We start from the raw sequence: 72089 nt of genomic DNA on the forward strand, positions 1-72089 counted from the left end.
GTTGCATCTTCATTCTGATGGTCAGATTTGTCTAATTTTACTAAGATGTGTGTAATTTCCAATAAATATTGCAAAACCACGAAGTGTTAATTTGATCTGGAGGTAACACTTTACAATAACAGTACATGAATAATCATGTACTAATACATAAATTAATAATCAGTTTAATATGAACTAATGATGAGTTAAGCTATTTACTAATCAATAACTAACCGTAACTATGTTATGAGTCATATGAATTCATGCATGAATTACACCCACCTTAACTACACATTAATACATGTTTATTTTGTTAATGCATTAATTAATACTTTGCGTACCCCATATCAAACAAGCTCCCTAGAAGAACGAAAATAACTTTTGTTAATGCAAAATGTTTAGGTTTGTAATGCAAAACTGTTTATACATTTGCTCCTGCAGCTGAGCTAAAAACATTGAATGGCACTAGATTTCTTGCAACATTTACAGTTAACCTTAATCATTAAATGTGCAATTATGGATTAATAATTAAAATTAGTTCCACTGCTGCCATTAAGAGTGACAGACGCTATTCTTTCTAAATTTAAATCAGTATTAGCCTACAGACGATGGTTATTGTGTGAACTGGCTCGTCTTATTATCAAAATGCACATACAGTATCTGTCTTGTTCTTCTTTTAAGCCATTATTACCCCTTCCAAATGTCTGACCAATTTTCACATTTGCTCCTCTCCTTTAAAACCACCAAAAATTAGATGAGCTGAATTTGTATAGAATGTGTAATTGATAACTTTTTAACAGTGCACCCCTCCAAGAAAAGTCATTGTGTAGGGCCTACACAATAATACATTAACAAGTCATTAATTTATGTTAGTTTTTGAGTATTTAATAATGATGTGCCCCCTCAAGTAAAGTCATGACCTAATCATACCATAACAAATCATGAATTTATGTTAGTTTATGAGTAGTTAACGATGAGTTAATAATGATGTGCCCCTTCAAGTAAAGTCATGACCCAATCATACATTAACAAATCATGAATTTTTGTTAGTTTATGAGTAATTAACGATGAGTTAGTAATGATGTGCCCCCTCAAGTAAAGTCATGACCTAATCATACATTAATAAATCATGAATTTATGTTAGTTTATGAGTAGTTAACGATGAGTTAGAAATGATGTGCCCCCTTAGTAAAGTCATGACCTTATCATACATTAACAAATAAAAATATAAGTTACCCAGTGGCGGAGGCAGAAAGTGTTTTTGATAGGTGGGCATCTATACATCTGCGGGCCAGAAGAATTCACACACTTTTTTTAACTTGCGTTAATTGGGAAGATAAAATGACTGTGGTTTTTCCATCAGTTTTGTACATTTTAAGATGAAATTACGTTATTCAATCTAACTGTATTACAATCGGCCGTCTCTCAAACAGAAGGCTGCATCCTCCGGAGGTCGGATATGCAGGCTGCATACGTCACTACGCTTGGTTTATTTCAATTAAATAAGCATAACATTCGCAAGTCATAAGCATATTACAACGATTTACGATTAACTATTTAAGCATTGAGCATTTATTTAGCTAAACGCCCGTGGCTTACCTAAGCACTGGTTCTGAAACATAGAGGACCCAGAAGCAAAAAATTCAACACTGCTTTATTGAAAATCAACTTAAACAGTCCAGTCGGGCCGTCAAGTCCAGAGCCACCAAGAGAGAGTTTACTTTAGTGTTGCTGGTGTACACCGTTTTTATTTAGAAGTCTTTTCTTTACCGCAGTGATCCACACACGTTCACACGAATCTGCTACTCAGTGCAATCTAACCTACCGCGCTCTCTTCAAACCCGCCTCTTCCGCTCTAGATGACAGCAGCGATTGGTGGACGGAAAGCAAGACATTACCGTAATAAACCATATATTGCCAAAAAGCGCAATTTGTTTTCTTTAGGAGCAATTCTAATTTTTTGATAGTTCAAATGGTTGAAGAATTACGGTTTGAATGAAAAAACATAATGTATTTCCATGAATCTGATTGAATGGGCAAGCTGTCAATCCACTCGTAGATCCGCCCCTGGCTGAACGCTGATCCTGATACAATGCGAAAAATTAATTAAACAATAATTAAAATAACATCGAGATAACATTTTAATAGCTTTCACAAATAAACTGGTATGATTAATGGTTTGATGGTCTTTATATGAACACTATACATTTGGCATTGTGACTTTGGTTAACATGTTTGTCATTTCTGATGAATAGTCAGAATGATTTTAACTGAAATATTTTGACAGCGCCAAAAGCAGCAGACCACAAGTGCAACGAGCTAACAGCCTGTTGTAGGCCGTAACGTTTACATCCACCTTCCTTTTGATTTTGCAATCTACATTGACAAGCACACAAAAATAGAGAAAAATGAAAATACTTTAACTACCTGCTATCTTTGTTTTGTGAGCACATGAATTTGAAAAATATCTTTTGTTTCTAAAATTATAAGTGGAAAATTTATGCATCTTTATTTGACCTCAAACAAAGCATCAGATCCTGCGAACCGTTGGGAACCACTGTTTTAGAGCATGTTTGATTTCGGTTACCCAAAGTGTTAATCAATGCATCAACCAACAAACATGTATTAATGTGTAGTTAAGGTGGCTGTAATTCACGCATGAATTCATATGACTCATGACATAGTTATGGTTAGTTATTGATTAGTACATGGCTCAACTCATCATTACTTCATACTAAAGTAATCATTAATCTATGTATTAGTACATGATTATTCATGTACTGTTATTGTAAAGTGTTACCAAAAAACCTGTGGTCAATTAACATGTACAAGTCTGTTGTAATGACAAAACGTTATAGTCCATTGATCTGGGCTGAATTTAGGTCACAAAAAAATAGTGAAATGATCTGAACAATATATATTTTCAAGGTGGTTCTTGTGAATGCAGTTTGCATGAATTATTGATGTTATAATATTAAGCATATTATTGAGAATTGTTTTATGTAAAGAGATATGATAAAGATCATATTTCAATTTGCACACAGATTTTATATTATATATTTTAAGTCATTAAAGTAAAATGACAATACGGAAAAGACGTGTGCAATTAAGCCTGCAAAGAATGTCTATCCACTGGTGAAAACCGAAAATATAAATATGCTGTCTATCCAGAGGTGAAAATATAAAATAAATATGCTGTCTATCCAGAGGTGAAAATATAAAATAAATATGCTGTTCATCCAGCGGTGAAAATATAAAATAAATATGCTGTCTATCCAGAGGTGAAAATATAAAATAAATATGCTGTCTATCCAGAGGTGAAAATATGAAATAAAATTGCTGTTCATCCAGCGGTGAAAACGGAAATTAGCGGCGAAACGGAAATGACGTAGGCTGTCTATCCACTGGTGTCCAGCCACTGGTGTCTAGTCGGAGGTGAGTCTGCGGGGCTGCAGCTGGATGCTATTGGACATAACCGGCGCAGTATTGATTCCAGATCACATGGGATTACATTTCAGAAGTAAGATTGAACAATCATTTTGGTTATTTTACGTTATTATTTATAATGGTGGATGTAACAGTGACATTTTTAGAAGTTAGGATACATGATTGAAATTACTGAGTTTGTAAATATTTTTCAGGATCATACATAGGCTATGCCTTTGACCCAGTTAAAGCAAAAGAGAAGTTGGCTGCGTCTCAAGAGAACCTGGAGAAGTTACAACGGGACTTGAGAAATGCGGAAAGAAATGCGGGAAAGAAGAAAAAAGAAGACAGTGGGGTCCTTATTGGAGGATTTAAAAAACAACAAGATGCTGACAGAGGAACTAGAGCAAAAGCTGAATTTCTACTCTGGTTGACTTACTCGATTCTCGTTCTTTGTTTTGCATGTGTAGCATTTATAATTTTGTACAGGGCTCTAGAGTGCGAACAATTTTATCGGTACAACTACAATTTTTAACCTGCAGCTGTGTGCCGTGCAGCAACAAGGTAAGTTGATTTCCTGTATTGCACCTCTCAGGTTTGTTGCTAACCTTTCTAGGCTATGGAATTTAGTTCATTTAGGCTTACTGTTCAGAAATAAGCTAAACAACTGATTACAAACTTTTACATCAAATTTGGGTGAACCTAAATCTTGTGCTGGTGCACCTAAATAAAACAAGTTAGGCGCACTAGTGCAACAATGCAAAAAGTTAGTCTGGAGCCCTGTTGTAGTAGTGTGTATCATCCCACACAGTTTGATTGCTGTGTTAATATTGTTACCTAAGAAATGTATATGATTAAGTTGTCTCTAAATCAATCTTAAATATGTCTCTGTGAACTATAAATTTTTTATTATTAAATTATTATTTCACTGAACCTTCCAGACCTTCCAGTTCAACTGTTCAAGCATGACCATGCCTTCACTCTGCTCAAAGGGAATTATCTTTAACTCTGCATTTGCATGGACCTAAAGCCTACACTTACTTGAGGGAAACTATGAAGATACCATCCTCACACTCGTCTAAAGTAAGTATAATATTTTCTACAGCTTCACATTTGTCAGAAATGTATGAAACTTAAATGTTAATATGTTTTCTGTTTATTGCTTTACCTGTAAAAGATGGTTGCAGACTGTGGATGCTAAGCCTGGGTTAAACACATCGCTGTTAGACATGCTACAGAGACGGAAAAACAAAGACCCTGTTAGGTATGGTCGAGTGTGTCTTGTTTTGGATGGTATGCCTTTAAGGAGACAAGTGCAGTACGATTCACACAAACAGACAATGATTGGTTTTGTGGACCTTGGCAGTGGGATAGATGAGACCAGTGTGGCAAGTGAAGCCCTAGTGTTCATGGTAGTTGGGTTACAAGGTCACTGGAAAATGCCCATTGCCTTTTACTTCATAATTAGACCAGATACACAAAGGATTTTGCTTCTACATGCCTTGGAGGCATTTCTGCTCTTTTCCTAAATCATCCGTGTCATCCATCCCTCAGCTGGTGGTTCAATCACTTAATCCTTTCGAACAGTCTTTTCTCTCTGCCAATGCCTGTGGCATCAGGATAGTCTTTGCTTAATCAACATTTTCCCTTATCTAACAGCAGCTGGTTCTTCCAGGATACCACAATAACACAGAGACGCCAGCCAGTCATGCCTCCTGACCTAAAGCCTTTTTCCCCAATGCAGAGTTGCTATATCCTGTCATTCTCCTGAACAAGCAGCCAAATGCTAACATCTGCTTTATCCTAACAGGTCTACCTTATATAGGTCTTTGAACTGTAAATCATAACCAAGTATAATGATGAATATTTGTGATTAAAGGTGATTGACAGATTGTTCGACATTATGAACAGCAAAAACCCACGTGCGGGAGGCTTTAAGGCTCCACTTGGTTTTAGCAACTGGGAAGACACGTTAGGTTTTATGACTTAAGCTCGAGCTTACTTGACCTAGTTGAGGATGAATGATGGCACTCCACTTTATTGCTCAAAGAGGTTTTTTGTTTAGTTGAGTTTTTGTTCTCCACAAGTAAGTACAAATTAAATACAAATTAATACAAATTAAAGATGCTATGAGCAAGTCTGAGCATTATGTAGGGGAGACCGGGGTTGGTTGTCACAATTTTTACTCATGCATGAATTGCTCATCTTCAAAAAATCTTTCAGCAGTAATTCCTACATAAAATGAAACTTTGGAGTCTTGGCTTTAAATGTGTATACTTTTTACTTTTAGAATGTATTGTAACAGGAACTTATTAACCATCAAAGACGCTCTGACACAATATGACAACCAACCCCATCACGGGGTTGGTTGTCACGGGGTATGGGGTTGGTTGTCCCTATAGTGGTTCAATAGGATTTCAGTGATAAATTGGGATCTGAAAAGATACTGTGTAACTTTTTAGTTTTTTAAGCTAGAAACGGCAAATAAGTTTTAATATGAATTCACCCCTATGATAGTTGTTATAAATGCCCCTTATGTTTAAACAATGGGATTAAAGTGAGTGATCAGTTGAATAGGCTTTATGCCCAGCTGCTCTATGAACTTCAGCCAGCTCCTTGTTTCCTGTCCGCCATCACTGGACAAACTGACCCATCCAGGTGTGTCTGATTATTGTTGTTGGGATTACTGAGGTCAGGCACACCTGGATTAATCAGCTTGTCCAACAATGGCAGACAGGAAACAAGAAGCTGGCCGAAGCTCAGGAAGTAGTGCAGCTGGGTATAAAGCCCATTGTCTACTGTGTTGAGAAATAAAATGAAATCATTTTTAGTGTTAAAACCTCTTTATTTAATGCTTTATTTATTTTATTTTAACAGCAAACAAAAACAAACAAACAATCAGACAAAAGGTCTACATGTCCAATATTCTTATGTGACAACCAACCCCGCAAGCTATGTGACAACCATCCCCAACTGACTTCTTGACAAACATGCTAAGCTAGCTACCACACGGCTTTAACTTGATCGCTAAAAGATGATTCAAAATAAAGCTACTACTTTTAGCTTTTTAATGAGTGTTTTGTTTTTGAATGACTAATATCCTACAAGATCTCAACACAAAAACAACACCAACATGAAAATTTACCCATAAAAATAAAAAATTGTCTTCTAACATCAATGTTTTGTGTCTGCTCAGCAAAATTACAAGTGCAAATGAGTAAGCTATTAAAGGCTAACAAATTTATATAAAAATTGTACCACAGTGCCATGTAGTATGTCTGGAATAAGCAGTGTGACAACCAACCCATGAGACAACCAGCCCCGGTCTCCCCTAAAAGTAGAATATAATAGTACCAGTAAGTGCAAGGGAAAATATATATTAATTATATGATTAATAATTGACTGTTTCTTTTTTATTATTAATATATATTAATCTTAACCTCAACCATCTTACTGGGTAATATAAACAGAGTAAATAAACTATGGGATGTCAGTATTTAAGAAAAAACATCTCAAATCTAGCTGCAAGCAGTATTAAGGTAGCCAAGCTTCTCATTGCCCCAAAACATTAGCATACCAGGTATTTACCTTCACTTGCATTATAAGGAGTAAGAGAACAAGCGTTTTAAAGAGTAGCAATACAACCATAGAGTAGATGGAGAGTCTTGATTTTTTTTACAAACTATGGTCTTTGAGCCAAAGTAATCATTTACAGCAGGGGCGGAGTGGGACCAAAAAATATACCGGGAAATTTCGTATACCACCGGCCCTCTGTGGTAAAAAAAAATGTCTCGTAGCCTATTTGTAGTAAAGCTAGGGTAATACAAATCGTAATCAATTTGCCCCCCCAAAAAAAACATTTTCATAATATTAATAAAATCATTAAATCATGGCTAATTTTCCTAAATGAGTAACTATACAAAATTATACCTGTTTGAAAGACGGAGTTGCGCACCTGTCAATCAGCTATTACATAACAGAGCGAGGCCAGAGATGAATGTGCTCATAAACGGAGTAATATGGAATAATTTGTGCATCTTTGAATAACTGTAAGAATATTTCCTTTAAATATAATTTTTGTCATATAAAGTTTTGAGAGATAATAATGTTTTTTCCACGGTTATTGCTTATTTATTTTAACGTGTTTGGCGCATTACCTCAGAGATTATTTCAGTAATATTGCTTTTTCCCGCTAATAATAATACAATTTACATGCTAATCCTGCTTCCTTGTCTTTTTGTTGGTTTCATTACGCTGTGGTGTTGGTTTGTATGTGGATGTTTGGTGGCATGTGGGACGTTCATTGCCGTTGTGTTATCTCGTCTAATATTCAAAACATATCCGGAATAATGTGTGCATCTAGAATACAGATTCATTTGAAAATAATTTTTGTCAAAGTTTTGAGAAATAATAATGTTGTGAGGATATTTATATATTTCAGTTGAATACTCTCGTCTATTAATATGGAAATCTAATAGAAATCTAAAAGTAGGAAATATAAAATGTGATACTGCAAAGTTACCCGTCTAAATTTTATTTATTATATATAGCCATATGGAGATAAACCTTTGCAAATGTGCTGATTTTATCCATTCAAGTACTGACCACCAGGCTAGAGATTTTAAACATCCTTAATCCACACTTTCTATCAAATAGTCTCCGCTTGATGGATCAATCCGACCGCATATGTACTGAAATAAACAGGAATTCGGCGACGCGGCTTTTCACATCAAAGGCCGACAGGCTATGCAATTTGGAGAGGGGCCGTTCAATAATCCCCCTATATTTTTTAAAAACATGGTTGGACCTGCCCAACAGGTTGAGCACTTTTATATAGCCTACTGTGTTGAGCAAAGAGGCTGCACAGTTTGACCAGAGGGAAGCGGCCGCACATCAGGCCGCCAGACGGGGTTGCTGTATAAGCAATGTATCAGACCGGCCCTCGCAGCCTCAAAACACTACCGGCCCACCGGGAAATGTCCCGAGTCTCCCGATGGCCACTCCGCTACTGATTTACAGTTTAAAACGTCTTGATCAAGTTCTTGGTTCATATCCTTTCCTTCGACGTTGTGTTCAAAAAACGTCCGCTTGCTGTTCCAGTGTTGTTTGGTTCCTTTAGCAAAGTGTTTACTTCAAAAATATGTGGACTTCATTTCAGAGAACATTTTGGGTAATGTATTGAGAGGTTATTACACATCATAGGTCTACCGCATTGCTATCTTTCTCTTTCCTTCTACTCAATGTTCTTGTGTCTTTAGCAAATGTTCACAACAAGGTAAAGTTGCATGCATTTAACATGCACAGATAGGTAAGAAATTAAAGGGAAAACCTGGATAAATGAGTAAAGAGATTACACATGCATTGCAGTAGTGATTATCAATTAGTTTAAATAAATGAATCGAATTGCTAACTATTTTGATATTGTTTAGTCACTAAATTTTTTAAGGTTAAGAAAAATTCTTTGATTTCAGCTTGTTAAATGTGAATATTTTCTAATTTCTCATTGCACTCTTTGCCTGACTAATAGCAGGAGGTTTTTGGGGCAGAGGGTTGGCAGGAGCCAGTCACTAATTAGACTCTGACCTGACATTTGCATTTAGATAATTTTCCCTTTAATTTGTCTCACTTACCTTGTATGTCCCAGTTTAAAAAAATACAATGATATTTAACATATTTAAAGTAAATATTAACAGACTAAGTTTATGGTTTTATAGTCATTGTTTAATATTAAATTTTCTGTATTTTAAACTAAAGGTATCTGTCTGTGACTGGTTTTGTTATCAACATTGACTCATTCACCATGATGATACCAGAGCTGCTTGAGGGACAGCGGTATGTGTGCACATACCGCTTCAGCCAAGACCACTTGGAATTGTATTTTAATTCCATCAGGGCCTCAGGTAGGAGCTGATATTTAAGTGAGCAATGTTATTGAAATAAAACAAACATTACAATTCTACAAAAAGTATACAAGTTTTAAAAAAATTATGTGTGTGTGTGTGTAAAATATATGTATTAGGGCTGTCAATAGGTTAAAATATTTAATCGCGATTAATCGCATGATTTCATGAGTTAACTTGCGATTAATCGCAAATTAATCGCACATTTTTATTTGTTCTAAATTTACCTAAATGTAACACTTTTTAAGTTTTTAATGCTCTAATCAGCATGGATTTGGATAATATGCTATATGCAAATGCATGTCTACAACAGCCTGTTTACATTTTCAACAGAACCATCAGCCATAGTTTTATAAATGTTTTTGCCTTTAGAAGACTTTGTTCTTTATCCATTTCTGTTTGCTGCTGCATCATTTGAGACCTGTGCTGGTAAATTGAGTTGGGATGAGCACATTTTCAAAATTGTGTCATTTATATTTTAACATCCTCTATTAAAAAACTTCAAAACAATTGGAACAATTGTTGGAATTTGACAAAGCATGACAGAACTATACCTGTTAACGCAAAGCAAAATCAATATCAATATATGTTACATACTGTATATGTTTTTCTTTTATTGTTTAATTTTGACATTGAGACAGACCACTTTAAGATGGATAATGCAAGGGTTTAATATAATGACACAACAGATACTTTTCCTTAACAGTTAACCAAACATTCACTTCAGATATAACAGATTATAGGTCATACCTGCGTGAATTCTTGTCAAAACAGATATTTTTTTAACCTGTAATTTTGTGTTAGATGTCTATATATATCAGGGTCAACCACTCGCTCGTTTGTGTGCATGTGCTTCAGACGTCTGCGTCAGACATCGCTTTTGAGTCTTGTCCAGGGCTCAACATAAAGGACTGCCCGGTGGCCGGGGCAAGCGTGAGAGACTTTCGGGCCAGTAAAAAGTATTGTCACTTGCCCGATCGGGCCAGTGCTTCACCCTCAGTCATTAAAATATATTTTCATCAATGTATATTATTTAACATCTTGAAAGCAGACATTTACTTGGGTAACACGACAAAAGAAAACATGTTGAAACATGTCTGTTGTATACAATTATATTTGACTTTTGAATTAATATTTTTAAATATGTGACACTGACATTTTTTTATTGGGGCCAGTGAAAATTTTGTCAGGGCAAGTGAAAACCTGAACCACTGGCCCAATCAGGCCAGTATAAAAAATCATTTGCGTTGAGCCCTGCTTGTCACTCTTAATAACTCTTTTAACATCAATCAGATCCCGAACTTTATCTCTCTTAATAATTATTTTAACATCAAGAAGTCCTGCAGTCCAGCTGTGGGTCAAACAGAAATTGCGTGTTGTGTCAATCGCGCGTTAATAAAATTAGTGCCGTTAAAATGAATTTGCGTTAACGCGTTATTAACGCGTTTATTTTGACAGCCCTATATACATATACACTTACCTGGAATATACTTTTTTAATTTCAGGTGGATGGAACAACAATCCAACTGTTGCTCAAGTTATTTCCGGCGCATTATGGTCCGCTGTGGGATTGCTCCAGGGAAGTCAGGCAACGTTCAACCACAGGATGACACTACGTGTCTCTCAGCCGTTGACATGTCATCTGTGGTACCAGCTGAAGATTAAGACAACATTTCATCCTCTCCCTTTGAGCAAATTACCGGTGTAGTGTTGGACCACAGATATTTAGCAACAAACTTTGGGTGCCTAACTGACAATGCGCTGGTTTACATTGCAGGATTTGTAGTTCGGCAAGTCATAACAAAACTTGCATGCAATGATTGTCGTAGTAGTTTGGTGGCGTCGAGCATCCCATCTTTTGACGATACATACCATCTGCTTACCCTCAGAAACAACGGAGGCCTGGTAATACCCAGTAAAGGTACTGTTAAAGTGATTCACTCAGCTGAGCACTGCATCCGACGAGCCTCTAACATCAACTCCGCAGCCCATCAGTGCCCAGTGTCTCTATTAAACAGAGTTGTAAAGGCAGAAGTAGGCTCTGAGGACATATTTGGTCTTGGTGATCATATTGTTGACACTCAAGATGGAATAGACAACCACCACTTCAGCTTAATTTCACTGGTTGTCTGCACCTTTCATAAGCCGAGGCAACACAACACCATGTGGCAAAGGTTCATACTCTGCAGCTGCAGAGCAGAAGTCTAAGGAAGAAACTGTGTAAGGTAGTGTTGTTGCAAGGATACTAATAACAGGGGGTTCTGTATAAATGTGTTTTTAGTACATAATTATTTAATATTATTTAATGTGATAAAAGTATTGCGGGCTGTATAAATTTCTGTATAAATGCGTTTTTAGTACATAATTATTTAATATTATTTAATGTGATAAAAGTATTGCGGAATGGGAATAAATAAAAGATTAAACAATCTTTGCAATCTCAACTATCTAACTTTTACATTATGTTCCTCTCAAATTTGTGATTTGCTTCCACCTGCTTTGTGTATCTCATTTAACAAACACGGTATTTAACAATACAATTTAAATGTTTAAATTAACATGTATAGTCACACCATTGTAGCAATTTTGTATTGCAGTAGGCTAAGGTAAGTAGCGATATTTCCTTTCGAAGTTTACTCAAGTGGAAGAATGTGACTAATAAACATAGGCCTAGTAGCACAATGCATTATATTTAAAAAAATGTAGATTATATTAATATCAAAACCTTACATTTTTTCTGTACTCAATGAAAAACACATATCTGACCGTTGAAACAAAAAACAACAACTAGAAAATCGCATTCATAACGATTTATTTAGATTTTACTTCCATTAGAGCGTTGCCTATAATGACGCTGATGCGGAGTTCCCCTGTTCCAAGATGGCGGCTCTATTGACGCATTCGTTCCAATGAACTGCCTTAGCCAAGGCGACATCTAGTGTATACGGACTACCGGCACATCCGGGAACTTGACTGTAAATTTCGTCACCGCCCCTTTTTGGGGGATAAAAAAACAGACCTTCCATTGACTTCCACTCAAAACAGCGGAACAAAGCAACGTTCCCACACAGCCGGCAGGCGTAAATAACTTATGAAATCACTCAGATTAAACATGTTGAGTAATTATCTGTCCACCCTGCCCGCCACAGAGCCCGAAAGATACATTAACACATTTAATTTGGTCGCTGGGAGAATGAAAGGGACATGTTTTTATTATGACCAAATTAAATATGTTAATGTATCTTTCGCGCTCTATGGCAGGCAGGGTGGACAGATAATTACTCAACATGTTTAATCTGAGTGATTTCATAAGTTAATTACGCCTGCCGTCTGTGTACGAACGTTGCTTTGTTCCGCTATTTTGAATGGAAGTCAATGGAAGGTCTAGTCTGAATTCCCCCAAAAGTGGGTGTCAACCTGTTCAAAAACATTCTATGACGTTGCGCCGGTTGTGCGTATATATCTATGGTTTTTAACAACAGCCACTAGATGGCGCTTCAGTAGCGTGTACTAAAGTACTTTTTAAGTAAAAGTAAAAAAGTAGATGTTTAATGTACTTACATATAAACCAAAAACTTGAAATTATGAAATGTAGTGGAGTAAAAATTATGATAATATGCGTTGGAATATAAGTTTTCCAAAGAAAAACACTGATTAAATACAGATACTTGAAAATTTTACTTTTATGTAGAAAGTAAAATACTTAAGTAGTGTCTGCCTCTGTAATAATACAATAATAATACAAAGTATTTAGCATGAAAGCAGTATTTTTCAATGTGTGACAGCGTCCTGTATCATAACTAAATCTCTGCCGCTTATAACAACTCAAACCATGTGAAAATCCGGTGAAAATTAGTGGAGTTATGATTATTCCTCATTAGAAATGAATGCAAGGGAGTGCACTGGAGACCCATCCAAGATGGCGGCCACGCGATACGTCAGCTCCAATAGGCAGCTCAGTCTACGAGGTGTCTACGTATGTCTATGCTATTGGAGACATGTGGGCTGCGTTCAGCCCCGACAAAACGTTGCACAACGTTTATTAAACAGAAACGGTGATGCGTTGAACGCCCTGTTGTGATGACGTTAGTTGCAACTACGGTAGCTGAGAGGCCTTTTTTTTTTTTTGAGAGGCCATTCTTTGTGTTCTTTTTTAAATGTTTCTAAAGCTTGATGAAATCGTTATAAATGTGTGTTTAATACTGTAAAAGACGCTCAATGTTACAGTCACTGACCTTGCCGTCCAGAATGAAAGACAACATTCCAACTTGAACCCATTGAGCGAGCTGTCTCTTTACTACCGCGTGGTTTTATACATCTTGCCGCTGATTGGGCCGACATTTCTGACACACCCACCAAACAAGAGAAAACGCTTCTAAAACCTGTTGCATTCCGTTGCACACCGTTTCCAGGAAACATGTCGTTCAACCCGGAAACCGTAGCAAAACGTTGTGCACCGGTGTGAGATTGAACCAGACAGTAAAAGAAATGGACACAGCGACCCCACTGGATTCAACAGAGACAAGTGAAGTCAATTAGAAGCACGCACTTCCTGGGTGTCGAGCGTACTGCGCAGACTCAAACTGAGCTTAATGACGTAGATGTCACGTGAGCAACCTGTCTGACAATTGTAAGTCTTCCAATAGCCGTGCCACGAGAAATCTGAATCACCCACCGAATCGTGCAGAGACGGCAAGCGTGAACAGGAGCAAATTTTGGTAAGTATTCTGATAAATAATCTCTCTTGACTTTATGCCTTCACGTCCACCCGATTTCCTCATAGTCAGTAAAAGATTGCTTGTGAGCGTCTCTCCCAGTCCATACGGTAATTTCTCTACTACTGTGCGACAGAAAGTCACAGATTATGATGCAATCGTTAGCCTATTTTTACAAAAACTGCTTCTACTGGGCCATAACGTATGATACATGGTAATGGAGACTTTTATACGTTTTCGTGTTTCTTTAGAAACAATTAATGGACAAATGGAGTCTTAAAAAGGGCCTCAGATGTAAAGTTATTCGCTGTCAAAGTGACGCCAAAATGAATGGGAGTCAATGGGATGCTAACAGCAGATGGGTGTTCGCTAAGCAATGGCCGGGTCCAGGGAAGCTTCAATAAAATATGAAACCCTGCCCCCCTGGATTGAACGTGCCCGTGGTAAAGCAGTAACCGGAAGTGTGCATCCTTCCTTGTGTTCCGTGCAGAGGTAAAGATGGAGAGTGACACATCAGGAATTATGCACAATCACTATGGCAGGAATATTGGGATGACACTGAAAAAGGTAGACATTTATATAATATACAAAAACAGGTTGGTGCTGGAAAGAAGGAAAGCAGGAATCAAAAGGAAAGGAATATAATAACTCGTTTGAGAATAGGTCACACAGGACTTAATAATACTTTATTTAAAATTGGTAAACACCCAACTGGGGAATGCAATGATTGTAGTCAACAAGAAACTGTTGAACATGTTCTGCTTCACTGTAGGAAATATAATAAAGAAAGATGTTAGTTTATTCAGTCATTAAAGAATGTGGATCACCAAGACTTTTCTATAGCAGGTATTCTAGGGGAAAGGAAAATATATGACTACATCATTAAATTTATAAGAGAAACAAAGTTAAGCAAAAGAATTTAGATTTTCGTTTTTTTTTTGTTCTTTTTCTTTTTTAATTAATTCACGTATCTCATAAGCATGTATCCTGTTTCACACTCCAGTCCAGTTAGTGGCGGTAATGCACCTACTAGTTGGTTTGCCAACCGCCAATAAACACCAAAGAAGAAGAAGAAGAAAAAGAAGAAGAAGATGGAGAGTGTGAATAAAGCGGGTCAGATGATGAGTCTAGCGGCTCTGCAGCACTATGATCCCTACATAGTGAAACTCTTGGATGTCACGGGACAGGTCGCGCTTTACACCTTCAACTCCAAAGCAAATGAATGGGTGAGATTTCAACATTTATTACTCGATCAGCACGGGACAGTTAGCTTGCAGTTGCTAATAGCAACGCCACAAGCTCCATGGTGCAATCTACTGATTCTTATCTCATGAACAAACCATCTAACGTTACGACTAAAGTAAATAAAGATAAGCATTGAAGAAACGACACACAAAAAGCACACGACTTACACTAAAACAGCATCTGCTTCTGATAATAACATAATTAAATGGACTCTCCAACGAGTATCACAGCCCAGCTCCATCCAAAATTAACCACGCGAACAGAACATCACTACATATAATCATATATGACAGAAAATATATATGAGAAAATACAATATTAATTAATAAACAAATATATTAAACGAGGACAGAAATACATTAAAACACTGGCACACCGCTGTATAATTCCTTGCTGTTAAGTTTTTTTAAAAACATTTTTAAGTGCGTTTTAACATCAACTGTAAAATGATCAAAGTAAGGCATTTTCCATTCCATTTAACTTTATAAATATAATATAACTAGAGATGTTCCAATATCCTTTCAGTTACCGATTCTGATATTTGGGCTCATGATATAAGTCGATACAGAGTACTGATCCAATACCTGTCTTTAGACACTCTCAGCAGTAACAACATACATAAACAGCTTTCATGGAACAAACGTAACTTCTGATAAACCTTACAAAGAATCAACAACAACTAAGTCCCTTTCAGAGTAGTTTATTTCTGATAACAAGCTAACGTTAAATAAACAAGAATTAGATTATCTTAGTTTAAATCATAGCTAAAAACTACACTGAGCTAACGTTACTTTGTAAAATGTGTACTATTTTAACCTCCCTTCACATATAGCAGTGATCCATGATCGCTGTCTCCCCTCGTCTTTAGAAAATCAAAACATTTGTTATTTTTACAGAGGTATGCGTTTCAGAGTTCAGTTTAGCCATTAGTCAGACCATAAAACAAACACCGGAAGTTAAGTTCAGATGCGTAACCCCAATAATGTCTAATGAAACCATCTATATTCACTAAAAAAGTCAGGTTATTGCTAGATCTTAACTTTAAATATGTTTATATGTATTTTGTGGAAAATTCCTCGCCTTATACTGCCGCTAGGATAATATTATTATTGTTATAATATCATGTTGTATTATATTATAATATATTAAATCATATTAATGAAAAGCAATAAAGGTCACTCTGAGCACAAGTTTAATACTCTTAGGGGCGGTTTCCCGGACAGGGATTAGCTTAAACCAGGGCTAGGCCTTAATTTAATTAGGAAATATGACTAGTTTTAACAAACATGCCTTACTAAAAACATTACGGGGCGGTTTCCCGGACAGGGATTAGACTAGTCCTAGACTAAAATAAATATAAGAGCTGTCCAAACTGAAAACAAATTGCATTGACTTTATCTTAAAATACATCAGTGCCATTTGTTTTGCCTCAAAATGCAAGTAATGTTTTTAGTAAGGCGTGTTTGTTCAAACTAGTTATATTTCCTTTTTAAACTAAGGCCTAGTACTGGCTTAAGCTAAACCCTGTCCGAAAAACCACCCCTACCAGTTTGGACAGCTCTTACATTTATTTTGGTCAAGGTCTAGTCTTAGTTTCCCAGACAGGGTTTAGCTTAAGCCAGGACTAGGCCTTAGTTAAATTGGGATATTTAAGTAATTTTTAAAAGCATAATTTATAAATAAATGTTACTGGTGTACATCTTAAGACACAACACTCGCTAGGGATGCATATCAATTAATCGCGATTAATCTATAGCAGAATAAAAGTTTTTGTTTACATCATATATGTGTGTGAACTGTGTATAATAATTATGTATATATAAATATGCACACATGCATGTATAATTTTAAGAAAAAAATATATTTATATATTAAGTATTTATATTTATATATAATATAAATTATACATAAATATACAAATGTATATACACATGTAAACATTGCTTAAATATATACATGCATGTGTGTGCATTTAACTATACAAAGTTATTATACACAGTACACACACACATATGATGTAAACAAAAACTTTTATTCTGCTATAGATTAATCGCGATTAATTGATATGCATCCCTAGCACCTACATTTTAAGATATGTCGGAGGAAGTTGCACAACTAAGCACAACAAAGTATCTAATAAAAATGCAAAAGAATTTGCAAATGTTGCATTTTAACTCTTAAGAGATGTCATGTAAAATTACAAAAGTTATATAAAAGTTAACTTTAGTAGTTAGTTAGTGTAACTAATCACTGTAGTTGTTTGCCTCAGTATGCAACAATAATCCAGGTAAGAAAATTAGGCAAAGATAATAATTTATGACAAAAAATATGATTAACATATCCAGTGTAACATAAGGTTACCTTTGATAAAGTGGTCCTGTAAATACACTGTAAATGTGATTGTTTCCCTTCACTGGGGGCAGAGGCAAATACGTTTCACATAAAAGTCCTCCTTTCTGGGTTTTCGTATCTAAAGGATTCTGTAGAAGTATAGGCCGGGATCGTCTCCTCATTGGTTAGTGGATTTTATTGCACAACAACTATTTAGGTTAAACTAAAGAAATAAGTCACTTCTTCACCTGTGGACAACAGCAGATAGGGCTCTCTTGCCCTCCAGCAGGGCTTAGGTTCCCCTAAGTGTGTGAGGACACATGAAAACTACCAGTAGAGCTCCTCACAGAGAATCATCAGTCTTTATTGATGGATGATTGAACAGTGCCCATAGTAATAACTGTGCTTAATCTTGTTGAATCAGTATCTTTGGTACAGTGAGCATTAAAGGCGGAGAGCACAATGTTTGAAAAACGCTTTGGAAAAGGAGACGGGCCGACTACCAAAACACACTTCTAGCCAATCAGCAGTAAGGAGCGTGTCTACTAAACTACATCCTTGCCGGGTTGCGTATGTGTGGGGCGGGTCTTTTAAAAGAAGGTCCAGATTCTATTGCGGTAGGGGCGTGTTTGTTTAGGTGATTTCAAATATCAACAATGGCTTTCAAACATTGTGCACTCCGCCTTTAAGTAGCTGATATTTAAAGACTTAACACATTTCTGATATTTGAAGACTAATAAATCTGTCTCTAAACAGGAAAAGACTGAGATTGAAGGCACCTTGTTTGTGTCTGCAAGGTAAGAATGGACTGCTGCTGTTTTTTAGCTCCAGAATAAGCATGATATTTGACTGTTGCCCGTCTCGCACAGGTACGTGAACATTGATATGAGTATGTTTCTTCACAGGTCTGCATCCCCACATCATGGCTTTACAATTATGAATCGTTTGAGTACTGAAAATTTAGTGGAGCCGATCAATAAGGACTTGGAATTCCAGCTCCAAGATCCCTTTCTGCTGTACCGGAATGGCAACTGTAAGTTAATTTATAGTCATTTATAAATACTTACAAACTTTTAAAACTATTTTTGGCCTCTAAACATCATGTTGATGTAATTAAAGGGTACAGATAAAGAACTGTAAGTGAACTGTAAGGTAGAAAGGCCCGATAAATAGAACAAAAAATAGTTTTTTTTTTTACATTTATTGTAATACACAAGATATTTTACAACTGTAGTGGTAAAGTTTGTGCCATTGTAGGGCCAGTACCTCTGTTTTACACCTTAAAAGCATAAAACTCTCTCCTGTAAGAGCAATTTACTTTAATGTGAACGAAACCTCTCTCTCTTTCTTTGTCTGTCTCTGTCAGTGGGCATTTACAGTATCTGGTTTTATGATAAGACGGACTGCCAGCGGATAGCCCAGCTCATGCTGCAGTGAGTAACATAACATGTCTATTGAAAGTGTCATCAGTGTAGTAGAGTTGATCATGGATTGGATTATCAGGGAGCAGACATACAGTTTTATACCACACATTGCAGGATTGTGAAGCAAGAGGCGTTGCAAGCACAGCAGGCGTCTCCAGCCGGCGCTCTGGACAGCAGGACAAACGGTTGTGTTCAGACTCGTCCCACAGATATACTGGAGCTGCTTAGTAAAGCCAAAGAGGAATACAAGAGGGTATGACTGACTTTCATTTACCTCTACTTATTACCAGTGTTGCCAGATTGGGTCTTTAAAATTTGTGTGTTTTTAAACGACAAAAAACAAATAATGCATAACGAAAATGATGTGGCTATAAAATGATCAAGCATTTGGCTTTTATTTAAAACAAACAAACAGAAGTATTCATTCCAACTCCAACATTTGGAGACAGGCATCATTTCTGTGAGCCTATTTGCTATGGTAACCTGGCAACCTGTGTGTGTTTGTGCGTGTGTCTCTGCATGTGTGCTGTGCGTGAGGAAGAGTGACGCCCCAGTCAGACCAGTTGCTTCATTGCAGTTTGGTTCGGCAGAAATACATACATTTATTTTCAATAGAATTCTGCATTCGGCTTGCATCACTTACATTGCGGTGCATTTTAGGTGAAGCTTTCGTTCTTTGCGTCACAACATCACGTCCCGGTGTATACAGTGAATGCATGCTGAAATTATTGTTGCATGGCTACATAAAAGTTTAAAGGCAGAGTAGGCAGGTTTAAAGAAAGTATAAAACACTTTTTTCCAAATTTGTTTAAACTGGTACTTATGTACCAATCCATAAGTAAAATGTAAGTACTCTGAAAAAGAGAGTATAAAAATCGAGTGTCTGTAGACCTCTCAAGACTTTTTTAAACACAGCAAATTTTTCCATTCACTCCACCCCCTCCCTTCTGGGTTTCTTCTAAAGCCACGCCCCCAAAACACATGAACGCGTGACGCAGACCGGCTCTCCTGGGAGAAGCATTTACCTGAGACGCGCGGAGAGGAAGGAGCGCGATGCATGTAGTAACATCATACGGACTACCGGCACATCCGGGAACTTGACTGTAAATTTCGTCACCGCCCCTTTTCGGGGGTTAAAAAAGCAGCGCCTCCATTGGCTTCCATTCAAAATAGCGGAACAGGGCAACGGTTTTGCACAGCCGGCAGGCGTGGGTGGCTTGTGAAATCACTCAGATTAAACATGTCGAGTACCCATCTGTCCATCCTGCCTGCCATAGAGCGCGAAAGATACATTAACACATTTGATTTGGTCAATATGAAAACGTGTCCCTTTCATTCTCACAGCGTCAAATTTGTGTAACAACGCCATCCAGTGATTGCTGGAAATATCGCTAAGCCAGTTAGTTGTATGGCTGGACGGAAAAGTGCACTCATTACTCTAAATATAAAGACATAATAAATAAATACGAAGTAACTTTCAAATACGAAGTAAAATCATTCACTTGCTTCCCTGTTGACTTGATGAGGTACGTGTTTAATGTCCGGGTAAGACACCTCTGGCCAATAGGGAGCGTTGTTACACAAATTTGATGCTGGGAGAATGAAAGAGACATGTTTTTGTATTGACCAAATTGAATGTGCCAATGTATCTTTCGCGCTCTATGGCAGGCAGGGTGGACAGATAATTACTCAATATGTTTAATCTGAGTGATTTCGTGGGTTGTTTGCGCCTGCCGGCTGTGTACGAAGGTTGCTTTGTTCCGCTATTTTGAATGGAAGTCAATGGAACGTCTAGTGCGATTTCCCCCAAAAGTGGGCGTGAACCTGTTCAGAGACATTCTATGACGTTGCGCCGGTTGTGCGTATGTCAGAATCACATGTAATAATACACCTAACTTGGTTTATATTCATAGTGATAAATACGATAGCTTTAAGTACTCTCTATTAAAGCAACACCAAAGAGTTTTTTACCTTAGAAACTTTTTTGGAAACGTTATTTTGTGGTTCATCCACTCAAAACGGGGTGAACGGCACCTTCACATTCGCTTTGCAGCCCTCTATCGGCCAAAACCGCACTAAAGAAGTTTCCAACTGTCGGGTCGTGGTCCTGTAGTTCTAGTGAAAACTACAAAAACTTGCTTTACGGCAGACCTACAATCCAATCAGAGCCAGCTATGCTGCAGTATTTACGACAGTGGTAATGAACAATTACGCTTCTAACCTGTAGGGGGAGCAAAGAGCAAAAACTCTTTAGTGTTGCTTTAAGCTAGCATATCGATACTGGTGAAGTTTAAAACATATTTTGTTTGATTCGGTAACAAACGAGCTAGTTATATTTATAAGACAACGCTAAAAACAGATTGCATTGATACAAGTTTTTTATTACCATCAGTTACACTGTAATAAAGGTGAATTCCGTGGAAGATTCATAACATATACGATGTTTTGCATGTAAGAGTTTCTGTGATGAAAGCATTGTTGACTCTGATGAGGACTACACTCCGGATACAATATAACTACCGCATCGTCGACTCGAGAAAAAGCCACGCGATATTTACTCTTGTTTGATTTCTTTGTTTATTCCTTTTTTTGCCACGTTTGACTTCGCTGACTGTATATGCAGGTACTGTGAGTTCTGAATGCTCTTTCTCTGCCATACTTTTGCTCTTCCTAGAGTGCCTCGTGCACGTTCAAATTAATCGGGTGTGCGCATGTGTGGGCAGATCCCATAGCAACAAGGGTGGTGCCATGGTCGCGAGAGAGAATGATAGTTGCGCAAGCCAATCATTTGTTTCGTCCCGAATGGAAATAATGAGCTGTGTTTAAAACAGTCATGAAAGGTCTACAGACACTCAAGTTTTATACTCTCTTTTTCAGAGTGCTTGCATTTTACTTGTGTGTTGGTATATGGGGACAGTTTAAACAAATTTGTAGAGAAGTTTTTTGGATAATTCCTGCCTACCCTGCCTTTAAGAATATGTGATGCATTGCTGCGATTGGTCTGACTGGGGCGTGAGAGGGACGAGGGTGTGTGCGTGCGTGCGTGTGCGTGCGTGCGTGTGCGTGCGTGTGTATGTGTGTGTGTGTGTGTGTGTGTGTAGGGGTTCTTTTTTAGGCTATAGATGGTTTCAGCAGTAACAACATAAACAAACGCCTGTCATGGTCCGCACGTAGCTTCCGGTAAACTCTGCTAAGAATAAATAACAACAAAGTTCTTTAAACGTAGTTTATTTAACAAACAAAAAACAACATATAGATTACCTAGGAAACCAAAATATTTGTTATTTTCGACAAGGCATTTATTCAAGGATCAGTTTAGCAACTAGTCAGACCATTAAAAAAAATGACACCGGAAGTTCGGATCCAGACGTATATCGCGTCAGCGCGCGTGCGTCCGATGAAACCGTCTATACTCTGTTGCAATTGAACGTGAATACATTTACTACTTAAAAACATCAAAGCTAAACATCATATCTAGTTAAACCGCATAACGACATCGCTACAAATACAGTATGGAATTAAAATCTGCGAACATCAATAGGCTTAGGCTACTTTACCTTGTTTCAGCGACGCTTGGTGAAACAGCAGTGGATGTTTTCGGTTCAAATGCAGAATGTAATGTAAGGATCCCAGACTTTAGACATTCTCTGCCGTTTATGGACATCCTTACTCTCCGCTGTCGCGCCAACTAAATTCAAAATGTATCATGCGCTATGGTGTGCTTCCTGAACATTGAACAACGGTCCATGTGAATCAGATCTCGGCACGTTTAGTGCGCCTCATAGGAATTTAACGAGGCTTCGAGGCAGAATTTTTGCCTCTAGGAATTTTTGTAATCGGGTAACTCGATTAATCGTTTCAGCCCTACTTATTATAAAGGGTTTGATAAGGCAATTTCTTATTTTTTGTTGTTTAATATCTGTGTGTGTGTAGAGTCAGTCGATGGAGAGAGATGATTCTCTGCCGCCGCTGGAGAAGAGAGAGGACACCACAGACCGACAGACGGCAACTCAACATGAAAAGGTAAAGAATGCTATTCACCTATATAGTCATGTGACACTTCTGCTAGAAAGTATCGGTAAATGCAAGTCCCCATCAAATCAAAATGTAGGTTTTGTGGCTTTTAGTTTATAACACTAGTAATCAATGTTACGTTTAAATTAAAGTTATGCATTTGGCAGAAACGTTTATCTAAAGTGACTTGAAGTGCATTAGTGTACATTTGATCACTGTGTTCATGTTTATTATGCGTGTTTCCTGAGATCATAACTAGGGCTATGCGATTAATTGAAAAAAGAATCACAATCTCTATTTAAACATAATGCAATCTTTTTTGTAAATGACGGTGATTCACTTGCATATATAGTATTTCTCTGTTTTTATATGCTGCATTCACGTGTTTACGTATTTACATTACAACAATCCAATATGCTTTATCAGTCAAACTTGCTCAGTCACAAAGTGTAAAACCAAACCCTATTTATTCACCAATCCGCTGTCACTCGTGCGATGTGTAACAAGGCAGCATGCCTAAACACATAGTTAGCTGGACTATGGTTAGTTAAGACTTCGTCTCGTTCATGGGTCAGGAGCTGCAGCTTACAAAAAATACACTTAGGTAGCTCATGTTTAGACCTAGCTGACCTTTAGATCTTGTTTTATTAGAGTTCCTATTTTAGTCTGTTATAAACAAAACACTGCATTCATTTTCATTCGTACATGCAGCATGGGAACTCTGTTTTTTTTTGTAAATGACAGGATGTCTCCTAAACAAAGTTTTTTTTTCTTTCCTCTTGTTCTCCACAGTCAGGTCACTCAATAGTGAAGCAGATCACAGTAGAAGAACTTTTTGGAAGCTCTTTGCCCAAAGAAACGCCCCAGTTGTCAAATCCCACCCCAGCAGAAAGCACACGGGGCCTGACGTTCGCCCCTCTCCTCACCCCTCGCCTCTCGACTGAGCCAGCACTGGTGTCTCTGCTCCAGGGGTCCGGCACCAGGGACACCCAGCACCCCATCTCCCCAAAAGCAGCTGTTTCGAACACGGAGGAGAGCACGGTGGGCTCCGGCGGTCCTGCACTGCGACGGCTTCCTCCTGCACGCGTGAATCCGCTCGCAGATAGAGACGGGATGCCCGGCTTCATGCCCGGCTCGTTGGTCACCCCGCAGTGTTTCGTAGAATCCGGCTGCAAAGTTTCCGCATCCTTCACTGGAAAGACCGCAGCGTCTGTGCAGGTAAGCGCAGTCCACTCTCATGCGTACGTGTGTTACATTTACATTTTTAGGGGTTGTGCACACCAAAACTTTTAAACGCGTCTGAAAACGCCTAGACAACGCCGAATGGCAGCTGATTTTCAGCTGAGTTCCAGCTTTCTTCAGCCAAGCACTTTGGTAGCTCTGATACGTCAGCTGTGAGACGGTTGGTTGCTGCGATACTTGTCCCGCCCCTCCTCCACTGTGATTAGACGGCCACGTGAGAACTGACATTGACGAGCGGAGCTTTTCATACAAAGTTGAACATTTTTCAACTCTCGGCGCTGAGCGCGGAAAAACCGCCGGGCACCAGTTTTCAGGGCGGAAGAAAACCGCTTGCTGCTGGCTTATTTAAAAAACGCTGAGCTTCCATTGGAAACAATTGAAAACATGCGCCGGCCGCGGGCATTAAAGTTTAGGTGTGCACAATCCCTTACAGGTACCCATGTTGAAAAAATTAGAGACTAGGATTTTTTACAGTATGTTTCTTAACAAAACCCTTGGTGGGTGTGTTAAAGGTCATTTCTATTCTTTATGCGATAAAACTTTGATAAAATGAAAAGTCACTCAAGTGAAACAGTGTCGTGTCTACTGCCCTACAAAGTAAAGAAATCTTAAAGCTCACATAACACACGCTGTTTCTGCATTTCTGATGTTAATCTGGAGTACCTATAGAGTAGTATTACATCCTTTATATCTCTGAAGAGTCTTTAGTTGAATCAGATTTATAAAAGAAAGATTAGCTTTACCGAATCTTTCCGATAACGTACGACAAAATGAAGAAGGAGGAGTTACTACCGCGGGTGGAGCGAGTACGAGTCATGCAACACTATACAACACTGTTTAACTTATGATTCACTACATGTTCGTGTCATTTATATAATATGCACGCGCCTATTTCCAACATAAGACAGAAGTCTTTCTTACCGCATGCAACTCGTGACCCGGTTGGGAAGATCCAAACACTGCTGCTACCCCGGATAATAAACTATATCCATTGTTTCCATAAGGCTGACTTTCTTCTCCTTACATCCAAAAACACACTTCTTCATTCGTGCCATTGTTGAGTTTTGAAATTAAACAAAGCTGTGTCGCGTGATAAGATGTTTGTAAGTTGTAGTGTCTCCCGCTGATTGACGGGTGGGCGGGGTTTTCCGGGGGAAGTCCCCATATAAAGGAATGATATGTATCGAAAACCCCTGAAACTTCAGTTGGAACTGTAATCGAAAAAAACTTTCCGAAACTTGTACAAACCCTGGCGAAGTGCATTCGGCACAGAAATACTTTGCCTACATTTAGCATGAGGAAACAACTCTATAACTGTGTTAATAAGTCAGAATGCTTGAAATACCATTAAACCCCCCCTTTAACGTTAATACCAACAGAGAACTGCTTTTGTAGGATTATAGTCGTAAAGTGTGAGTTAAGTATATTAGCAGGACATATGCATCATTACACTTCGAGTAGTGATGTATTTTACATGGTTTGGGTTGGTTTGGTTAGTATAACAGTTCTGTTATTTGTATGTTTGAGTAAATGTTTGATGCGTTCATTTTTAGAGTACGCCTGTATGTGTGTGACATATCACCTGTAATTATCATTTTCCCCCATGTCTTACTGTCTTCTGACACAGAGTAAAGAAGTGAACTCCCAGACTCTGGTGAAATCCATTCCAGTAAGTACAACACCCATCATCACAAACACGTGAAGTCTTCATCTATCATCTTATTGTGCTCTTTATTAAACAAGACTTTGTTAATAGTGTAATGTGATGGTGAAGAAGTAGATGTTATAGTCTGACTAAACCTATGAATGCATGCCTCATAACATTTTATTACATGAATTTAGTGTGAGTCCGTGTGAACACAACTATACTCCAGATTTAAATATACAGCTGGGCAGCATAATGGTTCAGTGCTGGTAGCAACAATTCGATTTCTGAATCAGGAGCTCTTTCTGTGTGAAACTTGTATGTTATCTCTGTGTCAGTGTGGGTTTACTCCCACAGTCATGCAGTATGGGGCGTTTTTCTGGACAATATATAAAAAAAGGAAACGCAATTGCAAATACAATTTGCAATTCCTTTTTATTATTGTCCGCAAAAACGCAGGTTAGATGAATCAGAAATCTTAAATCACCTTCCCCCAACTTGTGTGTACATGGGTAGATTAATGTATATTGTGTATAGATTAACTTGTGTATGAGCTTGTTAAGTCATGACGTAAGGAATACTGTTTCTTGGTCCAAGCCTTTCAATAGAGGATATTATTTAAACAGCTGTTTATGAGCACAATTTATTTATAACCCACATTTAGGCTCCAGACAGAATCACAGACAGCAAAATATTAATCATTCATAAAAAAATCATCTCAAGGTTTTGTTATGGACATAAAAATGAGGGTCAGGTGTTTTTGGTAGTTTTACATTATGATACAAGTGTATATAAGTGTGATTCGTTTTGTTATTTGCCTATGGCATTTGAGATGGTTTGGACTGGGAAGGGCTGCATGACGTCAGACTTAACAAGCCCAAAGAGTAGATGAACATGAATATAGTCTGGAATGGTGTTAAAAAAAGAAAAAGTGATCTGAATTCATCTTTGTGGTATGATGACAAAAGCTCATGTTTAACGGTAACACTTTACAATAAGATTGTATTCGTTTACATTAGTTCATGCATTAGCTAACATGAACTAACCATGAACAATACTTCTACAGCATTTATACATCTTAGTTCATCTTAATTTTAGCATTTACGAATACATTTATAAAATCAAAAATTGTTAGTTTATTGTGTATTTGTTAACACATACATTAGCAATAAATGCTGATAAACTTCATTGCTCATTGTTAGATTAGCTAATGCATTTACTAATGTGTTTAGTAAATTTACTAATTTGTGATCTTATAATGACTTGAAGGCGGGGCCAGTTGTCCACGGGGAGGAGTCTTCACTGCTTCTGTCTCCCAGTGTATTCCAGCATTCCATCGCCAAGACAACAGATCCACCCAGAATCCCTGCTTCCCCCCCGACGCCCACGACCCCTATAGCGACGGCAGATTTACCCCCTGTCCTGTACAGTCGAACCCAGCTGCAAGAGACGCTCATACATCTGATCAAGGTACAGTAGACCAACCACACGACAGTGTGCAGTGACACCATCAAGTTTTGTCCTAATGTCACCTCATTTCATTTGTTTTCAGAACGACCCGCGGTTCCTCGGCACAATCCATGAGGCTTACGTACAGAGCATGACTAAAGGTGTCAACAAGGTCAAGTTATAGCCACTGAATCTCCCGCTACACGTTCAGATGTGAACTTTGACCTCTGACACTTGACTGAATGTTATTAATACTGGCATATACATACTTGGTCTCTCAAAGCCCCATTATGAACATCAGTTTATTGACCACTAATGGTTGTCAGGTCTCCTGGGCTTCTCTCAATCTTACTAACTAATGCATGTGCTTATATTAAGGGACTTGTGCAATACAAAGCATTGTCTTCATGAAGAATTATTAGACATTTGGATACAATACATTTGTGTATATATGTATATATATATATGATCTGATGTACCAGTGTCAATATTTAGTGTGCTTTTGTTGTTTTTGAAAAAGAGTGTAATGTGGGATTATTTGACTTTTTTGTACAAAGAGCAAAATTATTTTTGACATAGAAGATACATTTAATGACTACACAAAGATTAGATGAGTTCATATTAGTTTTTTTAATGTTTTGTTTAGATGCTGCACTTCATTAGCACTGCTGTGTACAGTAATGTATTGACTTTTGTACTGTGAGTGAACTGAAGTGTTTAATGGTTTACTTAAAGAGACCATTGTAAATTTAAAGAAATAAGCGTAAAGCTAAAGTGTTAGCTACACCCAAACAATAATGCTAATGACAGCAGGTGTCTGTAATGATGAAATCAGCTTGTTTCAAAAGTGTTGTGACACAAGAACCTTTGTCAAATATTTAATTTCAACATTAAAACTAGAGAAAATCAGTTTGCCCTTTTTCTTTTTTTTCTCCACCATTCAGTGTTGTAATAGACAAAGCCTTTGTAAGTAAAATTGCCTTTTCCTTTTTTTATAATTTACTTGATAAATCATGAATTTGAAAACCTTGTGTATTCAATTAAATTAAATTTGATCTCTATAGCACCGATACATTTTTTGCATTTTTGCAAAGCAACTTTACAGAAATGTACAGAAATAAAACCGTACATACTATTAGGGCATAGTAGGTGATTTGGGACACCGCTTTGCACACGTGGACTCTGGAGGTGAGCTAATAATTTCAGTCACTTGTTTGTTGCAGAGCTTATGTGGATGTCAAGAAATAATGAAATAACTATTTTTGTTTTTATAATCTGTACTTGACTGAATTATCTTTTTTGGGGTTTAAATGTTATCAAAGTTTGCATGAGAAGATGTTTTGAGGGAATTTGTAAATAAACATGTAACAGGATATTTTAATCCTCTCCTGATGATCAAAAAAATTTAATGATTTAAAACTAAAAATAAGTTATGTTTATCTTTATGAACAACATTCAAAGATCTAAATCGGTAAAATTATCCCAATTATCAACAGTGTTGGGAAAAGTCGTTTCTTAAGGACTATAGGCCTTAGTTTAATTAGGAAATTTAACTAGTTTTAAAAAACATGCCTTACTAAAAACATTGTTTTGCCTCAAAATGCGCAAGTAAAGGGCACTGATGTATTTTAAGATATGTCAGTGCAAGTTGTTTTCAGTTTGGACAGCTCTTAAATTTATTTTAGTCTAAGACTAGTCTAATCCCTGTCCGGGAAACAGCCCCGTAAGGTCTTAATTTTTAGCATTAAAAAATTAGATAAATGATTTGTAAAAAAGCCGGACAGAGAATGTTTTTAATTAGGAAACTGAAGGAGTTCAGTGTTAGCCAAAACATTTTAGAGAAAGTGTATGTCAGCCTAATAGAAGGTATGCTTGTGTTTAATATCTCAGTCTGGTTTGGTTACTTAACACTTACAAATAAAAAAAAGTTATGTAGGATAGTCAAAACAGCAGGAAAGATAATAGGCCGGCAACAAAAGTCACTTGATGTCCTTTATAGTACAGCCTTAAATAGAAAGGCCATGAGCATCATTGGTGACAATACACACCCCCTCCACAATGAGTTCGAGCTCCTTCCTTCAGGACGACGTTACAGGGTGCCTTTGGCAAACAGGAACATATATAAGCGATCTTTTATACCAAGTGCAATTAATATAATGAATAAACCACATTAACTGGAATGTTTGTTACAGGAGAGGAAGTATATTGTACACTGAGTGTAGGTATACAACTGCAGTAACGGGATAAGATGGGCGGAGAGATGTATGTATGGCACCGATGTGATTTGATGATGGTATGTTGTTATACTGTATGTTAATCTTTGTATTATGATGTTTTATAGGTCTGGTGAGACCAAAGACAATTTTCCAGCCTTGGCTGGACAATAAAGTTGTATTCTATTCTATTCTATTCTATTCTATTCTATTCTATTTCACATTTAAGAGTAACATAAAATCACTCCAACTGCTCTACAAATTCACATGTGGTCATTTTAATATAATTTTTTAACAGTATTAGGAAATTTTTGCATAAAAGAATAACATTCAAGCAATTTAACAGTAAAAAATTGTATTGCCTCATATCCCATAGTGAAAAACCATCTATTAGGAACTCGACATATCTTCCAGTTGTCCTTTTGACACCTTTTTTTTTTTTAAGTTATTTTTTGGGCCATTTTTGCCTTTATTGTAGAAAAAGTAATTAGGGAGATGACAGGAAAGTATAGGGTGAAGAGAGGGGTAAGGGATTGGCAAAGGACCTCGAGCCGGGATTCGAACTCGGGTCGCCAGAAGTGCATCAGCACCATGTGTCGGAGCACCGTCCGCTACACCATCGGCTCCGACCCTTTTGACACCCTTAAAGAGACCCACCATCTTACTTCCCAATATTCCAGTCCAAATCACCCCTCCCTTATGTTACAGTAACTTTTTTATTGCTGCCTCTTCCTGATATTTTCCCTTTTTTAAGATAATGCACACTTTTGTGTCTTTAGAAAGATCTTTTTCATACTCATGTTGTATGAGAACTACAGCATGTTTTTCAAAGGATTAAAGTATCTTTTGACATTTTAATTTCATCCACACTGTCATATAACTGTAAAGGGTAAAATAACATTTGTAAACTAATTGACTGTATTGGAAAAATAAACAAAAATGCCATGTGCATAATAATTTGGAACACAGTGTATATATATATATATTTCATATATTATACAGTAAGACAATTTGTGATTGTGATTATTGTTTATTTATTGTCACCAAAATGGGGGTATTCAAACTCTTTTTAAAGTCCCTCTGGAACCTATCCTCTAATGGCTGACACAACACATGCAGGTAAGGGCGCCTGCACAGAACGCCATAGGCCCAGCCGATAACTATGCTGTATTGTCTGGAGATGGGGACAAAATATTGATTGACTGAATATTGACTAGTGTCATTTAGGTAATCATGACCTATAGGCAATTGGTAATTCAAAACAAATTCATTAAGACTGTTTTAAGATTCATATCTTTAATTTACTATTCATTTATACACCTGCTGTGATGAGAAACCTCAGTATCATGTACTGTAAGTGTGGACGGATATTACCAAATGTGAGATTATGTCTGCATCATGCTTATAAGTATCAATATTATCTTTGCTATTGCATGATATATTATAATAATCTGTACAATGTTGTGAACTGAGCACAGTGTTACATCTTGTAAACTAGCCCCCCCTGGTGTCGCTTCAAGCCCCCCCTGGGGGTCCCGCCCCACTATTTGAGAAGCACTGCTTTAAAGCAACACTATGTAGTTTTTTTACCTTTAAATAATGTCTCTAACATTATTTCAGTGATAGAACAACTTTTAACTGGACAAATTGTACTGTTGCTGCAACCTGAGCAGCCTCCTAGCTGCTACAAGCACACTCTGAAAGTGGCGGTGGAGGGTAGAGCACACAGCCCCGCCCCTCCCCCTGCCTGCAGAAGAGTGTCTGATACCAGGCACTGTTGCGCTTTTCAACCACATGGGGGAGCTGTAAGTCATTTTTACATGGAAACTACATAGTGTTGCTTTAACAAGAAGCAACAATATGAAAAACATTAGAAAATAAACAACATAATACAAGTGCAAGAAGAGTGACATACACAACAGAAGTTCATTGACTTTGTATTTATTCATACGAGCGCATGACTAACCCCTACACAGAGTTTAACCTCTAGAGAGAACAACATTTGAACTCCAGAGATCAGTTTTACACAAAACATTTCTCCCTCTAATATTGCATTACTTTATTAACTTGTTTTAAACCGTTTGAGATTTCAAGTTTGTTTTCGCTTCTGTGTAAAAGTCTCATTGCTGACAGAAAGAAAAACATGCATGTGACAATAATGCACATTATAAAGTTCATAACTGCTCACCATTTTAAATAAATACATACAAATTAATGAAGTTACTTTATATAAAGGTATCAAACTTTCCTTATAGATCAATACTGAAACACAAAAACAAAGTTTGCACAGCTACAGTAGTTAAATAACAATGCTGTCACTTCCAGGAAACAGAAAATAAAGATATTTACCGTACAACGGTTTCATTTCGTTTTAATTTCGTTTTTTCTCGATATGGCAGCTGAATTGATTAATTTGATGCCTCAACAAACAATGATGTATGTTCATGACATCATTTGCTTGTTGATGCAAAACGTTTTCTGTTTCCTGAAATTATAATGCTTGTATACCATGTCAAAAATACTAAAGAATATAAAAACCTATAACAAACTTTCCTACTAGGGCTGGGCGATTTTTACCAAAATTCATTAAATTTTGGGATGGCTGTCGATATATGAAAACGTTCTACAAGATAAAATAAAAGTTAACATGCATGTCAAAGTCTCATGTGGGATGTCACAATCACCTTTATTAAAACGCTGTGAAACAAAACAAAAAAATGGAATGACCTGTTTCCGTTTGGGAAGCTTACGTTTGTCTTCAGTTTACATTACTGACAGAGCTTCTGTGGCAAAAGAGAATCATATCAGAGTCTACTGATATAAGCGCATTACTCGGGAAAAAAACAAAACAATTTATTACCAAACTGGATATATCGCCCAGCCCTACTTTTTACAACCATCAACAATACTACCCATACCACATGACCTTCAGCTACCTCACCATACAACACTAGAGTAACACCAGTCTCTGACCACAAAACAACACATTGGGTTTCGTGTCTGAAACGTTTTGTTCATTATGAGGCAAACAAGGATATGTGGCTTCAAACCGTTTGACAAAAAAACCCAAACTTTCACTAAAACCCCTGAATTAGATATTAGGATCACTGACCCGAAGAATTCAGTACAAGGTTTAATTGGTCTAATTGTTCATATTATCCGCACAACAGAACGAATGTCTTCTGAACTTATTGCTGCTGCTAAATTTAAACAAGACATCCTCATGCATGTGGGCAAAAGCTACAAAAATCTAACATTCTCTCTTGAAATAATAAAAGGCACCAACGGTCCGAATAAAGTTTAAAAAAAGGAAAAGCAATGTAGGAGGGGTGAAGAGGTGATAACACCAACAGTGTATGACACTTGACACAATCGACAGAGAGAGAGAATTGAAACATTCCAATTTGGAATTAATTGTTGTACTCTTGTAGAGAATGCTGAAGGTCAGTGATCCAGCTTTCAGCGTTACACAAGGTGCTTACAATTTTAATACGAATAAAATAATCCCATCTGCCATTTGCTGGTTAGTTTCTAAATGATCACTTTGAAAACAAATGCAGCATTGGAGCTTCTGGGATTTTGTTTCAACAACATGATTTATGACTCAAACATCAGAATAATAGATGACGAACATTATGTCATGTTAATCTTTCCCATGAAGAAATCTAATACTTTGTAAATATGTGTGTAAATGACATAAACCCATTCAAAAACCAAAACACCACAAACTAGATTAATACAACAAATAGTATAAACCTATAAATCAGTGATATCCCAGAACATACATAAATGTTTTATAAAAATTAAATCTTTAGCCCTCATTAAATGTTTTTTTTTAAACCCCATATATCATTTATGAGTGGTTTTATGCTGTTTGCTCATTTTTGGAGTGTACAACTTAAAAATATAAAGTTTCTCCAGGAATGAAAAAAGATTTCAAGTAAAGATTTCATCTAATGGTGGAGACTAACTTTACATTGAATTTGATTCAGTTGAGGTTCAATGTTTATATCTGACCAAGAGCTGCAATCCAACAGAATTCAGTGGAAAATCATTTACATGGAAACATCGATCCACATTAATAATATTTAATGAATTGAATAAAACTGGGGTTAGTCTGGGATTAGGCCCACATAATGACTTCTGTTGAAGCCAGACGATCTCACTAAAATCTTCAACTAACCCTAACCATTTAACATTTCAATGTGCTTTACATTAAAACATTTAATCCCACCAATTACAATTGTGACCGACACACTTTTCCATTACAAATGGCACATTATTTGGATATTTTCATGTCTGGGAACAATTAGGGATTAAATGGGCGATTCTCGCGAAATTAGACTTATGAGGTGTCATGAAACATTTTGATAAAAAAATAAATGCAAAGTAAGAGCATACAGTTACAAACATCTCTTCATGTACTATTTTGCGCATGATTTTAAATGACATCATACAAACCAATTTTGTTTTTGTTTTCCACATTTAAGGGGAAAATTTTCATTACCGCAATGTGTCCATGACTGGATTTGGGTTCTTGGAAATATTTATAATTAAAAAATCTAAAAAATAAAAAGCTTCAGTGCATGTTATACTATAAACATTTACAGTAACAATTTTCCGCAACAATTTACAATCATTGTTTAAGCCCTCAATGAACTAACATTTTCAAAAATTTGTTGGAAGGGACATAATTGACTGTGACACTCAAGATGGCTACCAGGTAAGCAGTTCTTATTTTTTCTCCCCAGATAAAAGTTGAAATTTTGTTTGTCATAGTACCTACACAACTTTTTAGTTCTCATTACCAAAACATGAAATGCATATATTTAATGTAATATCATGTTGCGGTAATGAGAATTTTATAACAATAATCAAAAAAATTGTAATAATTCTATAGGAAATATTTTTTAAATCTTCTAAAAATAATGTTTATAGTAAGTTCAGACCTTAATCGTATATATGTGCAAAACAAATTGGCTTCAAGGGCTTTTAAAAAAAATCTGATGCTGGACACCTAAGTCTGGATTTCGTGAGAATCACCCACATGGGTTAATGGTAAAGTAGTTTATTGTAATGGCTTCTCGGATCTCCACCCGATACATCTATAAAGCAGCTGTTTAATAATAATACTTATTATATATTTTACTAATTTTATCAAATACAAACACGTCTAAGCGTGGAAAACAAAATGACAAATATATAAAGCTTATCAACGAAGTAAAGACCAAGTCTAGTCACTTTTCTAATGAACTGAAAAAAGTTCCATATAGTGTAGTTAATATATCACTGTTGAATATTTAAATATAAAGTATAATATTAATAAATTCAAGGTTGATTAGAGGTTTTTAATTGGCTAGCAGAGCCATTTGTGTCAAAGCTCAACGAAACCGGTTTATTTGAACATTGTCTTTGTTTTAAAGTACGCACATACAGAATTTAGTACAAGGAAAAAGTTTTATGTCTCTAATTCTGAATGAGCATTAGTGTTATTACCATTGAAAACGTTTTATTGTGTCAATTTTATAGACGACAGGATGATGACATGCCACTTCGACAAATAAAGCGAAATTTTTTGTATTTTCCCTGAGGGTCTGGAGAGAGCAACAGCGTTAGAAAATAAGAAAGGACAGCGAGATCAGACTCCACAAATACAGATGACTAGATCTTCATCCATGACCAGTTTTCTTATTTTATTTGCTTAACTTTATTTTATTTTTTTCGCCCAATTTGTCAGCATCCTGTGGCATGAGTGTGTTTTGTTTTAAAGGCCTAATGTGACCCTCAACACCATGAAGGTTTTTGTGCTTTGCAAACAGACAGTGCCAGCAGTTTTAGGCCACTCAGTGAGTGACGCAGCTGATTGGTTACATTGAGTTTAGCGTCATGTAAGCTCTCACCTACAATTCATATACAAGTGCATTTTATATACTGTATAAGTCAAAGCAATAATCACTTGTAATCTTCATCAAATCTCACTGGTGACTTCTGGATATAAACCTCACTGTCTTCTGAACGTCAGCTTCAAAGCATTGTAATGATTCAAATACTGCTTTGACTAAATTACAACCCCTACATGGGAAATGTATCTTCAAACGGGCTTTTACTATAAAACAACTGTGGCCTGAAAGTGATTCAGCGGAGAATCACCCTGTGGCTTTTCATTTGCCAAAAAGTCGTCGTCTGGTGATTCGTGAAAGCTAAAATAAGGCCTCTCCTCATATAAATAACAGAGACTGGTAAAAGTTGCATTATGACATCACTATGAGCATGCGACCACGTCAAGCCCTTCACCACGACTTCGATTAAAGCCACGTGTGTCATCAAATACATCAAATTAAAGTTAAAGCTCTCAGAAATAGTTTCACAGCCAGACATCTACTAGCACTGCGTGGCCTCCTGCCGCATGCACGTGACGACGTTCCCGCCTGCCTCACGAGTGACATTCATAAAACGGTCGCTCTTCATCTGAACCCGAGGTTGAAATTTTCTTATTCGATTTGAAGCAGAAAACGACTCAATTCAATAGACTTCCTGCAGGGAGGACGTTTGCATATTACGTTTGTAAACACAAGCGATCTGATTGGACGGGCTGCAGATCTCAGAGGCAGGAGAGACACACTCATCTCTCCAACAGGCTATACACGAAACTACCCAAAGCACCAAATTACCCACGAAAGTATCACTTAAATACCCCACTTAAGTGTGGAAATACTTTCTGTAGTTGAGTCACTAGTAGGCTGATGTCTTGAAAAGTGTGACCTCTGTGACATCATCACCCTGATTGGTTGAGCATCCTCAGCCCAACATCTGCTCAAGCAGTGGCGTGAGTTTGGACGACCGGTAGTAGGGCAGAAGAAGAAGTGTTGAAAGACAAATCCTGCTTCAAAGGACAACTGCATCCAGGTGCCACAGACATTACACACTTTACCTTTACCAACCGATGAGACTAAACATCATCACTCTGCTCTAAAACATCTGCATTCAGCTACGCTGGCAGGCACATGACCATATAAAGCCCCTAAATACACTGACACACGGTGCGAGTTAGCATAGAGCAAGCAAGAGGTGTGAGAGAGAGAATTTCTGTACATCTGTTAGACGCCCGTCAGTCGCAGTAGATCTTATACTTCTCACTGCAGAACACCGCCGGTGCTCCCTCGCTGCAGGCGGGGGGGTGACTCACTTGGGACGGGGTGGAGTTGTGGGCGGATTTTCCCCGCGAGGAGGTGCCTTTGGTGCGGCCGTTGGATCCTCCCCGACGAATCTCTAAATCGTGATTGAACTCCAGGTCCTCCAGGCGTTGAGTGAGAGCGAGCTTCTGCTGTATGGCCATACGGAGGAGAGAGTTGAGAGTTTTCTTTTCGTCCTCGGCAGCCGCGAGCTGTCTCTGCATCTCGTCCAGCTGAGTCACGTACTCGTCGCACCGAGAGACAGAAAGAGAACAACATAAGCGCTACAAGAATGGCTATTTATTTACAATAATGGGAAATAATTTTTTTGGGGTGGATTCTACATTAAGTTTCGAAACTGATGACTACATAAACCTAATAGAAGGCCCATTAAGGGAAGGTTTGTTTCTTGGTAACATGTGAACATTAAAAAAAACAAATGTAAGCATATTAACAGCATATTTTAGCCTGGCTAACACCAGATCAGTCTCATAGAGAATGAGACGTGGTATGGGAACCACATGTTAATTTTCTCGTATTGGAGGCGTGGTTTACGAATGCCCAGAGCCGTTTATTGGGCGCTACGAATGTCTATCAAATTCGTCTGTACGTAGCTCATAGCCAATCGGTGTGTCGCATAGACATCGTCATCTTCTTGCTGCCCCCTTCCCGTTCTGTGATTGGTTCCCTATTTCAGGTGCAAATTTGGGCCATGGTTTCCATGCTAGACTTGCAGCGTGAATAAATTTGCGCGCAAGGCAGCATGGGGAAATCCAGGCTAAGCATATTTAACAACCTATTAGAAAGTTAATAATGCTAATTTAGCTAAAGTAATGCATATAAATGTCTGGTTTAAGTAATGCGCCATTATTTCAAATGTAAAGCCTTTAAAAAATGTTTTAACTGGATAAAGTCACATGTAACAACATCACTTGAAATGAATTGGCCAAACCTAATTTATATATTTTCTTATCAGCTTGATAGAACATGTGAGTGGTGTCCCAATTCAAAGGCTGCTTAAAATGCAACCTCAGACAGGGTAACTGCACATTTTTTAACAGCAAATTTAATGACTTTTAAGACCTTTTTAAGTCCTCTAAAATAAAAATTTAAGACTTTATCATAAAAAACAGGAAAATGTTCAGCGCGAAACGACACAGAATTGTGTGTTGAAGCATAGCACGGCACAGCTCGCCTGAGCCACACTCAAGACACATCACAGGGAAACAACAACTTTTATACTAAGTGCTAATTCACCTAACAATTCTGACATGGTTGACTGTGTATGTAAAAATCTGTCTTAAGGTACTTCAGTTAATTTCTAAATTCTGGCCCCTCTTAGCATTTTGAAAAAGACATGGAGGACAGCCCAGAACATTACAAAATAGGGGTGTGACGGATCACAAAACTCATGGTTCAGATCACATAACGGTTTTTGAGGCAAAGATCTGATCATTTTTCAGATCAGCAAAAAAGGGGTGGCAAAAATTTAGTAACAAATTAAGAAATTACAAACATTTATAAAAAAGAACAAAGTTGCACATTAGGTAAAGTCTTTGTATAAATTAAATATGATTATTTTTTAGAGCTACAGAAGGGATTTTCTCTTTGTCTTGGGTTGTTTGATTAACATTAATGACACAGACTTTACTAGGTTAATTGAGTTATATTGTATTTTAACACAACTTAATTATATTTTTTACATATTATCTGTTTTGTTGTCGGACATGTATATCAGGGCTCTCAAGTTTTACCAAAAGTTTGGAGTGAGATGTCAGGAGAGGGGTATTTGCAACAGTGACCCCTCGGCCCCACCCAATTCTCAACTTTTTGCTAACTGTTTAATTTTACCTAATGTTTAGTAAACAAACTGTTATTGGGCCCCATTAAATTTCATATTATACTTTATCCTACTATGGAAGTGAATGGGGCTCATTAAAGGTTTGACAAACATTCCTCAAAATATCTTCCTTTGTGTTTTTTAGAACAAAAAAATTATACACGTTTGTAAAAACGTGAGTGAGAAAATTATGACAGTATTGTTATTTTTGGTTGAACTATCCCTTTAAAGTGCCCTATTTTCACAAAAGTTTTGTACATAATATAAAGTTTCTACTTTAGTACTTAAGATAATCTTAAAAACATCTAAGTGTCATTATCAGTGTTATTTTGAGATTACATTAATATGAACTGAAATGCATTTAACATATCTCGTATTACAAAAAAGTTAACGTGTACTCATCTTTCATACAAAGATGGGTTCAAATTTATTTCAAGTGGCACCTAAATACATTTTTAAATTACATTTTAGCATATTTCATATTAATGTACTGAAGAACAAAAAAATGTAGGCTATATTAAGTACAACATTAGTACATGAAAATAGAGCACTTTAAGTGGATTATAGAATTGTACTCTTTTAACTTGAGCTTACTTTACACATACAGCATTGCAGAATATTTCATGATGAAAGGGCAATAATAATGAAATGCATCTCTATTACATTTTATATATTTCAGGAAGTCTCTAGTACTTTTCTTAATTTCAGGTAACTAAAGCTTCTGGTTGCAAAGCTGTTGGAGTTTTTGACTGAATCAATAATAATTTAGCACGAATTTGGCTTTATTCCCCAATATTAGCTTTCATTGTCTTTGATCAAAGGCAGTAATTTTGTCCAGGAATCGTAAAATCAAAATGCTTAAAAAATGGGTTATATCTACCGCATTCATCGGATCTTGCTCATCCAACTTCCACTCCGTTAAATCCATGTTAGTAATGAACTTGCTAGCAGCGGGATAACATCATCAGAAACAACTTCTCGTTTATTTTTGATTGCCTGATAGGATGCATTGTGTGAACGACTTCATTAGGCGCTGCAAAAAAAACGACGTGGATGACATCAGAGTAACGCGAGAGCGATTTGAAATCAGCCTCCTTCGCAAGATTTCTCGCGGTACCCTGATGTCATCTGCGTGTTGGTTTTGTGGCGCTCGAAGGAAGCAGCTGAACTCGACAGAACTGCCATGCGCCTCGTCCATTTATTGAATATAAGAAGGACAATTTATTTCTTACTTCTCAGCGTGAGAAATAAGGTGTGGCATGTGAACTGACTGAAATGCGTATGTCTCACGGTCAATGCGTGAGACTTGAGAGCCTGTGTATATAAATAGGGTTACTGACTAAAAAATAGTGACTAAACACGACCCAATAACACGACCCTCGTGTTTAATCCAACCACGTTACTTACTGCTTAAATCCTGAGTTATAGCTAAACGCTTCTGACAATATCACCATATATTTACATTTAAGAGATGATATAACATTACGAGGTGATTTTGGCTACATTACCTGTGTGTCTCATGCAGTGCAGAGCTTTACCGTTGCTCTTCTCGTCTTGTTGTGTTATAAGCGCTTTTAAAAGTAAAAGTATTATTGTAGATCGCATATATATAAAATATGAGAGAATAAACACTGAAAGAGAGAATAAACACACTGCCAACTTTTAATTCCCTCCCCCACGTGCCATGTGTGAGGTGCTACACGACGCAGGATGAGAGAGAGAAAGCACGCGCACACGAGAGAGGCGCCGCTGAGCGCTCGAAACAATGAATAAAGACGTTTTAATACTAAAATATTACAATTAGAATACTACAAATACATATAGAAAATTTATGAAATATAACAATGTATGGGAAACACTGGATGAAGAGTCTGACATGAAATTTAAGACCTTCTTAGTGGAAATTCCAGATTTTAAGACATTTTAAGACCTTAAAAATCGAAAATTTTATTTATTTAAGACGTTTTAAGACTTTTTAAGGACCCGCGGGGACCCTGTCAGAATGCGTCCTTATTTCTCCGTGCTGCTAAAAATTGAAGGAATCGATCCTTTACAGCCCATGCAATCCAAAGATTCATTGCCCGCCTGTAACGGCTAAATATAACGGCTGGATATGTAAGGGATAAGGTGGAAATGCGGCACGAGGTGGAAATGCGGCACGACACAAAGCGGAGTTGCATCACAGGTGTGCATTATTTTCAAATAATTCAAAGGACCGGCGTCAATTCTTCTTATACCACAGTTACCACAAACATTGATCTGGTGGTTATTTGAACTCTTTTTTTATGTTTTGATAATCGTTCCGAATCTGATCTTTAACAAAATTATTATTTTAAAATTATTTCAGCTTTTTGCTAGAAAAATTACCCTGGATTTCCCCATGCTGCCTTGCGCACAAATTTATTCACGCTGCAAGTCTAGCATGGAAACTATGGACCATTTTTTTCCCCTGAAATTGGGAACCAATCACAGAATGGGGAGGGGGCAGCAAGACGATGACGACGTCTATGCGACACACTGAAGCAGTTTTGTTATTTGTTATAACACGGCAGTAGACACAAAGTTACTTTTCAATGCAGCCTTAGACAGTGTTCGAAGTAGTTTTGAACGCAAGTTTATTTTTTTTTAAAAAGAGCAACTTTTGGCGTTAAACAATTTTTTTAACTAAGAAGGATGTTTGTATATGGCAAGACATTTTAGCCACAGCGTTTTATAGGAGCAACCTGCTAGGCATCGTCGTTGTCGAAGTACATTTAACTTATAAATGGTATGTGGTATTTATTAATATCATATTGTCATTATGCCTGTACTGTGGTTGTCACAGTGTCACTAAGTTGTGTTGCTTTTCAATATCAATATACAGCTACCGGTTTAGTTGCATAGCTTTCAGCTGTGTACACTACACAAGTACCCAATAAAAGTTGTTGACGTTTGAATTCATGTCGCTCTACATACGTCATCTAATTGAATACAGACGCATTTGATAGACATTCGCAGCGCCCAATAAACGGCTCTGGGCATTCATAAAACATGCCTCAAATATCTTCTTGTTGCCCACATCTGCAAGGGTCTGTGTAGAAGTGTTGCAGGCTAAAAGTCCAATGTGACCAAGTCACTTTGAATAAAAGCATCTGCTAATTTAATGCCTTAATGTAACTGTTAAATGTAAATGCATTTCTTTAAGCCAATTCAGTTCATCTGTAAAGCAGAGAAAACATACTGATAAACAAATGTGTGACGAAACTGAATGATGAACAAAACAAAACCCAAGGAATGTTTATATATCAATCTTCATCTTAATATGCGGAAAGATGCAGTTATGCTTCTATAGCTTAAAGCGGTGCAAGTCTACACATGTAGTTATTACTTCAACACACGTCTATTATCATGATCAAAAATTTATAAGCATTGAGTCTTGCGCTCACATGAAAGGTACTGTAGGGACACACCAAACCAATGCCAACAAAGCAGTGCAGACTGTGAGGTCAGCTCATATATGTACAAAAGAAAGGCCTTATGTTAAAGGGATAGTTCACCCAAAAATGAAAATTCTGTCATCATTTACTCGCCCTAATCTTGTTTAGCCTGACGTTGCCATACTCAATTCTAGTCACTAGTCAGAATTTGAGTCTGATACCGCTCCATTGAGCTATAATTATGAGGCGTGTCTCAACCGAAAAATGCCTCTGCACTCAATTGGATAGACCTACGACCAATCAGAGCAACCGAGTGTGTAACGTATGTTGAAATTACGTCTTTGCAGCCTGACCGAACTGCTAGTTATTTCGCTATGACACTAACAATAACATTGTGATTATACTGAGTTAGCGAATGTACATCAACACCTATTATGTTTACAACATTTCGTTTATATCACAACATGAAGTATTTACTAAGTCATAGAGTAAGACTATCTCTTACCATTTGTACGTTAGGTGAACTTCATCCACGACGATACCCATTACGTTTGCTTGAAAATATTGGAGCCTAGCATGTCCCTCCACCTTATTCAGCAACCACGATTCCGGGCTTCCGAAAAGAAGCTGGCAACGACCGCTAATTATATCCATCTCGTCGTGCACGCTGAGTTGCATCGCCGTGATAACGTTAGCCTTTTCAGTTGCGACCAACTTTTGCCGAATAGGACATCAACAAATGCCCTGCTCGCGTTTCTCTGTTCCTCTTTTAAAATCAATGCTCTGTCGATATATTTTAGAACAGACTCAATGTCAGAATCCACACATCTGAACTCTACAGCGGCAGCCATTCAACACACGCGCTCTTTGGTGACGTGGTTCATTACGTTACTGTTGATTATCTGTTCTTCATCGTATAAAGCCCGCCCTGACAATTTGATTGGTTCGACCAGCATTTGTCCTAAAATAGTAGCTCCTCAACGGAGAAACCCCAGACCCATCTTCCCGTTTACAAAATCTTGTGGGCGGGGCTAAGATGGGCTGGCACCCAGGCTAAATCTTGTTACAAACCTGTATAAATCTCTTTGTTTTGATGGACACAAAGGAAGATATTTTGAGAAATTTTTGTAACCAAACCGTTCGTGGACCCCATTTACTTCCATAGTATTCTTTTTTCCTACTATGGAAGTGAATGGGGTCCAAACATTCCTCAAAATATCAGTATTAAATCAGTGTTACTGGGAATCTGTGAAGGTCAATTTACTGCTTTTACATTGATCTAATAACACAATGCTTTGACTGCCCATGGTCAAAATCCTGGTGATCTACTGCTGTCTTACACTTGGTAGGTTATATTTGAGTGTTTCTCACAAGAATGAACGTTGACTCTTAAGTACAGCAGTCCCAGTCTGGACTCGTGTGTGTTTGCTGAACAATTACCGAGGGTGAGATTGAGGTTTTGGGAACAAAGGCACACAATAGAAATCAGTAGAGATCGGCCCCTGGGAACCAAACACCGAATCCCCCGGGAAGAAAGGACGGAGGTCAAAAGAGGCCGAATGTGTGCGTGTGAGAAGCAGCCAGCATGTATAATGGAGGCGTGCGGTGGGATGACTGTGAAACGGACTTCACACACTTTCACTTTTCAGAAAGGTGGGAATGAACAAATCCACAGAGAAACGACAAAATGGAGATTGCCAAAACAAGCAGTCCAGAGAGTTTGTGTTTTACTTGTGACACCTGTTCAATGTAATGTGCAAACTATCAGCTTGAATGTAATTCAATAAAATCTAATGATAATATAAGATATTCTGCACTGTGTGGCAATGATTTTCAATGCCATTTTTGGATGAAATCCTAAATGTAAACCATCCTGTGTTCTGACAGTTTTAACAGTGCTAGTCTCTGGAGAAAGGCAGAGCATTGAGACGTGTTCATGAGAAAACAGCGTTCAGCCCACTGTCTGATAATCTGTTCTCATTAGCATATTAATAACCCTAAACAAGTCAATACAAAACCTCTTACAGAGCTCAGCTGCTCCTCAGAGCTTCATCTGTGTTTTTACCAAAACCTGAGTAGGATATAAAAAACAACATGCTTTATCAATTATTCAAAGGCTTTTTAAATCTATCTTCATTTTATTAACCTCGTGTCATCTAAACTTACACATATATTTTTTAACCTATATTTCATTTTTTAAAGAGCAAAAAGACACTTTACAGAGAAATACAGTACTAGCTGTTTTCCATGCAACCACAATAATGAGAACCGAGGTCTTCAAGAAACTAAAGATCAACAAAGAAATCAATGTTTGAGGGAACCCGTTTAATGCACATTAAATGCCTCGTTATAGTTGTCCGGAGGTCCTACGGCACAGGTTCCGCGTTGGTTTTTATTTATACTTTTGCGTCGACGTGCAAGCACACATGCAGACTGCTGGTAGGCAGTATCCACGCGTGTAACGACAGTAGCAGCATGACCATCAAAGAAGAAGCAGCTTGGCAAGTTAACCCACAAACGAAAAAGAAACTGCAACTTGTTGTGTATTTGAGAATACCAGCAAAGATGAAAGTAAATAAACAGCAACTTTTGTTGCAGTTTGAGTTAAATCACTCCTCAACTTGGCCCATCTTTGTTCTCACCATCACAAATGGAAATACCTATAACGCAGTTATTTTACCTGACGGGAGGGGTTCTGGTGGACCAATCACAGCGCTTGCGGTCTGCGTATAACTGATGCACTGTTAAAAATTTTGCGAGGTGCATGTCAGGTTATGCAGAGCTACGCACAGGCTACGAATCACTTATGGCGTAGATCTTATGCACGACTATAAACCGGGCTTGACTAACAAAATTTTTATCCAAATAATTTTTAACCATTCGGCCAAATTTTGTGCTGCAAGAGCAATATAGTTTCAACTTGTCTACAAATTGGCAAATGACCATGGAATAAGCATAATAAGCATGGATAATCAACGGCTTACCGTGCATTAAAGGATTTTAACTCTTAAGTTGCCAGCCAGTGACAATATATCAAAAGAAAGAACAGATCCTCTGCTTTAAAAAAAAAAGTTTCATCCGATCTTCATTTGTTCTCTTTTTATCACCTCTCAAATATGGGTAGGTTTCTTCAAAAAGACCAAATTTTGAGTAAAAAGATCAGATTCAGAGCAATCCTGTAAACATACATGGACATACAGCTGTTTGCCCTAGGGCGATACTTCTGGGTTTTATAAGTTGTGGAAGAACGCTACCTGGTGGATAATAGCGGTATTTCGGATTGCCGGAAACACTCGACATTGGGTGGTTCTTTGCTTCCTTTAATGCATAGCAGGCCGTTGATTATCCCTTACATATAGCACATGAGACCTAAACTTAAAGGCAGGGTCCATAATCTCTGAAAGCCAATGTTGATATTTGTAATAAACATACACGCCCCTACCCCAATAGAATCTGGACCTTCTTTTGATAGACCTGCCCCACACATACGCAACCCAGGCAACGATGTCGGTTAGTAGACACACCCCTTACTGCTTATTGGCTACAAGTGTGTTTTGGTAGTCGGCCCGACTCTCTTTTCCAACGCGTTTTTAAGATATTGTGCACTCCACCTTTAATAGAGACAGAGCGCAGTTATGCTAATTTGAAAACTATGCCGACCGAGGGGAAAACAATCCAGCCGTCTCCATTGACTTTGTATTGCGAGAGGCCACCTCCTTGTCATTTCTGGCTTATAACAAAAAACTGAATAATCCCTGAAAGCTGCTGTGTGACAATGTACAGCTAACAAGCCAAAAAACCCAGAAATAAGTTTTTATAAGCTGTAGAGCCGTAAAACCCAGCCTTTACGGAGAAAAAAGTGGATCGCACACTACGTTTCCCCCTAGTGGACGCAGTTTTACTAATAGTAGTACTATAAAAAGTTGCCTGTTTTCCACTTTTATGTCTTTAAACGCTCGTTTCTTGGTGGTCGACAGCTTATAGAAGCTTATTTCTGGGTTCCTGTCACACAGCAGCTTTTAGGCCTAATTTTTTTGTATAAGGCAGAAATGACATGAGGCAGCCTTTCACAATACAAAGTCAATGGAGACGGATTGTTTTCCTCCCCGGTGGGCGTGGTTTTCAGGTTATGACGCGTTGCGCTCTGTCTCTATGTCTTTATTGTTATCCTACAGTGCTGCTAGCAAAGGTGTGTTTAATATGCACAGTACACTCAGATGATTGACTTTTTAAACTTGTTCAAACGTACCACCGCTACTGACTTGCGTGAACAACTTCTGCTTCGTTGTGACTGTGTTTGCTGCAGCATGAGCTCTTGAAACTCTTTAAACCTGCTATAATGAATTATCCATGTGGTATTTTGAGCTAAAACTTCACATACACGCTCTGGGGACACTGAAGACTTATTTTACATCTTGTAAACTGGGTCACAATAAGGGACCTTTAAAACATACCAGTATCATAACCTGGTGGCATGTTACGCCAGTTTCTTCCCTTAAACGGCAAATTTTCTAGGCATGTTGGTTTTTAAGATTAACCCAAGTAAGTAGAAATCCTGTGCAGTGTGTGTGTGTAGAAAGATAAGAAAGCAATAATGACTGTCTCATACCGAGTGGCAAACATGGCCCTGAGTGAGGAGAAGGTGGCAGCGTCCTCCTTCAGCGCCTTTAGCTCGTTGCGAAGCTTCATCATGGTTTCAGTAACCATGGCCTTTTCATTCTCATATTTGCTCTTCAGGTTGGCCAGCGCCACCTCAGCAGTCTGAAACAACACATGAACAATGAAGAGACAACAAATCTTCCAACAACATAAATGACACTTACAGTATATCTCTTTACAAATGTCTACAAATTAGGTTGCAAATATCTCTGTATGCTGGCTTTTTTTTAACATTACAGTTGTGATCTAATGTCAAAAAACCACTGTAAGTTACTTTAAAGGTGTTTAAACGCTAAAATGTTAGTCTAGCATCTAAGGATCTACACATCAGGTGTTTTTTTATGATTAGGAAATGTCTTATGCAGACCTGTTTGTTCGCCTTCAGGACGGTTCGCAGTGTGGCTATTTGCTCCCTCTTGGTGCTGAGGAGTGATTTAAGTTTGAGAATCTCCTCGACGCTGGCTTCCTGGTCTCGATCCCCTCCAAGACTCAATTCTAGAGAAGCCACACGTTGGCGGGACAGCTCCGTTGTGCGGTCCACTGCTAGCTGCAGGTGCCTGATTTGGTCACGGATGATGGTCACCAGGTTATAGATGTTCATGGGCTCTTTGCGAGGATCGGCCACTGGAGATGAAGTCAAGGAAGAGAGTGGAGATGAAGCTCCGTCGCTGTTGTCAGCTGAGGGGAAGAGGCCACGGGTCAACAGGATAGGCGAGCGTCGATCGCGACCTTCAGGGCTTCCCCGACCTGTGGTTTGTGTGCTGGCGACTCCGGTTTTACCTTCACGGTAGTAGTCGAGCATAACGCGGTTCGGCGTCTCGTTGTTGCACATGCAGACGTGGTGATACAGGTTGGCTAGCTCCTCGCTAAAGGTGGCCAGCTCGTCTTGCGCGACGTTAAGGCTGCCCTGCGATTCGCCCGCCACCTCGCTGGCTTGCCGTAGCTCCTTCTCAAGCCGTGCTAACTGCTCGCGTTCTGCTCGACTGCTGTGCTCTAGGAATGTGACCTGAGCGCTTAGAGATGCTACCTGGCTCTCCAGCTGTGCCCGCTTTTCCTTGTACTGTGATTGGCAGACTGAATGTTCTGCCTTTAAGGTTTTGAGCTCTTCCTTCAGTTGGCTTGCCTCCGTCACAGCGACCTGCAATTTCAAACAAATCACCATGGCTTGGATGCTAGCTATATAGGCATATCACCATGAACAGAATTTAGCAGTATCAGTATGAGTGCAACATTGCCAAAATGCAATGGAGATGCATACATTTACAATGCAAGAAAGAACTGGCAGGGAAAACACGTCATTATTTGGTCATTATTTCTTCTATACCTTGTACTTGCACTCCAGGATCTCCGGGCCGTTGATGTCCACCTCATAATAGTCACTATCCTCATGGCTGTCGCGATCTTTCTCGTTGTCCAAAGCGGACTGGCGTTCCTTGCTTGCCTGGAGCTTGCGAATGGCATTGAGGTTCTCTGTGAGGCGGCTGACCTTCTCGTGTTCCTCAGATAAGACTCCATGAGCCTGCTCCAGCTGCTTCTGTGAATCCTGCAAGGTGGACAGCAATGTAACCTTCTCTCGCTCCACCTGAAAGCAGAAAGGAGATAAGCAACACGATCCAGAGAAACATCATGGTTTATCACTAATGTGTACATATAATGTAGCTTAGAAGATAAATAATAATGGATTGTGTCTATCAGGACTTAATCTTAATCACTTTTACACTTTAACTTATCCATATTTTCAAACTGTGGTAAGCATTCAGGAAACTAATGGTATTTGGAAGTTAAGCCGTTACAGTGTTTTGCAGAGCACGGTAAAACATCGAATCATCACCTGCATGAGTTGTTGTTTTAGTTTCTGGATCTCGGAGATGTTCAGCTCATTCAGTAGATTGTCCACGAGGCTGGAGGATGGGTGGAAACGCTCTCCTTTTTTAGGCGTGGAAACACGGTTGTCACCGCCTTTGGTGATCTTGTCAAAAGCGCTCTGGAAGCCATGAATGGGATCGTCGTTGTTAGGCTCCACCACCGTGTCATCGCTGAACTTCAGCCCGTCGAGTGAGATGTTTAAAGGACTGTTGTACATAGAGTCTCCGATGGTCATGTATTGGGAGAGCTCCTTTCTTAAGGCCGCCTGGATTCAGAAACATTCTGCATCAATATACTGCTTGACTAACAAATATCCTTTTAAATAAATGTTTACATATTTTCTCTTTAAGCAAAAATATGCCACCACAATGCTGGTTGCTAAGGTGTTCAGAGTGAGTTTTAGCTCATTGATATGTAATTGCTACAGTCTTCTTTAAGGTTGCTAAGTAAACCATTATAGGGAGATCTCACCATAGATATTTATACATAGATACGTCATTCAACCGCTCCACATATGTAGAGCAGTGGTGTCTGGAGAAGTGGGTATACTCCTAATTTATGTCGCCATTTTTTTTAGAAGCGGTCCAATTCAGGTTGAATCCCTGTTGTTATAAACAGTGACATGTAAGAATAGTCTTGCATATTTAGTTCACTCCAAAATGGGCCAGTATGTGACTTAACTTTTACTGTGACATTGCGCAGCCTCTGGTTCGTAAATTAAAATTCCTGAATACATTTATATTCCCGAAAAAATGGCCTTACCTTTCACAGGTGAGAAAGTTTTGTTTTTGTATGTATTAAGTTAATGTTAAAGGTTTTTAAACTATAATAACTTTTAATGTTGTGTTCGTAAACACTTTTGTCTTAGTGTATCATGTTAGTTTAACAATTTTAGGGGCGGCTTCCCGGACAAGGATTAGACTAGTCCTAGACTAAAATAAATGTAAGAGCTGGCTTAAACTGAAAACACCTTGGACTGACATATCTTAAAATACACCAGTGCCCTTTGTTTTGCCTCAAACTGCACAAGTAATGTTTTAAGTAAGGCATGTTTGTTGAAACTAGCTATATTTCCTAATTAAACTGAGGCCTAGTCCTGGTTTAAGCTAATCCCTGTCCGGGAAACCACCCCTAATGTTTGGGCCTACAGCATTTGATCGAACAAGCTATCAGAGCAAGCTAACGGAGGACGTGCGAGGGCCGGGCACACACTTTTAAAAATCAACGTCATAAACAATTTTTTATATTTTAGCCGGCCATTTAATTTAATTTTCTTTACCATGTTTTTTAATTCTATTGTGTTTGATTTACTTTATATTGTATTATGTCTTTAATGTATACCTTGAACTTACGCAGATGTATTAATGCCATCAGTTTTAAGAAGGCTGCGGTCGTGACAGTGTTGCCCTTGCTTCTTTTTTGTCCACCAATCAAGTGACTTATAAATAAATAAATAAATAAATAAGTAAACTACTGTACCCCCCAATACTATTGTGTATTGGCGATCTAACAGTCTGACGATAGGATGATCTCAAAATGGGGCATATCGCTCAATACTTATGTATCACCTCTTATATTTGATGGAAGTTTGGATTTGCTGACTTGTATTATAATGTTATTTTTGATTCAAGTACGCTACTGTTTAGTACTGTTTACTTAAATGCTTCAGTTTTAAATCAGAAAGACTTTTGGTTAAAAACATCCACATTAACCTATTGGTCATATTAATATGTTGTAGGAGGGAGCTAGAACAATATAAGACTTTCACAAATACAATCTAAAGGACCCAAAATATTGTCTGTTACCGTAATCTGCAAAATGATCCAGATATGAATTTTTGGCAATATCGCACACCCCCAGGCTGCATACATGCGCTAGAGGTAAGCAATTATGTGAGTAATAAGTTATTTTACACAATAGGAGCCATATGTGCATAGATCTCTCTGTTTTTCTTAGTTTGTCTCTCTCGATATTTACACTACATGCTTGATTGCACAGGTAGTGATGTTCTATAAGCAGGGGTTGATCATCTTGTTTAGTCATGCTATTACGTCATAAAGTGGCACATTCCAAATACTACCGTTTTGGAAGACTGGTTTCAATATAAGCTGTTTTTAGAATAATGAGAATAACGAGAAAGTGGTGGGCCGTCAGGGCCAGCAAAGCCTTCTCTGCTGGCCTAAACACTATCTGAATCACTGATTGACATTTAAATATATGTTTCTATGAACGTGCAGGGTTCATAAAGGACTGCCCGGTGGCCTGGGGCAATTGTGAGAGACGTTCGGGCCAGTAAAAAGTATTGTCACTTGCCCGATCGGGCCAGCGCTTCACCCTCAGTCACAAAAATATATTTTCATCAATGTACATGATTTACACTCTTGGAAGCAGACATTTACTTGGGTAAAACACGACAAAAGAAATGATGCAATATTTTGCAGAGTTTGCTGTCAGTTTACAGGTAAAGCAGAAAAATTGGGAACCTTTTTTCATTGGAACATGTCTGTTGTATATGTATACAATTATATTTGACTTTTGAATTATTATTTTTAACATTAAATATGTGACACAGGCATTTTTTTATAGGGGTCAGTGAAAATTTTGGCAGGGCAAGTGAAAACCTGAACCACTGGCCCAACCGGGCCAGTATAAAAATTATTTGCGTTGAGGCCTGATGTGTATTAAATGAATCCCATAATGTCTATTACCTTATTTCATAGCTTTTCTCTTGGTTGTGCTGCTTCCCTTAGTGTATATCTATGATAGAGCATTTATCCAAACATGCGTGTTGCCAGGGTCAAAGAAATCTGCCTAGGCCTTTAGAACAAACAGTGCGGGCGCCTTCAGCTTAAGATAAATGGCAATGAAATCATTGCATTGACCAATCAGATTTTAAGTTTGTGTCACCGGGGCCAGACAATACAGACAATAAATGAAATGCTGGATTCAACATTTAACCCACAGGAAAAGCAATCCACGTCATCAGTTTTTAAATTGATCACCAAAGACTTGACAACACTTGTTAACAGACTGAATTGGACCATTCCAATTTGGTGGACCACTTTTGAATAGTGGCCCATAGAAACAAAAACTAATGACGTATCTATGTGTATATACATCTATATAGATCTCACTACCCATAATACCTCCAACAGCCCATAATAACTCTAAAAGAAAAACTCTCACCTTCTGCTCTCGCTCTGTCTTGATGGTTTCCAGGGCCTCACCGAGCTGCCTCTCAGCGATCTCCTTCAGACGGATGGCATCTTCCAACTGGCTGTTCAGACACTGCGTTTCCTCCTCGAGACGACGGATTTCATGCTTTAGACCCTCAAACTCAACCTACAACACACACACATCAGACAGATGTCAACTCCTTTCACCAGTGCCGTTTTTACTACATTGGCCCTGTCCAAAATGTCACCCCGAGCCCTTGCAGTCTTTTTTCCGAGTCCAACCTTTGCTAATGTAATGCCACACAGACTTTCGGGGCAGAAGTTTGCAGTAGACTCCGCTTCAGGCTCGGGAAAAGTACACATCAAAAAGCGCACAGCAGTAGCACAGGGGACGTTGTAAGCAACGTTCCCGGTCTTACAATGACAAATGGGACCCCCATGTTCTTGTGGATATTGCAAAACAAAATTAAATCAAGTGCACCCATCTGGAACAGGTCCATTTGTTTAACAGAAGCTGATTTGCAGATTACCTGGCTCTGCTTCAGGACAGACACATGTTTCTGCAGGGCGATGTTTTCTTCCTCTAGTTCACTGTAGTCCTGCAGAAGACGAGACTCCCTCAATTTAAACTCCTTGATGTCATCACGCAGACGGGATCTCTGCATCTCCACCATCTGACTGTTCTGTACAACATAAGACACTTATGCAGCAACTTCATTTACATTTTTAAACAAAATTACTATTTAAATCATTTAATTTTTCAAAGTTTTAAAGGAAGTAATTTCTTTCTTCACTCATCCATACCTTTCTCTGTTTCTTTACATCCTCTAATTAAACTACACATTTAACCCAATCCATCTATCCCTCCATTTCTACCCCTTCATTCCCTATTTTGCTAAACTGTTCAGGCACGTTCCTTTGACTCATTAATGCACCAGATGCCACCGCTGAATACAAACATGCACTTTCACTTGAGAACTGGAGGGGAGGGTGGAGGTAGTTTCACCCAAACTAGCAGATAATATAAACACATCACACCCAACCATCACACACACACGCACCTTGGACCAGATTTACTAACAGTTTGCACCAGAGCAAATGGCTCAAATGCTGTTATAAAACAAATACTGTCAGGATTTACTAAAGACACGCAGTGAAAAGTTAGCTCTGAAAAGAAGTGGACATTTGTTTTGCGGCTGACCTTACAGCACTATATGCTTTGGTTAGTTCTCCTTTCACATGCAAAAAGTATGGGAGGAGAGCATTTAAATGAATCACGAAACATGATTTATTAAGGATTATCAGGGTTTCCCGCTGCACTTTTCAGTTCAGGCGGCCCGCCTAAGCTGGGAAACCCTACTGCCTTGATTAGGTCATCCAAAAAAAAAAAATCCCTGTTTGTTATTGTATTAGTCTATAGTTCTTGCAATTTTAAAGTAAGTTAGCTGGTGATTTTTGTTATTTGAGAAACCTGCTAGCTAGGTTTCACGTGCCTGTTGATTATATTGCCTTGCCTTATATAATTGTTGAGAGCTCTTGTTCATGTTATTTATGTGCATTATTTACATGCTACAGTAGTTACACTCCTTTAAGATAATGTAATTAATAGTGGAAAATAATCAGTTTTTACAATTTTTGCGCCATCTATCATCGTTCGCCAGACGTTCTACAACATCTGCTTCAGTTTGTGTTTATTAACCCTTTAGTTTTACTTCATCACACAGCTATTCCCGTTAGAGGTAAAACATTTAATTCATTAATAATCTAGTATGTGTTCATTTTCTGTCATAGTTTCTTCAAAATTAAGGTTTATTTGATTGTTTTAAATAAAAATATTTTTATTTTCATCATGACGCGTACGCCAAACAAATTTTCTGCGGGAAACCCTGATTATGCTTGTCAGTTTATTAAGATATGTGGCACCTGTGTTCTTTAAGGTGCACCCTGTCCGTAAATCACTCACAGATATTTCCACTCCCATCTGTGCTCGTGTGAATTTGCTCTATTATGCCAATCTGGCCCCTTGTCTTAAGAAGTTCAGAAGTCGAACAAACTTGTGAGTGACCGTTAGGGTTTAGGTCATCTGTAACATCTCAAGGACTATGATTGCAGTAGATACTCAAGTAGTTTAAACAGCTATGGACAGACCTCTCTCAGTTCATGAGTGATGGTGGCCAAGCGCTCATTCTCTGATTGGCTGTTGGCCAGGGTGTTGCGTGTCTGCCGCAGTTCTGCCTGCAGCTCCTGCATGCGCTGCTCGTAATACGCCTCCTTACACGCAGACTCCTGGAGGAGCGTTTCCTCACGGCTCTCACCATCAGCTGCCACCTTCCTCTGATTAGAGTGAGCCTGTCCAAAAGCCTGGAAATCAGAGGAAAAAGATAAAAAAAAACAGTAAATTATTTTATATCATGTTCACAGGGTTTTCCTGCATAGAGATTTTGGAGGCAGCAACCTCCGGCTCTTGACAGGTTTCTCTGTCACGTGTCTTCACAGAAAACACAAACAATCCTTGCACTCAGCGAATTATCATTTTTAAATGCAGTTGCGTTTTTAAGCCACTGTGGTGCCACTGTTTTGTTGTCAGCACAGTGACCAAAACTTTACAAGCTCACCAAACTTTCTTCTCTGACAACAACTCGATATAAACAATTGCTTTTTAAAGATAACAGTGTCCCATATCCGCACACTGTTTTGTGTGAGAGGAGCGAGCAAGTTGCGGATCCATGGCTCATTAAGCTTTTTGAGCATTTTTGCAGCTTTATTTGCCTTAAATACATATATGCATCAAAATTCCTGTCTTTGCAAGCATCCTCATAAACACGACCATTTAGGGCTTAAGAGAAAGTAAACAGCTGAAAAAGGAAACGGCATGTGAAACAGTATATTGGATCCGGACTTTGGTCTTAAAGGGGAAGTTACCTAATTTTGCTCCTGTCTGTCTGTTTTGTGAAAATCTCTCACTGCTCTTGACTAAATCACTTTTCTACCCTTAATAAGATATACATTATTATTTATTATCATTCTTTCATCACTGTTTATCTTCAGTAAGCTGGAGTTTTGTTTGTTTTTTATCTCTTTTTTGTGTTTGTATAAGTTTTTTGAGAATTATGAAAATTCTATGGCATTAAATATTTTAATAACATTAAAACCTTATTAAAAGAAAAAAAACTCTACCGTGATACATATCATTATCATGATATAAAATTAATCCTGTAGTGATATAAAATTTGTCACATCGCCCACAACATACCACGGTTTCACGGTGTTGCGGTATTGCCATTGCAACACTAAAATGCGTTATTTTCAAAAGCAAGGCAAAAATAAAACCTTTTAATTATAATATGCTTTCAAAAAATATATAATACTTTCGTAATGTATATTACAGGGTTCCCACACCTTAGTTAACTTCAAATTTCAAATTCAAGGACCTTTCAAGGACTTTCTAGGTCCAATAACCTTAAATTCAAGTACTAAATGTGGGGACACATTTCAAGTGAGAGCAAGGTTACATTGTGTTACCTTTTAAGATACATTGTTTAAGTTCCCTTTCGAGGGAACTCACCCTGCGTCACTGTGGTGACACTTTGGGGACGCCTCCAGGGGTAAGTGTGTCTGAATGTGTATATCAAATTCAACCAATGGTGAGGTTTAACTAAAAGACAGGGTGACACGGGAGCCAGGAAGTATATCACTATCTGAAATATTACCAAAGACGGCGTTACATGAATGCAGGAAGTATGGCAAGCGAGACGCAGCCTCTCGTTCCCTTCTCAAGGAACAACAGTTACATACATAACATTTTCATGTGTCAAACACAACTATTCAAAAAAAAAAAAAAAACATTTTGGTATGAATCAACATTCACATACAGAGGATATAAGCATTTAAAACGAACAGTTTAGCATGTGTGCTTAAAAGTCTAGAATTTTCATGATATTATCCTACACTACACAGGGAATAATATGGATTTTTTTCCCCAGAAAACTTATTGCATGAATTAGATTCAAGCACTTTCAATGACCTTACCTTTACCTATGCATATTTTCTAAAACTTCCCAGGGCCTTGAATTTTTTTAACCCAAATTGACAAACTTTCAAGATTTCAAGGACCTGTGGGAACCCTGATATTAAATGTAAACATCTAACCTGTTTACTGTTGTTTGCCCCCTCGTGGGCTTTTGTTTTGTTAATTATTAAAGTGTTTTCTGTTTACCCCCCGACATCGCTTGCTTTTGGGTTTATTTGTCCGCTGTTCCTGACACATGGCTAATCTGGAACTACAAAAATCTACAATATGTGGGAAAATAATGTGTTTTTAACCATAAACCATGCAAACACATTGTATTATATCAATTGTTTTTTTGCAATGAAATAGGTGCACTTTAAAAATTGAGGATGCAAGCATCGTGATATCACACCGAACCGCTGACATAATAACCAGAAACAAAGTGTTTACTTTGTTTTGATTCTTTACTTGAACCAATTATCGCCTCATCTTTATTGTCGTTTTAAAGGTTATTGCTCACTCAGGTCTATTTTTATAACAAAAAATGTCAAATTACCCGATCATTATTAATTTTCCAAAATAATTTTAAGCGACAGTCTTAAATTAGTTAAAACATTTCGAAATGTTGTGATTTGAGTTGATATAAGATTATTTCCTATTTATATATTTCATCAGTGAGGATTTCTTAAAAAGCGTAAAAATTATGTCACGTTTCATTCTTGTGAACCCAATCATCTGTCTTGTCTCGTCAGATAAGAAAAAAGATCTTAAAAAACACATGGACACTGGACTATATAAAATTGTAGTTCATTGTCATGATACAGGTCTTCAATTTAATTTATAATGGCTTTAAAAAGGTCTTATAAAGTCTTAAATTTGACTTGGTGAAACCTGCAGTCACTGTGTAAGAATACAGTACATGAAGATGATGGCAAACCGGTGCAGAACTGCTTTATATTGTTAATCACAGTCGAACATGGACTGTCATCCTATTTACGTGTTCATCATGGTGCCAAATAACAAAATATGTCGATGGGAACGTGTTTGGCGTGTTTTGAAAGAGTGGCCAGGCAGTAACACACCTACTGTATGTGAGTTCATTATGTGTGCCGTGCACTGAGGTATGTGAAAAATAACCACAATGCTTAGCGAATAATAATAAAAACTGCATGTAAACAAGAGTGAAGGGGTTACCGGATTCATGTAAAGTGCAATTAAGTCTTTACTTTTACTATTAGAAAAACTATTAGAAAAAAATCATATTGCTGTGCATGTCAACGTGGTATGAATATGAAGTGATGCCCCATTAACAGATGGTAAAGAAATACAGGAAGCTCAGCCTTCTGCAATGTCAAAAGTCATCTAAACCCACAGGAAATTAGTAACTCTGCTCCAAAAAACATTTACAAAAGTTTAAATTCAGACTACAAACTGTAATAACCTAAATCTGTGGTTGAACTTAAACTTGGCTCATTCACTGATATCTTAAAATGATGAATCAACACACACATAAGTGATAACAGGCATGATGGCACGTGAATCATTTTGAAATCAAAGGGGAACATCTCTGAAAAAGAAACCCAGTGTGATAAAACAGTACAGTGAAGTCTTTCATCAGTCCAGGTCATGACATTTTCAGCATTCCCAACATTCCTGTTGCAACTTGCTTCAACGTTTAGGCGGGACACAAACTTCCCGCAAAAATTCAAATGCAACCCTGTCACATTTCACCACTAAACATGAGTTATAATCTAGGAATTTTCATTATGATGCCAGCTTTAATTTAAAAATGTGTGTATAATATCTCCTCTAGATCTGATGTTAAGATAAACTATTAAACTTCTATGAACTAACTTATTAGAGATCATGTTAGATTCTTCTGAAATTATAACATTCATTTAAATATATTAAATAATCAACCAAGTAACAGGATGTTGTCATTTCCACCACATCAAACTATACGCTGCTGTCATTGTCACCACATCAACTAACGTTGATGTTGTCATTTTCACCACACCAACTAACAAGATGCTGTCATTTCATCACATCAACTGACGTTACACAGTTCTATGAATTTTTACTAGGTCAACTACAAATCAAATCAAGTGAACGGCGACATGTTTCGTGACATGAGCTTTATCATTATGAGGTAAACGGCGGCGTCAGTCGGTAGTAAGTAACGTTACGGACGCACGCAGGCTCGAGTCTCTCACCTCCCGCAACTGCTCGAGCTCCTGTCGAACGGCCTCATATTCGGCCTCGAGCTCGTCGTACTGCTGCTGGAGCTGCTGTTTCTCCTCCAGCACCGCGAGGCCGCACTCCGCCGCCTGGATCTTCTCCCGTGTGGTGTCGCTGAGCTCCCGGGACAGCCGCTCTACCTCCGCCCGCATCCAGTCGCGCTGCTGGTCCACGGACATCTTCGGTGATTCAGATCCGTCTGTGAGTGCACTGCATGATCGCCTGCTGTCCGCTAATCCTGATAATCCACGGCTGAGTCTCCATCAGTCAGTTAGGTCCTCCTCTGCGCTCCTCTCCCGTTTTTCAGAGCCGAGGAGGAGAGCCTGCAGTCTGACGACTGAGCCGACACATCGGGGTTTTCTCCGGTAAGGGTAAATAAAATGTGTGGGGGATGTAGTTTCCTTCACCGCCTTTAATGTGTAATAATGAAGTTTAAGAACTCATGACCCATAATTCACTGGGTTTGACGCATGAATCCAGGAAGCTCGTGTGAACGGGTTCCCTGCGCGTGACGTGGAGTTCCTCTACAGTTTCAATACTATACACGTCTAATAACCGCTATCCTTAAAAGAAAAACTAAATAAACTTTAATTGTGTTACAGAAAAGACTGGAAAATCGTCACCCAGAGAAATGTCCACAGCTGTGTTTTGAGCGGCTCTCGCGGTATTGTGATGTCATAAGTCGATCTTCTCCGCAGCGCCGCGTTAAGTCGTACTACTGTTTTTTTGTTGCAATCACCCCCCCCCAAGATAGTAAATTACAAATGCGCGCTCTTTTAAACTTTAGCAGCTTTTTAAATTGCACAAATAACAGTTTAAAGGGCACATATTACGAGAATTCACTTTTTATAACACCAATAGGCTATGTGTTGTTTACAAACACCCGTGTGTCATCTTTGAGCTCTTTTGTATAAAACTTCCGGTGAGCCACAAAAACTAATAGTCGAATTGCGAGTGACAAGAATGTGCTGTTTTGACTGGCTTGTTAATTTTTAAATAATTTATTTCGTAATGTAATTTCCCCTTCACTTTCAATTGTTTTACTTCAATGAAACATTATATATTTTTTATTAAAGCTTAAAAGATTTATAATTAAAAGAATTATAGCTTTCTTTGCTCATTTACCAAGGGTGCCCAAACTTTCGAGCCCCATTTATGTCTTTTTGTGCTGGTAGGCTATGATCATTCCAACGAAGGAAGTCAAACTCCAACCAAATAACAAGCATTGATTCTCTTTCTTCTATAAGGAAATTAAACATTGTGTAGCAGAGTAAGGAAGGTTATCTGCTCATTAGGTCACGTGATGTGTGAATCATTATATAAAGGCATGTATTTGGTTACCTGGCTAACGTTATGCGTCATCCTTGTCACCACCCTCTTGTGGGACCTCATTCATGTTTTCTCCAGGTATGTGCGTTAGCAGCGTGTAACCTTCCGGCAAACTTTATGTGCGTTTGTTTACGTTACTTTGTTTATTAACACTACAGGATAATTTGACTACTATTGTTGGCGTGGGCTGTCTGCTATCCCAGCGTGCTTTGGCGTCTGGTTTGTGAACAGTGAACAACGTTCATTCTAGCGAAGACGCTTTCGTTTAGTGAGTTACGACCGCTAATCTTTGGTTGATCTGGTCTTCCGACCACTTTCTGGGGAATGAGAGGGTTATTTACGAGGGTTTGACTGCGCTGCTGTTTTGCCTTTGAAACTATGGGTCACTTTTGAATCCGATTTTAGGCAACGGGGCTTCACTCGGTATGCCGGTATTTGTGTCAGCGACTTTGTGTTTATTCACATGAACTTCTTGTGTCCATGGTTCACTGATAAGTCGCTTAGTTAATGTGGGTTTAGTGTTTTACTACATTTATTTGTTTTTTTTTCTTGTGTAATTGAGATTTTTTTTTATTTTTTTGCTTGTTTTCTTATTTTTTATGTGGTTTAATACCACTCTTTCTTTCTTTGGTCCTGTTTGGGAGTCTGCTGTGTATTAGTCTGGGCCTAACTATTATAGTCTGATGTTACGGCCCAGTTTTCCTGTAAACCTTTAATGCCTGCCTGTGCATCAGTCTGGGCCTAACTATTATAAGTTGAGGTTATTGCCCAGTTTTCCTGTAAACCTTTAATGCCTGCCTGTGCATCAGTCTGGGCCTAACTATTATAATCTGATGTTACTGTCCAGTTTCCCTGTAAATCATTAATGCCTGCTTGTGTATTAGTCTGGGCCTAACTATTATAATTTGAGGTTATTGCCCAGTTTTCATGTAAACCTTCAACGCCTGCATGTGTATTAGTCTGGGCTTAACTATTACAAATTGAGGTTATTGCCCAGTTTCCCTGTAAACCTTTAACGCCTGCATGTGTATTAGTCTGGGCCTAACTATTATAAGTTGAGGTTATTGCCCAGTTTCCCTGTAAACCTTTAACGCCTGCATGTGTATTAGTCTGGGCCTAACTATTATAAATTGAGGTTATTGCCCAGTTTCCCTGTAAATCTCTAATGCCTGCATGTGTATTAGTCTGGGCCTAACTATTATAAGTTGAGGTTATTGCCCAGTTTTCCTGTAAACCTTTAATGCCTGCATGTGCATCAGTCTGGGCCTAACTATTATAAGTTGAGGTTATTGCCCAGTTTCCCTGTAAATCTCTAACGGCTGCATGTGTATTAGTCTGGGCCTAACTATTATAAGTTGAGGTTATTGCCCAGTCTTCCTGTAAATCTCTCTAATGACTGCACGTGTATCAGTCTGGGCCTTATTATTACTACCCTATAAGGCTTGTGTTTCTTATTGGTAGACTATAACCTCCACGTGTGCATCAGAGCTGGCTTGATGATTTGTAAGTACTACTATAGGTGAGTTTACTGTTAGTTTGTGCCATCAAGTCCGCTGGTGGCGTTTGACTCACAGCATATGTACAGGTACTGCCTCTTTTGAAGGTGGGCTATTTAATTTTCTTTTCCATTTGTATCAGTGTTTAGTAGTTTTTGTTGTTTTTGTTTTGTGATTTATATTTAATATTGGTTTATGTTGTGTAACTAACTAATTGTGGGTTTGTTTTCTTTGTATTTTGGTTTGTAGATTTGTTTTTGTTTTTGACGATTGTGTGGGGTGGGTCATTCTTTTGGATGGGAGGAGATAATTTTGTATTTTTCTTTTGAGTGATTTTTTTACACTGTGTGCTGTGCTGAATCTATATCTTTCACACGTGTGCCGTGTGTGTGCGTGGTGTTGGGGTGATTCCATGTGTAACCGGGGGTTGTTATCTCCTCTTGTTTGAGTTGAGACCCAGCCAATGTTAAGTGTTTTGTATGTATTGTGCTGATTTTATAAGTGACTGAAGACCAGTGTTTGATACTCTTTTTTTTACCTAATATAAAATAAAGGTGTATATTTTTCATTATTCTCGTGCCCTTGTCTCTTGCTCACTCCTAAGGTAACGAACCTGTGTCCTTTTTGGACTGTTCCCCCGGTATATTTGGGGGTGGCGTAGTCGAAAGCTGTGCCCTTTTTGGGCCTTGTTGGTATTTCATAATCTTCCAATAGAGAAATTATATTTCAACCTGACCGCTCTGCTACATTTTGGCGTAGTCGGCAGGGTACCTGTGCTGAGCAGAGACAGGGGTATTAGAATATTTCTTTTTTGTATTCTGTGGTGTTTGTGTGTGTTTGTTCGTGTGTCGTGTTTTTTTTTTTTTTTTCTCTAAGAGGCAAAACAGCAGCGTTTGTCATTTCGTGTTCCATTGGTTCATCTTCTCCAGAGTGCTTCTCTCCACTAGTGGTGAGTAGTTGTGTTTTTTTTTTTTCTCGATATGGAGGAAGAATTGTCAGAGTTGCGAGAATTAGTGGCCCAGTTGAAGGCTGATAATGAGAAACTACGTCAGGAACGCGCCCTTGTATTGCCCAGTTCTCAGGTATCGTCTCCCAGCATTGCTGGGACATCTACTGCTACTGCTACACCTCCAACCCAGGGTACCGGTGCCAATCTGCCTGAAAGGCTGGTTTTTGTACCGCGGGATAGGAAATGTCCAAGGTTTAATGGTAAGACTGGTATCGGTATTGAAGAGTGGGTTGAAGAGGTACAAGCATGTATGCAGCTTCGTCACCTTTCTACCATCGATCAATCATTGTTTTTATTTGACCACTTAGAGGGGGAGGCACGAGAGGAGATTCGTTACCGCTCCGATGTCGAAAGGGGTGATCCAGCTAAAATTATCTCTGCATTGCGCGATTTATATGGTTGCTCTCAGTCATATGTATCCTTACAAGAGGCTTTCTTTTCTAGAAAGCAGCAGGAAGGGGAGACCCTTTTGGAGTTCTCCCTTGCCCTGATGTATCTCTTGGAGCGTGTTAAACAACAGTCACAATATCCGATGTTAAATTCTGAGATCGTTTTGCGTGATCAATTTGTCGAGCATGTTGCAGATAGCTCTTTGCGTCGGGAACTTAAACAGTTAGTACGACGTCATCCTACTTTTCAGTTGTTGGAGGTCCGTAAGGAAGCGATCAGGGGGGAACAGTAGGGACTGCCGGGGGGCGCACGTGGTCGTAGCCAGTCTGTTCCTTTAACTCCGGTAATTCAGTATGGGGTTCAAGGTGGGGCCGTACCAGATAGCGGGGGTCCATTGCAGAAATCTGAATTGAGTGAGTTGAGGGAAATGTTTCAAGCACAGCAGGTGCAACTGAACCAGCTTACTCAAAGTCTTTCTTTGTTACGGGGTCCTGTTGCTTATCAGTCCCCACGTTCACATAGTCCAGTACCGCGCTCGCATAGTCCCTCACCGCACTCACGTTGTCGTTCGTCGTATTTGAGTAACCCCTCTCGTGGTGGTTCCGTTATATGCAGACGATGTCAACAACCTGGCCATTTTGCCAGGGAGTGCGACGGGGAACGCGTTCCCCCTCGTACTCAAACCTCTTTGCTTACGCACCCTTCTGTGGCGGGAGGTAGACAGCCTGGTGTTCAACAGCAGTCGGAAAACTAATTCCCACCGTGTTGCAGAGTCACAGCTCGGTTGGGAAGGATATTGGCTCTAGTGTTTTTCAGAGTTCTAGTTCCGTGTCCCGGTTAATGTCGTCATGTCCACATTTGGATGTCCTTATTGGTGGAGTAGAGATACCCTGCTTGATTGACACTGGTTCAATGGTGTCTACGATTCGGGAGAGCTGTTTTGTTCGCCATTTTGGGTTAGGGGGTCAGGATCGTTTGCGGTCATGTCAATGGCTGCAGCTTAAAGCTGCTAATGGGTTGGACATCCCTTACCTTGGATACATAGAGTTAGATGTGGAGCTCTGTGGCAGGTTGGTACCAAATTGTGGGGTGCTGATTGTCAAAGATCCTCCTGGTGGCCTGTGTTCTCAGGTGCCAGGTGTCCTGGGAATGAATGTTCTCAGTCGGTGCTACCAGGAGTTCTTTGGACAGCACGGCCCCTCTTTCTTTAAGTTGCCTTCTATAGCACAGGCGCCTAGCTGTGTAATTCAAGCCTTTCAGCATTGCCACTCTGTGAGTACTCAGTCTCGTTTCAATCGTCTGGGTTTAGCTCGGGTTAGGGGGCGGCAAGTGTGGCGCATTCCAGGTGGTACATTACGGTTTGTGACAGCAACTTGCGCAGAGCAGTTTTCATGTGATCCAGTTCTTTTTGAGCCCTCTGAGTCTGGCCTACCTGCTGGACTGTTAGTTTCACCTTCATTGGTGCAGGTAAGTCGAGGAACAGTTTTTGTTCCTGTGGTAAATGTGGGTACTACTGATGTTTTGTTGCATCCTAGGACGCCTTTGGGAACTCTAACAGGGGTGCTCGTTGTTAGCTTGCCAGCTGGAGTTAGTGAGGTTAGTCCTGTGGTCGCCACTGTTAGTTCTCAGGAAGTGTCGGCACAGAAGAACAGATTAGTTTCATTGATTTGGCAGGGTTGTCATTAGAAGATCAAGATCAGGCTAGGGCTTTACTACGGAGGTATCAGTCGGTCTTCTCAGCTCATGAGGGAGACTTGGGGTGTACTAATCTTTTGTCACATGACATCCCTTTGTTGGATGACATCCCAGTACGGCAGCGCTATCGCTGTATACCCCCTTCTGAGTACGAAGTAGTTAAAGCTCATATTAATACCTTGTTAGAGGCTCAAGTTATAAGAGAGAGTTGCAGCCCGTATGCGTCCCCGATAGTTTTGGTGAAAAAGAAGGACGGTAGTCTACGCATGTGCGTGGACTACCGTCAATTGAATTCCAAGACTAGGAAAGATGCATTCCCTCTGCCTCGAATCGAGGAGTCTTTGGATGCGCTCACTGGGGCCCGCTGGTTTTCCACTATGGATCTAGCCAGCGGGTACAATCAGGTTCCTGTCAGTGAAGCAGATAAACCAAAGACTGCCTTTTGTACACCGTTTGGCCTTTTTGAATGGAACCGTATGCCCTTTGGGCTTTGCAATGCCCCTGGGACATTCCAGCGTTTAATGCAGCGGTTGTTCGGTGACCAACAGTGCCAGTCACTATTGTTGTACCTTGATGACGTTGTCATTTTTTCCTCTTCCGTAACACAGCATTTGCAGTGTTTAGAAGTGGTTCTGAGCAGGTTGAAGCGTGAGGGTCTTAAGGCCAAGTTGGAGAAGTGCTCCTTTTTCCAGTCTGAGGTAGCATATCTGGGGCATGTAATATCAGCTGAGGGCGTCGCGACTGATGCACGAAAGATAGAGGCAGTGGCACGGTGGCTCCGACCTACTGGCGTTACGGAGCTGCGCTCCTTCCTGGGCTTCGCTAGTTATTATCGCCGGTTTGTGGAGGGGTTTGCTAAGTTGGCGGCCCCTCTGCACAAACTGGTTGCAGAATGTGGACATGTGAAGCCCAAGGTACGAGCGGAGCAGAGTTTTGCCAGTGCTTGGTCGGATCAGTGCCAGAAGGGCTTTGAAGACCTGAAGGAGCGTCTTACTACGGCCCCGGTTCTTGCATATGCAGATTTCTCCCTCCCTTTCATCCTGGAGGTGGACGCTAGCCTGAGTGGGCTAGGCGCTGTTCTCTCCCAAGAACAAGGCGGAAAGGTGAGACCTATAGCCTTTGCAAGTCGTGGTCTTAGACCCCCAGAGCGGAATATGTTAAACTATAGCTCCATGAAGTTAGAGTTTTTGGCCCTCAAGTGGGCAATGTCAGAGAAGTTCAGGGAGTATTTGTTGGGTAATAAATGTATTGTCTTTACTGACAATAACCCGCTCAGCCATCTAAATACGGCCAAGCTTGGGGCTACAGAGCAACGGTGGGCGGCACAGCTTGCTTGTTTTGACTTTGACATTAATTACCGCTCTGGGCGCAGCAATAAAAATGCTGATGCCTTGTCTAGGCAAAATCCATCTGCCTCAGGGGTGGCACATGGCTGGCCTCCAGGTACAGTAGTTCCAGCTTCTGTGCAGCAAGCAGTAGGACTAACATCTGTCCCATTGGTAACTCAGGCTGTTGTGTCTGCCTTGCCTAGCCATTCTGCTATAGACCTGAGCATTTTGCAGGAGGCAGATCCAGTAATCAAAGAGGTTTTGTGTTTCTGGAGAAAAGGGAAACGCCCAGTGCCCGCTGAACGTCAGTCACTTTCTTAGGCCGCATTGATTTTACTACGGCAATGGGATCGCTTTGTGGAAAGGCAGGGGTTGCTTTATCGCCGGGTACTCCGTCCAGATGGGGGGGAAGAAATTCTCCAATTGGTTTTGCCATCAGTGTTACGAAGTGAGGTTTTGACTGGGTTACATCAAGATCACGGGCACCAGGGCGTTGAACGCACTACCGAACTAGTACTTCAACGTTGCTATTGGCCTGGCATGTCGGCTGAGGTGGCACAGTGGTGTCAGGAGTGTGACAGATGTCAGTCTGCCAAAGATATGCAGCCGGTGGCCCGTAGTTTTATGGGTCATTTATTGGCTTCTAGGCCAAATGAGATACTGGCCATTGATTTCACCCTGTTGGAGCCATCCCGTTCAGGGGTGGAAAACGTTCTTGTGATGACTGATGTCTTTACAAAGTACACTCTGGCCATTCCTACTCGAGACCAACAGGCAGAGACCGTCGCTCAAGTGTTGGTGATGGAATGGTTTTATAAGTTCGGGGTTCCTGGTCGAGTTCATTCCGACCAGGGCCGGAACTTTGAGTCGCGGTTGATTCAACAACTCTGCATGTTATATGGGATTGAGAAATCCCGGACCACACCTTATCACCCAGCAGGCAATGGGCAGTGTGAGCGTTTTAACAGGACGCTCCACAATTTGTTACGCACACTGCCAGTCTCAAGGAAGCGGGACTGGGTGGCTTGTCTCCCACAATTGCTCTTTTCTTATAACACCACTCCACATCAGGCAACAGGGGAGACCCCATATTTTCTAATGTTTGGCCAGGAGCCTAGGCTCCCTGTCGACTTTTTGCTTGGAAGATTTTCTGAGCCCGCAGAGGGTAATGTGCATGAGTGGATCAGAGAGCATCAGGCTAGGTTGCAAGTAGCTTTCGAGGGAGCTTGTGATCGTTTAAGAACAGCAGCTGATCGTCGTAAGTTTTATTTCGATCAGCGAGTGCGAGACACCCCCCTTGAGGTTGGTCATCTTGTCTACTTGCGAAATTGTGATGTGAGGGGTCGTCACAAAATTCAGGATCTGTGGAGTTCAGTGCAGTATAGGGTGATGGAAGTGCCCAGATTGGGTGGCGCTGTGTACACTATCGCACCAGTTGATGATGTCAATAAGGTAAAGCGGGTCCACCGGTCGCTGCTAAAGCCCAGAATTCAGACAAACCTCACTTTGGATCCTGTGGATAGTCCAGGGGTAGATCGGGAGCGATGCCAGGAGGATAGTCTGGATGAGGGGGATTTATGGGCAGTCAGGTCTGAAACCCTTTTAACGGCTCCTAGCCCCGTTCAGCCGGGAGGTCCGAACCCACTTGAACCCATGCCTGAGTCGTTAAGTGAGCAACGTCAACCCAGTGAGGTAGGGGAACCCATGCTTGACTTGTCAGGCAGGCGAGGACAATCAAATTTTGATGTCGGCTTGTCTTCATCAGGGGATGTCCCGTCAATGGAGGAGGCTCAGGCCCCCTTAGAGGTATCTGGACCTCCAGTTGTACTGCAAAGGCCAAGGCGGGCCACTGCTGGCCAGCACTCTAATCTTTACCACCTACCAAGGTCTGTAAGTGGCCCTGTAGGGGAAGAAGCTGCACCGGTTGAGTTAGTGTCTAATGCTGTTTTGGCTTATTTTCGGCCTTGGAGTTAACTTTTGGGTGTTTGGGTCCATCGTCGGGGCGCCGATGTGTGATGTGGGGGTGGATTGTAGCAGAGTAAGGAAGGTTATCTGCTCATTAGGTCACGTGATGTGTGAATCATTATATAAAGGCATGTATTTGGTTACCTGGCTATGCGTCATCCTTGTCACCGCCCTCTTGTGGGACCTCATTCATGTTTTCTCCAGGTATGTGCGTTAGCAGCGTGTAACCTTCCGGCAAACTTTATGTGCGTTTGTTTACGTTACTTTGTTTAACACTACAGGATATTTTGACTACTGTTGTTGGCGTGGGCTGTCTGCTATCCCAGCGTGCTTTGACGTCTGGTTCGTGAACAGTGAACAACGTTCATTCTAGCGAAGACGCTTTCGTTTAGTGAGTTACGACCGCTAATCTTTGGTTGATCTGGTCTTCCGACCACTTTCTGGGGAACGAGAGGGTTATTTTCGAGGGTTTGACTGCGCTGCTGTTTTGCCTTTGAAACTGTATGGGTCACTTTTGAATCCGATTTTAGGCAACGGGGCTTCACTCGGTATGCCGGCATTTGTGTCAGCGACTTTGTGTTTATTCACATGAACTTCTTGTGTCCATGGTTCACTGATAAGTCGCTTAGTTAATGTGGGTTTAGTGTTTTACTACATTTATTCGTTTTTTTGTGTAATTGAGATTTTTTTGAACTATTTTGTTTTTTTCTTATTTTGTATGTGGTTTAATACCACTGTTTTCTTTGGTCCTGTTTGGGAGTCTGCTGTGTATCAGTCTGGGCCTAACTATTATAGTCTGATGTTACGGCCCAGTTTTCCTGTAAACCTTTAATGCCTGCCTGTGCATCAGTCTGGGCCTAACTATTATAGTCTGATGTTACGGCCCAGTTTCTTTGTAAACCTTTAATGCCTGCCTGTGCATCAGTCTGGGCCTAACTATTATAATCTGATGTTACTGTCCAGTTTCCCTGTAAATCATTAATGCCTGCTTGTGTATTAGTCTGGGCCTAACTATTATAATTTGAGGTTATTGCCCAGTTTTCATGTAAACCTTCAACGCCTGCTGGTGTATTAGTCTGGGCTTAACTATTACAAATTGAGGTTATTGCCCAGTTTCCCTGTAAACCTTTAACGCCTGTATGTGTATTAGTCTGGGCCTAACTATTATAAGTTGAGGTTATTGCCCAGTTTCCCTGTAAAACTTTAACGCCTGTATGTGTATTAGTCTGGGCCTAACTATTATAAGTTGAGGTTATTGCCCAGTTTCCCTGTAAACCTTTAACGCCTGCATGTGTATTAGTCTGGGCCTAACTATTATAAGTTGAGGTTATTGCCCAGTTTTCCTGTAAATCTCTAATGCCTGCATGTGTATTAGTCTGGGCCTAACTATTATAAGTTGAGGTTATTGCCCAGTTTCCCTGTAAACCTTTAACGCCTGCATGTGTATTAGTTTGGGCCTAACTATTATAAGTTGAGGTTATTGCCCAGTTTCCCTGTAAACCTTTAACGCCTGCATGTGTATTAGTCTGGGCCTAACTATTATAAGTTGAGGTTATTGCCCAGTCTTCCTGTAAATCTCTCTCTAATGCCTGCACGTGTATCAGTCTGGGCCTTACTATTACTACCCTATAAGGCTTGTGTTTCTGATTGGTAGACTATAACCTCCACGTGTGCATCAGAGCTGGCTTAATGATTTGTAAGTACTACTATAGGTGAGTTTACTGTTAGTTTGTGCCATCAAGTCCGCTGGTGGCGTTTGACTCACAGCATATGTAAAGGTACTGCCTCTTTTGAACGTGGGCTATTTAATTTTCTTTTTCATTTGTGTCAGTGTTTAGTAGTTTTTGTTGTTTTTGTTTTGTGATTTATATTTAATATTGGTTTGTTGTGTAACTAATTGTGGGTTTGTTTTCTTTGTATTTTTGTTTGTAGATTTGTTTGTTTTGACGATTGTGTGGGGTGGGTCATTCTTTTGGATGGGAGGAGATAATTTTGTATTTTTCTTTTTGAGTGATTTTTTACACTGTGTGCTGTGCTGAATCTATATCTTTCACACGTGTGCCGTGTGTGTGCGTGGTGTTGGGGTGATTCCATGTGTAACCGGGGGTTGTTATCTCCTCTTGTTTGAGTTGAGACCCAGCCAATGTTAAGTGTTTTGTATGTATTGTGCTGATTTTATAAGTGACTGAAGACCAGTGTTTGATACTCTTTTTTTTAGCTAATATAAAATAAAGGTGTATATTTTTCATTATTCTCGTGCCCTTGTCTCTTGCTCACTCCTAAGGTAACGAACCTGTGTCCTTTTTGGACTGTTCCCCCGGTATATTTGGGGGTGGCGTAGTCGTAAGCTGTGCCCTTTTTGGGCCTTGTTGGTATTTCATAATCTTCCAATAGAGAAATTATATTTCAACCTGACCGCTCTGCTACAATTGTATTAATCAAAAATAAATTATCTTTTTATTTGTTAATCCTGGGCTGGACTGGGATCAGGTGCAAAGTGATGCTTCCACATTCACACCAATAAATCTGAATGAACAAGAGGTTGTTTACATTCTCACCAAATTACAGCCAAGTCTATACGATTTAGATTTATCTAATTTAGCAGAAAAATGTTCTTTAAATAGCTATCCACACTATTCCTGACGTAAATGCGGGGGACGCCATCTTTGAGCTCGATGGGTAACTTCCGGTGAGCCACTACAGCAATTGGTAGTCCTATTGCGAGGGATACAATTAAGTCTGACTGGCATTTTAATGGTTATTATGAAATCCAGGAAGACCGGCATAACTTGTGCAGTTAGGGGTTGCCTTAATAGATTATACAAACGCAGTACATCTCTACAAAACATTTGTCTTAACTCTAATACATGCACAAGAACTGAATGTGACGCACGTGCATCTATTATCCACACATCCATCCAGTAAAACCTTTCATAGAAACTGACAGTGAACAATAAATACAATAATTATTCAAAAACAACATATTATGCTGATAAAAATATGCTGATTTATTTATTCTGCTATGATATTACATTAACTGCTTATTAGTTAATATTTATAATAGTTTGTGATGTGTTTGCGCGTAACGTATACTTTTGTTATGTTTTAAATTATTTTTTAAGCAAATAATTTCATAAGCTCATGTCCATAAAACGAAAACAATACTGAAAACATGTAATAGTAGTTTAATTTGTTTATTATGGTTTGTTTAAATAACTTACAATGTGTTGAATGAGAAGCATAAGTTACTGCTGATCCCGTGAAGCTTGATGTGTCGCCAAAACTCAAACAAGTCGATTAAAAATTGCGGTTTAAAAGAACCTCACACCAGAGACACTTGTGACATTTTAAACCATCACCTGAAGGTTAAAAACAAGAAGTCTCTGTCTCTGTGCTTTTATATTTGCTCATTGAAGACCCCCGAGGAACAACATGAAACGATTGAATATCTTCATATAATGTATGATGATCAGGACACTTCTTAATTTCATCCTCACACTGGCTCATACATGAAATTATGACCGTAATAATCATGGAAAACGTCGGCTTTGGTTCAGTGACAGTACACGGCCCGGAAGTCGCACCCATAATTCGCACAAAGCGTCATGGGGCTTAGGATTAGGAATAGTGTGGATAAAAGATGTATAAAGAATCATTTTATTGCTGCTTTGTAATATAATTTTTTTTCTCTCTTTTAATTTCATACCTCAATTTTCTGTAAGAGTATAGAGAGGGTGGTAGCGGGGAAGCTCAACAATAAGGTAACTGATTGTTTGGACTCATTTCAGTTTGCCTACAAGCCGAAACAGGGAGTTGAGGATGCCTAGAGGGGTAACAAGATACTTGGACATTCAAAACTCACTCGTCAAGTTTTTATTTATGGACTTCACATCTGCTTTCAACACAGTTAACATCTGCTTATTACTGGAAGGTATTCAGAGTCTTCAGGTTAACGCAACTCTTATTCTATGGATCGAGGACTTTTTAAAAGACCTCAACATGTAAAAATGAGTTACCTCTAACAGCATTGCTGTCAATACGGGGGTTCTTCAATTTTATTTACTATATATACACAAATAAAGTTAAGTGTTATGTCAATGGTATGTCATTATTGAAATATGCTGAAGACATGGCTTTGGTAGCTTGTATAACAGATAAGCAATCTCTGGCCAGATACAGACAGTGCATTGATCATATGGCCCTCTGGTTTAAAGAAAGAAAAAAGAAAAAAAAAGAAAAACTGATTACAATATAAAACACTTAATTATTCTGTTTTATGTAGTACTAACAAAAGCAAAGTTCAGTAAAAAGAGAGTGCTCGTACCACGTTAAGATTGAATGGAAAATCAATAGTATATAAAGATAGTTTTGTTCACTTTTACCTCCGCCAAAACAATAACAAGAAAAAAAGACTAAATATAAATAAAAGAAACAAGTAATGATTCACAAGACCAAATACGGGTTTGATCAACCCATAAATAATAAAATCTAATTTTGACCATCAAACACATACATCAGAACCAGTGGGAAATTATAGGTGTCCAAGATCAGGCTATGGTTAGCGGGCGGGGTAGGCGAACCCTGATGCCCGCTGGCCGCTCCTGGATCTCACGTCTGATTCTTTCTAAGCAAATGTTCAAATAGGCATTATCTTTTGACTGCAGATTTAAATATTATATATATTCACACCTGAACTTATCTTAAAACTACGCTTTGTGACCAAGAAAGGGTAATATTAATGTCACACAGTGACTTTATGTCTGCGGAACCAAAATGGCGGAAATAATTCCGCCCGGACCATTTTCAGTGTAACACATGGCCGGTTCCGGCCAACTCCAGGCAAAACAAATTTGGATTTATCAGGGACAGGTGTGCGAAGTGAGCGTGGCGAGTGGTGATTGGGCATTGTAGTGAAGAG

The 72089-nt window shown here is 39.0% G+C and overlaps 2 protein-coding genes across 2 annotated transcripts; one reads left to right on the top strand and one right to left on the bottom strand.

Annotated features, from left to right (window-relative positions):
• Positions 1-15078: 15078 nt before the first annotated feature.
• Positions 15079-28279, top strand: dcp1a (decapping mRNA 1A). The gene is made up of 10 exons (XM_055168663.2): positions 15079-15246; positions 18353-18393; positions 18502-18629; positions 18963-19029; positions 19135-19273; positions 22954-23043; positions 23827-24252; positions 25904-25945; positions 27191-27391; positions 27474-28279. Exons 1-10 carry the CDS (start codon positions 15112-15114, stop codon positions 27552-27554), a joined length of 1350 nt encoding a protein of 449 aa, XP_055024638.2. The 5' UTR covers positions 15079-15111; the 3' UTR covers positions 27555-28279.
• Positions 28280-31508: 3229 nt separating this feature from the next.
• On the bottom strand, positions 31509-58337 carry LOC129413636 (protein bicaudal D homolog 2). Its single transcript, XM_073867475.1, has 9 exons — positions 57935-58337; positions 53861-54073; positions 52243-52395; positions 51723-51878; positions 48502-48801; positions 47995-48252; positions 47038-47808; positions 46619-46772; positions 31509-37008 (listed from the first exon to the last, which is right to left on the bottom strand). Exons 1-9 carry the CDS (start codon positions 58136-58138, stop codon positions 36692-36694), a joined length of 2526 nt encoding a protein of 841 aa, XP_073723576.1. The 5' UTR covers positions 58139-58337; the 3' UTR covers positions 31509-36691.
• Positions 58338-72089: the final 13752 nt, after the last annotated feature.

Source organism: Misgurnus anguillicaudatus, chromosome 5, assembly GCF_027580225.2.
Source record: "Misgurnus anguillicaudatus chromosome 5, ASM2758022v2, whole genome shotgun sequence".
Classification (NCBI taxonomy): Eukaryota; Metazoa; Chordata; class Actinopteri; order Cypriniformes; family Cobitidae; genus Misgurnus; species Misgurnus anguillicaudatus.

Coding starts and splice junctions, on each gene's coding strand:
- LOC129413636 (XM_073867475.1), bottom strand. CDS start 58,138: ATGTCCGTGGACCAGCAGCGCGACTGGATGCGGGCGGAGGTAGAGCGG. Junction 48,802..51,722: donor AGACAGAGCGAGAGCAGAAG/GTGAGAGTTTTT, acceptor TTCTGAATCCAG/GCGGCCTTAAGAAAGGAGCT. Junction 47,809..47,994: donor TCCTGGAGTGCAAGTACAAG/GTATAGAAGAAA, acceptor TTGAAATTGCAG/GTCGCTGTGACGGAGGCAAG.
- dcp1a (XM_055168663.2), top strand. CDS start 15,112: ATGGAGAGTGTGAATAAAGCGGGTCAGATGATGAGTCTAGCGGCTCTG. Junction 19,274..22,953: donor CCAAAGAGGAATACAAGAGG/GTATGACTGACT, acceptor GTGTGTGTGTAG/AGTCAGTCGATGGAGAGAGA. Junction 24,253..25,903: donor AGACCGCAGCGTCTGTGCAG/GTAAGCGCAGTC, acceptor CTTCTGACACAG/AGTAAAGAAGTGAACTCCCA.